Source organism: Peromyscus leucopus, chromosome 6 (assembly GCF_004664715.2).
Source record: "Peromyscus leucopus breed LL Stock chromosome 6, UCI_PerLeu_2.1, whole genome shotgun sequence".
Classification (NCBI taxonomy): domain Eukaryota; kingdom Metazoa; phylum Chordata; class Mammalia; order Rodentia; family Cricetidae; genus Peromyscus; species Peromyscus leucopus.
The window spans coordinates 81,075,566-81,128,585 of NC_051068.1; the positions used below are offsets into that span (position 1 = coordinate 81,075,566).

A 53,020-nucleotide genomic window follows, 5' to 3' on the forward strand; every position below is an offset into this window, starting at 1 on the left:
CTACTTTATAGAATATAGTTATATAGACAAGTATACTGTCTTCTTGACACAACAAACATGGGAAAATGGTTAGCAATCAAGCAATGATCTCAACTTCCTAGTAGTCATACCCTTGTGAAATCTCAAGTGGGAATTGAACTTTTGAACCAGTTCTAAGAATAACTGATGGCAGCACTTTTAGGTTAGGTTATAAAAGGTCTGTGGCTTCTATTTTGGTTGCTGTATCTCATTCTATGTCTTAGCTGTTTCATTGTGCAGGAAACTACTTATGTAAAAGTATGTGGGGCCATACTATAAGGCTTATTGTGAGAACATGCAGTGGATTCCTTTCCACAGAGACTATAGATGACTGAAGACATGGCTGACCACTTAGTCATGATTGTGCAAAACAACAGCAACCTAATATCATTTGTTGCAGCTGCTTCCACATTTTGATTACCTAAATCGATGAGATTATAAATGTTTTCCTGAGTAAGTACAGTCGCACATATCTGTAATTCTAATATTCAGAAGGTAGAAACAGAATGATCATGAGTTTGTGCCAATTTGGGCTACATAGCACGTTCCAAGACAGCCTGGGCTGCATAGCAAAACCCTGTCTTTAAATCAATCAATAAATAAAACAAATGTGTATAGGTTCTTTACCACTATATTTTGGACTAACTTGTTACACAAAAATAGATAACTAATACATTTGGCTTGCTAGCAGAAATATCAGACTGAGTCAAATGTTTGATGAATAGTGATGATAAACTATTTTGTTTATTAAATTGCTAAAATAGTACCTAAACAGAACCTTATTTGGTATAGAAATAACAACATAAACATGAATACGATTATCAGCTAACACAGTAGAGATATTAGTACTTCTGGATTGGTCTATGACTATATAATTCAAAGGCTTTAAGACTGACTTAAGAAGGATAATAATCATTAGATAGTCTTTTATGGATGGATGGATGGATGGATGGATGGATGGATGGATGGATGGATGTAACAGAAATCAGTAAGATACTTTAACAAAGAAATTGAAATATTTCCCTTTGAAGGGAGATCCACGGAACATTCCTATTACCAAGGCCTATGTTCAAAAGGAAACAGGGTATATATCACTTGTCCAGTGCATCTGACTCCAAAATTCCCTTTAGCTTGTTTCTTATGTAGAGTGAAAGTAGCATGATTTAGAGGCTAGAGACTGATTTGACAGTTGTTAAGAGTCTAACATTTAAACTTGGACCTATCTTTTGTAGAACTCAGGGCTAAATTCAGGGCTCACATATACTAAATTCAGGGTTCACACAATACTCAGAGCTATATCCATGCCTGCAGCTATCATTGGATCTCAAGACAGCAGGCTACAGATTCTCGGTGGTGGCAGTGCACGCCTTTAATCCCAGCACTGGGAGGCAGAGCCAGGCGGATCTCTGTGAGTTCAAGGCCAGCCTGGGCTACCAAGTGAGTTCCAGGAAAGGCGCAAAGCTACACAGAGAAACCCTGTCTCAAAAAACCAAAAAAAAAAAAAAAAAAAAAAAAAAAAACAGATATTCTTGGCCTCTAATGTCCAAAAAATTCACCCAGGTATGTTTCACCATCTTTAAGGGATATGGCTACTGCCATCAGTTGGTGAATGATTGTCTTCTCCTTGAGATGGAGAGTTCATGACAAATATTCTCTTCCTTGGATTTATAAGACAGGGACCCAATCAAGGAAGAGATAAGAGAAAACCAAAATGCCAGGCAGGCAGGTGATTGTTTGGGGTCTCGTACTATAGGTGTTTTGGATTTCCAGAGAGAAATAAGTCTTTTAAGCTCAGGGCAGTTGCAAGTCACAGTCCTAATGCCTGACTGGTTTTGTCAATCTGGCAGTTCAGTGTCAGTGCAAAGGCCATCCCAGCACCTGAGAAAAGAATTGAGAAAATGTGAGGTCTTCGTAAGAGAAAACATTTCTCCCACAGATCCTGAGATTGGTAACACAGAAATGCAAGATTTCCACCACACTGTGACCACTCTCCAGCTTTACTCCCTCTAAGGAATTTCTCTCTTTAAGATTAAGAATAGCATTGGAGAGAAAATGAGGACAATTATAGTATGATGGAAAAGTAGAAAGTCTTGGAGACATTTTTATCTTCTTAGGAAGGCATAGAAGCTTAGCTGTATAGTCAAGTTGTCTTTATTAAACCGTATAAGAACAATAAGTCAGCTCTGCCTTCGGGTTCATTTGCTTCCAAGCAGAGAAAAGGTTATTTAACTCTTTGTTCTTGACTAAGTCTTAAATAATGTATAACATGCCCAATACTTGGGTAGGAAATAGTGTTATGAATATCACACAACAAACAGCACAATTTTTTCCTTTCACTTGTCAAACCAAGTACAAGTACAAAGGGAAAATAATTATAATTTCAATCATTACTTCCTTCTTAACATAAAAGGTCAATTTTTCAAGTGAGCTGTTTTATCATAATCTTTTCCAGACCAGCTAAGTGAGCGACTAATGTGACATTCTGCTTAGCACTCTTAATTTGACTTTGACTCATTCATATATATCAGGGATACATGTATTTGATGTTTTCTTATAACAAATTTTCTGCATGTTTTAAGTTGAATTGATAATATAATCATTTGTTCCTTGGCTAGAGGAAGTCATGACATTTACTGCCCCATTCTACTTTCCCAGCACTGTTCTAAGACTGAATGTCTTAATTCCTTTAATCCTTACAGGGGTTCTGGGGTTAATCTCTTACCTGTATCACACATACACAGATGGTAATGATTCCAATATACAAGAAATTGGAGTGAAACCACGATTTTGCTTTATTATAGCAACCCTAGGGGAAAAATTACAGGCATAAATGATATCATTCAACATGTCAACCTTATCAGAGAGGTTATCTGGGATGGTAACTTGTCTTTATTTACAGAGACTGTAAATATTATAATACAGAGACTGATTTCAGATGTTACATTTTTACTTTCCTTGACTGTTTAAAGAGACGAGCATAGTGTAGAGAACATTTAGTCAGAATCAAATAACAGGAACATTGCCAACAAAATTACCTGAACATCTGCACCTGGTGGGCAGGAAGATGGTGGACCACTAGTCCAATCACTTGAACCGTTTACACCACAACACTGCAACTAAAAGACAAGTCCCCAAATATTATAATATAAAATCAACAGGAAAACAAAACAAACAAGCAAAACACCCACCAAAATTTATACAAAAGGTATGCCTGTCATTCAAATATGACTCTAGAGAAGAAAATTCAGAATTGGTCTACTGCTAGACTCTTTGGAACTAAATGTTCACAAGACTATTATACCATTTTATTCACATAAGACCTCTATGAAATACAAAGGGCATGTATGGTTTGTATTTTTACCTATCAAGTACTTTCTGCCTTATAGCACAGTACTGAGGCTAACAACATTGATTCTTGAGATTATTGAAATCAGGATATTTAGATACCTGCTTTAATGAGAAAACAGGAATGGTGGTTTTTACATATAGGAGAAACTAATGATCCAGCTATACCACTCTTGGACATACAACCAAAGGACTCTATCCTAGTAAAGACAGCTGCTCATCCATTTTTATTGCTAGTCTACTCACAGTAGCCAGAAAATGGAAACAGTTTAAATGTCCATCAACTGATGAATGGATAAAAGAATATTAAAAATGTCATACATTTATACAATGAAAGTTTATCTAGTTTTTAAGAAAAATTAAGTTAAGAAAATTTCAAGTAAATGGATGGAGATGGAAACAATCATCTTGCGTAAGATAACCTAGACTCAGAAAACAAATATGTTTTCTCTATCATGCTAATTTTGAATATTTAGATTATTTGTTTAAATTGGAGTATAAATAGAAGTCAGGAAACTAGTGAAGGGGAATGGGAATGCTCTCAATAAAGGAGATAGAATTCTATCATATAAAGGAGAAAAATTGAAGAAGAATAGTTACATGAGTTGGAGGATAGCAGGGCAGGATAAAGGATAGAATTCTAGGAGGGGCAACTAACACTAAAGAGCTTTGGAAAAAAGCCATATGGAAAAATATATGTATATATTTATAGAACCTTCTAGCATAGTATGTTTCAATATATATATATATGTATGTTTTATATATATTAACAAATTTAAATGAGGTTACCCTATAACTGAACAATAATGTCCCTACTAGACCCCAGACTAACAAATTTATCTTTGTTGGAGTTGTTGGCCATTGAGATCCTATAGACCCATAAATATTACAAGCTATTGCCAATACCTCTGGTTACCTTCCAGAACTTGGTCATAAGACCCTATTGCTGAAACCACCACATACATAGTCATGGAACATGAAGAGATCAAGCTGGATTGATTTGGAAACTTGATACCTACTGGCTAGATTTCATAGTGTTGGAAGGTTCTGTGTAAGCTACAAGAGGAGAAAAGTAGTCACAAATCTTACAGAGTTGTGAACCTAAGAGCTATAGTAATGATCAGCCTAGCAAGATATTACTGCTGGAGCTATCATGAAACAGATGTTGTGGATAAAAACCAATAACTTCCTGCTTGGACTTAAAGGACCTTACATAATGGGACAAATCTCTGGAACCAGTTGGAGGACAAACAATTTCTGATTACATAGGTTATAGGCCCTTGGGAGAACCTACTAGTATTATTTTGCTAAATGGACATAATATCAAATCAATTTATAATGACTTTTTACTATATGCATAGATGAGTGCATCACTTAAGCATCATCAGGGAAGCTTCTTTCTTTAGGAGATGGTGATTAACACAGAGACCCACAACTGGTCAATGTGTAGAGAATAAGAGACTATGGGTTACTCAGCCTTAAAGTGCATACCATCTCCTCCAAGGTCAAGGGTCTATGTGAAGAATGGGCAGAAAGGTGTAAGAGCTAGAGGTGGTGGCTGACTATAAGGAAACAGCATTCCCTGGACACAACAGGGCAGTTTCACATAGGAACTCAAAGTGATTGTGGCAGCATTCACAAAAACAGAACAAGAACAAAGGGTAGAATGGTCAGGAAGTCCCATCCTAGCTCAAGAGTTACTGACAATTGATTATTGCTGAAAAGAGATCCACTTTTTAAGGGTATAACCACTGGCAGGTGACCTACACTCCTATGGGATGACCTCACCCAAAAGTATATAGGTATCACTAACTGAGCTCAGTGGGTTAATAAATAAAATAAGGAAACAAAGTGAGTAGGGAAGTGGGGGCAGTTCTGGAAGAGTTTAGGGGTTAATATGATCAGAATATATTGTATGAAATTCTCAATCAATAAAAAAGTATTATTTTAAAAGAAGAGAGAGAAGGAGAGAGTGAGACTTCATCAAACTTCTAGATTCACACTACTCTAGGAAACAGATTTCCTGCCATCAAAATACCTTGGAGAATAAACCAGTCAGATACAGAAAATGGTGAAATCTATAGGACAAATAACCTAATTTTGTTCACATACATGTAATATAAAGAAGTAGGATGCTGCTATAGAGTAAAAGAAATCTGGAAACATTTCATCCAAATGTAACATTTGGATCTTCTTAGGTCTCGATTTGTTCAAATCAGTTGAAATTTTTTTTGAGAAAATTAGAATAATTGGAATACATACTGTTAGTGATATTTGAGGATTTATTTATTAATTTGAATGGGGGGGCGCCTGTATGTTTCACTACACGCACACAGGAACATGTGGAAGCAGGAAAGGGTTTCAGATCCTTTGGAATTGGAGTTCCAGCATTTGTGAGCCACCAGGTAAGTGCTATAACAAAACCCAGATCCCACTGGGCAGTGGTGGCGTGCACCTTTAATCCCAGCACTCGGGAGGCAGAGCCAGGCAGATCTCTGTGAGTTCCAGGCCAGCCTGGTCTACAGAGCGAGATCCAGGACAGGCACCAAAACTACACAGAGAAACCCTGTCATGAAAAAACAAAAACAAAACAAAACCCAGATCCCCCAGCAAATCAATAAATGCTCTTCACCACTGAACCAAACTCTTTAGTGATATTTAATGGGTGAGATGATATAAGGTTCAGCATTTTATTTCCTTTAGAATATTCCAGCCAATTGCTTAGGGGATTGAATGAGGTGGTCCGTGGCAAAATCTATATGAAGCTGGTGACATGTATCAAGAGATTTATTTTGTTTTGTTTTTCCTTTGTTATGTGTCTAGACATGAAAAGGGACTTCTGAATTGAAACAAATGAGGAATGTGAAATCTAAAGAGGTTGTGATTTCTCCAAGTCCTCCATTCTTGTTTTTATGTTGTTATTTCCTATGTTACTTTTGTCTATTCCATATTAATCCGCCATGAGTGATGATGGTACTCTTTGGACATGTCATGACTGTGCAAGGCTGTCTAGTCCATATTTGTCTCCTAACACTCTAAGGAAAGAGTGTAAAGTTGACACATGTCCATGCAGAGGAAGAAGCATGAGCAATGTGACACTAGAGGAATAGGTGAAAAAATATAATAATTTTGGTGACTCGGGAATTTAAAAGGTTTCTTGCAGTGATATTATGCTCCCCCAAATTTTGTGCACCCTAATAAACTTATCTGGGGTCAGAGAACAGATCAGCCACTAGATATAGAGGCCAGAAAGTGATGGTGCACATGCCTTTAATCCTATAAATTGGGAGGCAGAGATCCATCTGGATCTCTGTGAGTGTAAAGCCACACTGTAAACAGCCAGGCATAGTGACTCACCCCTTTAATCCTAAGAAGTGAGCCTTTAATCCTAGGGAGTGATGGCAGAAAGCAGAAAGGTATATAAGGCGTGAGGACCAGGAACTAGGGCTAGTTAAGCTTTTAGGCTTTGAGCAGCAGTTCAGCTGAGATTTATTTGGATGAGGACTCAGATGCTTCCAGTCTGAGGAAACAGGATCAGCTGAGAAGTTGGCTAGGTGAGGTTAGCTGTGGCCTGTTCTCTCTGATCTTCCAGTGTTCACCCCAATACCTAGCTCCAGGTTTGATTTTATTAATAAGACTCTAAGATTCATGCTACAGTATCTTTTATTCTACTGCTATTTTAATAACATTTTGCAAAATATATAAACTAATCCAATATGTTTTGGGTTTTCTTTTCATCCTGTTAGGGCTAAGGCAATGACCTTATGTGAGTTGGTAAAGAATGAAATAGAATGTAGAAAAATTTGTACCAGTTGAATTAATCCCTATACTCCACTGCCTGTGAGAGGACAGATGCTCCTTTGGACTTTAGAACTAAAGATCTTTGAGCCTGAAACCTTTAGGAAAGAGACACCGGTTTCTAGGGACTAATGCTGGGAATTCAGTCTGACACACCTGAGCAGGATTCTTTATATACTTACATGTGACTGGATGAAGTCCCATGCTGCCATGGTGTTGTTGTCTGAGTGATAATGTTGAATGCTGTCATTCAGGCCCTCAGCCACATACTTGTTCAGCTGGGGTAAATCATAGTCCACCAGGGAAGACATAGTCAAAACAAGATGGATTCAAGAAATAAGAGATTTCTAGTGGAGCAAATATATCCCCCCACCCAAGGAGTCAGAACTATGGAAGTGAGATGAGGGAGGTTATGTGGGAAGACAAGCTGAAGGTTTACACTGTTTTGAAGGAAGATATCCATGACTTTTATACTTCCAAAACTATAGTTACAAAGGAAGGTACAACCAAAGCCACGGTCAAACATTACTGAGAAGACTGCCAGCTCCATAGAGAAAGGTAGGCAGGAGGAAGGCAAGCTTGCTTCATTTTCTCTCCAGTTATCTTTCAAGGTATCATTCAAATACAATCTTCATGACATTTTTTTCTCTTCTCAACTGCAGTTAATCTCTCATCCTCCTACTTCATTTGTATGACTTACTACTAAGTTTGCTTTACTAACTTCTCTGCAGTGTATTCCCCATCTCAGCAATAAGAGAGCAAGCCATGTTCTTCATAACTTACCTTTTGTTCATACACAAAGAGCAGGATGGCTAAGGTCACCTCAGCAAGGAGAATAATCATCAGCAGAACAAAGAACTGTGACAAACCAGAGACATTATCAGAACATTGATTCTAGTTTCTGATTTACCTCTCTCTGCCTCAAGAGCAAACAGGTCTACACATGTGTGCATGTGCATGCACACGCACAATCATGCATGGAAACTGTTCCTGCCTCCTTGGGGCTTCCTAAGCCCTCTCCTGTTTTATGGATAGTATGTGTTCCTTTCCTGCAGCTGGACTCTAGAAGGCATATTAACTACCCTCTAACTTTGTTCTAACATTGTTGAATCAGTGTTTTAGCATCAGCCTAGTGAAACAGCTGCTCAAAAAGCCAGGCAATCCAAGCATGAGCTTGGGTCCTGGTCCCATACATCAGATCAAGTCTAACTCAAGAAAGAGGTGGATGATGGTGAAGCTGGAGAGGACATCTGTACAGAGGAAGAGGGAGCCTAATCATAGCTATAAGTCAGTTTTATCTCCAAATTTAGAATTTTAATCCCTGCATGACATTTATACAAAAAAAGCTTTCACAATTTCATTTGTTCTTTACCTTAAAAAAAAAACCTTAAACACCAATTTTGACTGCTTACATCACTTGTCCTGTCTCTGATATTTCCTATCATTTTCTATCTGTCTGAGAATTGCTTGATAACACTTATTTTTAAATTATTATTATTATTATTATTATTATTATTATTATTATTGATCTTGGCTCTAGTTTAAATGTTGATCTGCAAGAGAAGGTTGATCACATGACTTAAGCGATAACTGAGATGGTAACACATAAGAATGGAAGCATTGTTTTATCTTTTTTTTTTTTGAGACAGGTTTCTATGTATAGTTTGGGTACCTGTCCTGGATCTTGTTCTGTAGCCAGGCTGGGCTCGAACTCATAGAGATCTGCCTGCCTCTGCCTCCTGAGTGCTGGATTAAAGGCATGCACCACCACCACCTGGCTTAAGAATGGAAGCATTGTTATAGCAATCTCTGTCCTTACTATACTAGGAAAATTGTATCTCTTCTACTCCAATTTTATTAGGCAAAGTCTAAGCCTGACAGTACTCCTCAGGCTGGTTATTTGACAGGGAACTGCTGAAAATCTCTTCCATTTCTAGTAGTCAAGGACTTCAGCCAAGGTCCTTACCTGAATTGTGTCACTCCTACTATGAAGGCTGCTTTGTGCATGAATTAAAGAAGAATTCTACATCATTGGGGAGGCTTGCTATGTTCAGAAGAACCTACTGATTATTTTTTCATCAGTTAATTACTATGTGTCAGATCTTGAAGCATGTTCTTATATAAGGATTTAGACAGAAAGTTGATAACTAATTTCAAGCAGACATCGAGGAAAAGTATTATGCTGTGGGACATGACAGTGAAAAGGGCCGTTATTGGCAGTTTAAAATGGACACTACAGATAACAGTCATGTCTTCTTCTACATATCCTTGGGGTCCCAGTGAGAAACAAACTAACATTGGTGTATAAAATCTTGGCTGATAAGTGATGCTATGATGGTTAGCTTTAATTATCAACTTGACAACCTAGAATAAACTGGCAATGCCTCGATAATCTTGCAGAAGAATCTGAAAATGTAACAGCCATCCATGTGGTACTAGTGGTCATGGAGAGGAACTGAGTATTGGAACTCTGTGGCAGGGTCAGATCATCTGCAGAGAGGCCTCTAGTGAATGTGATGGCTCTGTTATAATGGAGACCCCAGGACATTGAAAATGCTATGCCCATAGGACATTCACAAAGGAGACCGATGTGGAACTGGCCTACTCCCAACAAAGAATCTCTATGTGCTACAAGCAACATAATTGGAGGGGGTAGGCCTACCAAAGTTGTTTGGAGCCCAGAATACAAGACTCATCAGCTAGACATTGGAGCTACAAGATTTGGTCTATATACTGCTGATTTTTTAAAAATTATTTCTTTTGTTTTTTGAAATTATAATTACATCATTTCCCCCTTTTATTTCCTTCCTCCAAACTTTCCCATGTACTTCTTCTTGCTCTTTTTCAAATTCCTATCCTTTTTTTTCATTAATTATTGATATATTCCTAAATACAACCTGCTTCTGGTTTTTGTTGTTGTTGTTGTTTTGGCATGGTTGTTATTATGTCCTGTTTCTTCTATTTCAGAATAACAATCCTTACAGATGTAACTTCTTTTTATTTTACAGGTGCTCACAGTTAAAAGACCTTGGACTTTGAAGTCTTAGAAATTTTGTAAGGCTTTAGGGAATTTCTGGAATTGGACTGTGTTTTATATTCGATATTCACATGAGACATATAGTACAAAGGATAGAAAGTTATGGCTCAAAGTGATATATATATATATATATATATATATATATATATATATATATAATTGACAAGCAATGGACTGTGTTGGTTAGTTTTTATTGTAAACTTGACACAACCTAGAATCAACTGGGAAAAGAACTTTAATTGAGGTTATTATCTATGTCAGGTTGGCCTGTGGGGATGTCTGTCAGGGGTTGTGTTTGTCTTGGCTGTATGGGAGGGTCCAACTTACTGTGGGTGTACTATTCCATAGACTGTCATCTGGCTTATAAAAGAATAAAGAAAAACAGTAAGCAAGTAAGAAAAAGTCTTGTGTTTATTCCCTCTTTGCTCTTTTTTTTTCCAAGACAGAGTTTCTTTGTATAGCCCTGGCTGTCCTGGAACTCAGTCTGTAAACCAGGCAGGCCTGAAACTCAGGGATCCCTGTGCCACTGCCTCTCGAGTGCTGGGACTAAAGGCGACTGCCACCACCACCTTCCTGTCCCTCTCTGCTCTTTAATTGTATATGTCATCCAAAAGTAACCTAACATGAAATGTGTCACCCTAGACTTGAGACACCATCTCCCCCAGCTCAGACTATCACAGCTGCTGCAAGGACTCACCGACATAAGCAGGCACTTGTTTTCCTTGATTGAGCCCATGCAGCCCAAGAAGGCAACTACCATGATAATGGAGCCCACGATGACGAGGACATTTCCCAGTGTCAGGAAGGGCAGGTTACGGAAGAGCACTCCATAGGTGTTTTGGACCAAGAGGTAGATACCAAAGCCCAAAATGCAACAGCCACAGACCTAAAAGGAAGAATTCCATAGCATTCTAAGGTGAACATAGTTCTTAAGTATCTCCTAATTTATATGCTCACATCCTGGATATCAGAATCATGTTTTTGTTGACTCACTCGAGACTCACCTCTTTACTCAGTTTTCACACTATCACATAGAAAGGAAATACCAGCTTCTGCATATGGAGTCACACTTATATCTCTTATTACACATATACAGATACCAAGGAAATGTCATCCTTATGAAGGACCTAATACCTTCACTATATATAAGTCTAACTTTATACTTCAGATGTTCTATCTCTTGTCTGCTCAGTTGTCATGGACTTTTCTTAGGAGAGTACGACCACATAGAGACAATGCTCTGTTTGAGGAAGTTTGTCTTGATAGGCAGACTACTAGAGAAGTCAAATTTATAGGAATATTCTCATAAACATATGAATACTGATTCATCTTATATATGAAATGCAGCTGCTGAATTTAATATAGTGAAAGCTCATTGGACATCCCTTTTTTCATGTTAAATTACAAACATGGACATACGTGTCTGCAACTCTGTTTTTATTAATCCATATTATACAAAATAATTTATTGTTATATTTCTACATATCAAGCATACAGTATAGTTTGATAATATTCACTGCTCTATTAATATTTATTATATGTTTTTTCTTCTGCATTTTCCTCCTTCCAACTAGTCCCTTTTTAGTTAAATGTATTTCTTTTTTTCTTAGCTTCAGCATATGAAGGAGAAGATGCAATCCTTTTCTATGTGGTACTGACTTACTTCACTCAAAGTAACCTCAAATTCCATCTACTTCATCCTTCTCTATGGTTAAATCAAGCTCTATTGTGTAGATACACCACATATCTTTATCCTTGTTGATGGATGTCTAGTCTGCATCAACAATTTAGCTATTGTGAATGATCCTACGAAAAGCACAGATGTTCAAGTATCTTTATAGAAAGGTGATTATGATTCTTTTGGAGACAAAATGAGGAGTAACATGACTAGATTATATGGAAGTCCAAAACTCGAAGAAAAAAGAGAACAAAAAAATCCAGTCAACAAATGAACAATGGAAATAAGCAGATGGTTTTTTTTTTAAAAAATGAAGTGCCAATAAATAATATATTTAAAAGGTGTTCATATCATTAGCTATCAAATCTTATGTGGAGATTCCATTTCATCCATCAGAATGGCTGTCATAAAGAAAAACTATCAACAAAAAATGCTGACCAGATGACAGAAAAAAGAAGGCCTTTCACACTATTGGTGAGAGCACAAATTAGCCTAGATACTACAGAAATCATCACGGAGGTTCATTTTAAAAATTTTAAAAAAATAGAACTTTCATATGATTTCTCTGTCAATATTCTTCCATGGGTCAGGGTTGAGGAGAGTGTAGATTTAACACCAAATTGTAGTCCATTTTTCACTTATAAATGCCAGCAATTCGCAATGCTACCCGAGAGCCCCCTGAGAGAATTAGCACCTCCATTATTAACTGCACTGATACTTTTTTAATTTTGTAGGCTTATAGTATGACAAAATGGAAGGAAGTGAGGAAATTATTACCTCTTTGTACTATATGAAATGTTCTGAACAGTACCAAGGTGTGCACAGTTCACATTCTATACTCTATTTCTTTGGCTGAGAAGAAAGGACAGGTTAGCTGGAATGAAGGGTGTTTATTTGAGATATGTTCAAGGAGATACTTACCCAAAGAGCAAGTTAAAGATAAATAGGACATATTTCAGCAATTTCAGGCTGCTCATGCCCATGCTGGGATAGTATACCTAAAAGCACAAGGAATAAGAAAGGAGTTCTTAAAGGATTTGGCAATATAAGGTAGCACAACAGACTCCAAATGCAAGTGTTTAGGGTTCAAGGATTATTACCAGTATCTTGTGTTTGAACTATTTATGTTCTGGAAAATTTCCCAAATATCTGCTTTCATACTTTGAAAATTGAAGCCAGATTGAAAAACCATATCTTGAACGTTGAATGTACTCCAATTCAGTGAACAATGTTGGTGTTGCATGACACATGACCAACAATAGAGCTCTTCTAACAAGAAGATGAGCACAGGGACACAGACAAGCCAGTGCTTTTGGTCCTGTGTGACGTTAGTGACTAATGTCTGGCTACTCAAGAAACAGCCTTTGAGATCAAGACTGGTGATCATGTGCAGGACAGAAAGCCAGTGACTTGATCATCCAGTTTCTTAACTGTCTTAAGATTCATTACAAACCAAATTTGTTGTTGTTGTTTATTTTTGTGACCATGGTTTAATTACAACATCTCTTCCTTCCCTTTCATTCTCCAAACCTTCCTATATACCCTCCCCACTCTCCTTCAAATCTGTGGCTTCATTTTTTCATCAGTTGTTATTGAATGGTCTATAAACCTCTCCAGATAAAAGTGGAAGGGAATACACATATTCCTCATTTGTCCTTTTATGCACAATTATCTATGATATTTCTCTTCTAGATATGGCCATGGCTAAGTATTAGACATCTTCCAATAGATGCTGATCTTTAGCAGAAATGAAACACAAAAATATATAATGAGGAAGTTAAAAGAGACCACAATATGAGCACAGTCTTTTAAATGAGGCTATCATTTCTTTTTTTAGAAAAGATACTGCTGTGTGAATTTTATGATGTATTACATAGTATATGCATCTATGTGTGGGTAAGCACAAGGGGTAAATAAGGTGTCCAGCTCTATCACTCTGACTCATTCACTTAGACAGGAAGATACACACAGAGAGCATGAAAAGGAAGAGAAACAGATGAGGGAGGGAGGGAGAGAGAGAGAGAGGGAGGGAGAGAGGGAGGGAGGGAGAAACAGAGACAGAGAGACAGAGACAAAGAGAGAATTATGTCTAGACAATGCCTATCTAAATAAACTAGTGGTAATCTTTCATTTCAAGATATGAATATGATGGCAAATGCTATAATCCAAGTGCTGGGGAGGCTTAGGCTTAGGCTGCTAAGTTAAAACTGCAATGGCTGAGATACAAATATACTGGGATGTATTCATGGCAGCTAGTAAATAAGGAAAAAATTGGTGAACTTTAAGGTAGTAAGAAAAAATACCAAAAAAGGACAAACAAATATTTAAATGAATAGAGCATCTCTAAAGGAAATAATGTTGAGTATCATATTTGACATGTAATGGGAGTCCCCAAAGGAAAGGAAAAAAAAATACTTGAAGAATTAATACCTGTAAGAAATTCTGAACAAGATTAAAATAATTTGCTCACATGACAAAGAAGATCAATGAAATCCAAAAATAAGAATTTTTTTTTTTTTTTTTTTTTTGGTTTTTTCGAGACAGGGTTTCCCTGCGTAGCTTTGCGCCTTTCCTGGAGCTCACTTGGTAGCCCAGGCTGGCCTCGAACTCACAGAGATCCGCCTGGCTCTGCTCCCGAGTGTGGGATTAAAGGCATGCGCCCACCACCGCCCGGCTCAAAAATAAGAAATTTATACTTACAGTAAAACTATAATAAATTACCCAATCAATAATAAAAACAAAATTTAAATAGGCAAAGGAAACAAAACATGTTAGGCACAAAATAGCTAAATATAAAGATAAGAATGGACATATCAGAAAACAGTCAATCTAGGAGAGACTGAAGTTACATGTTTAAAATAATAAAATACACAAAAAAATTACCTCTGGATTTTATAATCAATAAAAATATATTTGGAAAAACTAAGAAAAAAATATAATATACGTATAAGATTTGTTCATAATATTCATAAGATGGAACTATAACATGTACAAAAACTAAGGAATTTCTCTTCCACAGATCCACACTACAAGAAATATTCAGGGAAATTCTCCAGGCAAATTGTTAGAGCTTAGGCAAGACCAAGACTACTGCATAGATAAGTAGACCATGTTTTCTTGTTAGTTGTGATTTGGATCTTAAATGGCTGCTAAAACCCCATGTGTTAAATAAAAATTTGGTCCCTGACTGACAGTACTATCAAAAGGTGGTAGATTCTTGTGCTATCTAAGGTGATAGGTTCTTTAGAGGTGCAGCCTGTTTGAAAGATTTAGGCCACTGGGGGCATACCATTGCAGGGTGTATCCTTCTATATCTCTCCTCTCTCCTCTGTTGCTCATTTTCTCATCTCCTCTTTCTTTCTCAACCATATGAGAAGATAGTTTTGCTCTGCTCTGTGCTATCACCAACAATGTTTGAGCTCAGAACAACCCAAAATAGTGGGACCAGTGATCACACATTGCATCCTTTGAAACTATGATTAAAAGTGAATTTTTTCCTCTTTTAAGTTGGTTTCCTAAGGATTTTTTTTGTCACAATAATGAAATGTTAACTTCACATTATTTAAATATATTAAATAAACACTGAACTGTGAACCACATTATTTATGAGATTAAAAATAAACGTAAAAGGGAAGTTTGTAATAACAGTAACATTGAGTCTGGGAAGGAAAACAAATGAAATTCTTGTATTGGAAGTATAGTATCATTAACTCACAGCAACTGTGGTTACATGCATTGGAGCCCTCCATAAAATGGCAGCATGAACTCAGGACAGCTCATAAGGGCCAGGAGCTCCAGCACTTGCTGAGTGCTGGGAAGTAGACAGGGAGAATCAAAGGTTTTTGTTTTGTTTTGTTATCTGGTTTTTCTTTTTCTTTCTTTCTTTATTTTTTTTTTTTGGAAGTATGGTGACTGGTCAGTTGCCAATGATCTAATAGATGCCCCACACCAATGCACCCATGGGCAGCATTGATTGAACTCAGGTTTATAAAAAAAAATAAGGAACAAAGTTGGGAGTGAAAATGTTTTGGAGGTTTTGGCGGTGGTTAGAAGGACATTGGAGGTGGATATGGTCAAAATACATTATTTACATCCACAAAAATTGCCAGAGAATGCATAGAAATAATATCTTAAATAAATAGTTATAAATTGACAGTTCAGCTGGGAAGGAGAAAGGGAAGTAAATACAGAAGGAAAAGGTGGGATGAGGAACAGAGGTGGCACATGCTGTAATCCAACATTTGCTTGCAACAACACATGAGGACAGAGGTGGAAGGATTGTCACATGTTCAGGCAACCCAGGGTTTATAGTTAGAGCTTAAAAAATACAAAAAATATCTGGAGTAGGACAGAGGTATGGGGGGCATATGCAAGGAGTTGGATTTCATTCTGCCTATTTACATAGTAGATCTTCTTCCCTTCTCACCTGCTCTTCTATTGCTGCTTTGTCTCAGACCCAACTAAGGAGTTACCACATGCTGACCAAAGGTTGCTCTCCAGGACAGTAAGTAGGCTGAAGGCACACACTCTTTCTACTGCTCTGAGATTGAACATCAGTTCATCCCAGCTCTACAGCTGGAATCCTGCTATGGTCTCCTTTCATCTCTGACCATCCCAACAGATCACAATGACATTCTCCTCCAACTTCATTCCCTCAACTCATCCCAGTGTCCAGCTCAACACAGAAGATATTTGCTGTGAATACAACTAAGAGACAGGAAATTAGGCAATACATAGCCATTACACCTCTGGAAATGCAGAGAGGAAACAGAAGCTAAAGAACAAAAACCACCCAACAATGGCAATCTAGAATCAGCACTAGACTTATAATCATTCCAATTCGATACCTAGATGCCTGTAGCAGGAATCTTAAAGCTCTTATTAATAAAATCAAACCGAGGCAGTTATTGGGGTCAATGCTGTAGATCAGAGAGACAGAACAAGCCACAGCTATCTCACTTGCTGGATCCTCAGCTGGTCTTGTCTCCTCAGACTGGAGGCCTCTGAGTCCTCATCCGGAATGGGTCTCAGCTGAATTGTGCTGCTCGAAAGCCTGAAGCTTAACCAGCCACATGCTTAACCAGCCAAATGCTTCTAGTTTCTTGCCTCACGCCTTATATATCTTCCTGCTTTCTACACCATCCTGGGATTAAAGGCTGGCTTTCTGGGATTAAAGGCGTGTGTCACCATGCTTGGCTATTTCCAATGTGGCCTTGAACTCACAGAGATCAGAGGGATTTTATCTCTGGAATGCTAGGATTAAAGGTGTGAGTGCCACCATTTTCTAGCCTTTGTATCTAGTGGTGTCTGTTCTCTGACCCCAGATAAATTTATTAGAGTACACAATATTTTGGTGAACATAATACCACAGATGCCAGCTTAAAAAACACAATCAGCAACAGCCAGAGCAGTATGTCTCCACTAGAGTCCAGCTATATTAACACAGTAGGACTAAATATTCCAACATAGCTGACACACAAGAAAGACCTAAAAGCTTTTATGAATATGATAAAGGTCTTAAGAGGAATGAATAAATCCCTTAAGAAATCCAGGAATACCAAACAGTGGAAGGATATGAGTAAACACTAAGATAAAATTGGAAATAGAATCAATAAAGAACAATCAAACTGAGTGAATTCTGGAAACGAAAAATTTAGGAATTTGAACAGGAACTACGAGACAAGTTTCAACAACATATGTAAGAGATTGAAGAGAGAATCTCAGGCATTGAAGATACGAAAGAAGAAATGGATACATTGTCAATAAATGCTAAATCTAAAAAACTCCTGACAAAAACTCCAGAAATCTGGGACACTATGAAAAGACTAAACCAAGAATAATAGGTATAGAGGAAGGAGAAGAAATCAACTCAAAGGCCAGAAAATATTTTCAGAAAATCATAGAAGAAAATTTTTCTAACCTAAAGAAGGAGATGCTATAAAGAACAGGAAGCATACAGAAACCAAATAGATTGCTCCAGAAAGAAAGTCCTTGCACATAATATCAAAACACTAATATACAGAACAAGAAAGAACATTAAAAGCTGCAATGGGAAAAGGTCAAGTAACATATAAAGGCAGACTCTTAGAGTTACAGTTGATTTCTCAATGGAGACTCTAAAAGCTAGAAGAGCTGGACAGATGTGCTGCAGACTCTAAGAGACTACAGATGCCAACCTAGACTACTATAATCAGCAAAACTTTGCATCAACATATGAGAAAAATAAGTGTTCCATGATAAAGTCAATTTAAATAGTATTTATCTACAATCCAGCCTTACAGAGGGTGCTAGAAGGAAAACTCAAACCTAAGGATGTTAATACACCAGGAAAACACTGGAAATATGAAACATGAAGCACAGCAAAATCAAAAGAAGAGAAGCACATTGTGTGCACTGCATACACCACACACACACACACACACACACACACACACATACACACACACTCCATAGCATACAACAACAAAATAATAAGAATCAACATTATTGGTCATTGATATCTCTCAGTACAAAGGCTCATTCCAATAAAAAGACACAGACTAATAGAATGATGTTAAAACAGGATCCATCCTTCTGAGGCATTCAAGAACACACTCAAGATCAGAAGATAAGATCAAGAGATTAACTCAGGATAAAGGGTTGGAAAAGATATTCTAAGCTACTGGGCCTATGTAGCAAGCTGGTGTAGCATTTTAATATCTAACAAAATAGACTTTAAACCAAAACTAATCAAAAGAGATAAGAAGGAACACTAAATATTCATCAAAGAAAAATTCACCAAGACATTTCAATAACATCTATGCTCCAAACCTAGGGCAATCAAGCTTGTCAAGAACACTACTACAGCTTAAATCACACACATATTGACCCTCATATACTGATATTGGGAGACTTCAATATCGATTCTCATCAATGGACAGGTCATCCAAAGAAAAACTAAAAGAGAAATAGTGGGACTAAATACAAATTGACCTAGCAGATATTTACAGAACATTTCAACTAAACAGAATACAACTTCCTCTATGCACCTCGTGGAACTTTCTCCACAATTGACTACATACACAGATATAAAGCAAGTCTTAACAGATACAAAAAATTGAAATAACTCCTGAATCCCATCAGACTATCGTGAATTAAAACTGGACATCATAAACTCATGGAAACTGAACAACTCTTTACTGAGTGAAAAATGGGTCAAACATAAAGAAAGAAAGAAATTAAAACTTTCAGAATTAAATCAAAATGAATACACAGCATACACAAGCATATGGGACACAATGGAAGTGCACTAAGAGGGAAGTTCATTTCACTAAAGGCTTATATTAAAATAACAGTTGAGTTGATCTCATACTAGAATTAACAGCACATCTGAAAGCTCTAGAATAAAATGAACTAAGCTTCTCCAAGAGGAGTAGACAAATAATTAAACTGAAGGTGAAATCAATAAAATAGAAACAAACAGAACAATACAAAGGGTCAATGAAGCAAAGAATTGATTCCTTGGAAATCAACAAGATAGACAAGCCTTATCAACTAAGACAGAGAGAGAGAGAGAGAGAGAGAGAGGAGAGAGAGAGAGAGAGAGAGAGAGAAGAGAATCCAAATTAACATCAGAACAAAAGGGGAGGCATAACAACAGACACCAAGGAAATCAGAAAATTATAAGGACATATTTTAAAAACTGTACTCCACCAAACTGGGAAATATTTTTTTTTAACAAAAGATAATTCTCTTGATAGATTCTACTTACTAAAGTTAAATCAAGACCAGATGAACAATTTAAACAGACATTAACCACTAATGAAATAGAAGCAGTCATTAAAAGTCTCCTATCCAAAAAGCACACTGCAGATAGTTTTAGCACAGAATTCTACAGACTTTCAAAGAAGAGTTAATGCTAATATTGTCAAATTATTCCACAAGATAGAAACAAAGGAACATTGCCAATTCATTTTATGAGGCACAGTTACCCTGATATTCAAACACATAAAGACTCAACAAAGAAGAATTACAGACCAATTTCCATTATGAACATAGATGCAAAAATACACATAAGCCGGGCAGCAGTTGCATATGCTTTAATCACAGCACTCAGGAGGAAGAGCAGGGGGATCTCTGTAAGTTCAAGGCAGCCTGGTCTACAGAGCAAGATCCAGGACAGACACCAAACTACACAGAAAAAAACCTGTCTCGAAAAACAAAAAACAAACAAACAAAAAATAGGCAATAAAATGTTTGCAAACCAAATCCAAGAACACATCAAAAGATCATCCACCATGACCAAGTAGGCTTCATCCCAGAAATGCAGAGGTGCTTCAATATATGAAAATCAGTACATATAAACAAACTAAAAGAAAAACACATATCATACATTAGACACACAAAAGGCTTTGACAAAATCCAATACCCTTCATAATAAAAATACTAGAGAGATTAGGGATACAAGGGACACACCTAAACATAATAAAGACAATTTAAAATAATCCATAGCCAACATCAATTTCAATGGAGAGAAACTCAATTCCACTAAACTAGGAACAAGGAAGGTTGTCAACTCTCTCCATATCTGTTCAGTACAGTATTTGAAGTTCCAGCTAGAGTAATACGACAACTGAAGGAGATGAGGGTACAATTGGAAAGGAAGAAGTCAAAGTATCGTTATTTGCAGATGATATGATAGTATATATAAGTGGCTCTAAAAATTCCACCAGGGAATTTCTACAGCTCATAAACACTTTCAGCAAAGTAGCTGGATAGAAGAGTAACTCAAAAGAATCAGTAGCCTCCTATGTACAATAACAAATGTACATTTGTACAATGAATGGATTACTACTCATCTGTTAAAAACAACATCATAAAATTTATAGGCACCCAGCACTCGGGAGGCAGAGCCAGGCGGATCTTTGTGAGTTCGAGGCAGCCTGGGCTACCAAGTGAGCTCCAGGAAAGGCGCAAAGCTACACAGAGAAACCTGTCTCGAAAAACAAAAAAAAAAAAAAAAAAAAAAAAAAAAAAAAAAAAAATTTATAGGCAAATGGATGGAACTAGAAAACTGATCTTGAATGAGGTAACCCAGACCCAGAAAGATAAATATGATCTATATTCAGTTATAAGTGGCTATTAACGTTAAGTAAATGATAACTAAGCTACAGTTCATAGACACAGAGAGATTAGTTAAAGAGGAGGGTTCTGGTGGGGAGACATATGGATCTCCCTGAGAGGGGTAAATAGAATAGATTTTACTGACAGACTGAGGGTGGGTGGGGAGAGGACAGGAAGGATAAGATTTCATAGGAGATAGGGTGGAGGAAGAGAGTGAAGAAAAAAAGGCTGAACCAGAAAATTTTAAGGGAGTGGTATGGAAACCTAGTGCAGTGGAAACTATTGGAATGTATGAAAGTGAGCCATTGAGGGCTCCTGGTAATGGGGAATACAGAGTCTCAACTAGCCAGCTCTAGGCTCTTGGCTCTTGGCTACACATCAGTGGCAGGACTTGGTTGCATTCAGTTGAGTTGTTGGCCAAGAAGGTCTATGGAAATCCTAAACAACCCAGGCTCTTGCTAAGGCAAAAGGTTGCTCTCTGCAAACTGACAATGACGCCCATTGCTGAGATAACACCACACAATTCATCAAACATGAAGTTGTGCTAGTGCCACATGGAGCTTCACACTACATTCTAGTCTCTTTAGTGCAGAAGGTACTCTGCAGGCTATTGAAAGGTAAATGTGAACACCACCCCGCCACAAAACCTCTGACTACAATCTGTCCTGCTGCCAATATACTATGGCAATGGTGGGCACAGAACTTGTGGGAGTGGTCAAGAAACACCAGATTTGATTTAAGGCCCACTACACAAGAAGAAACCATACTGATACTGCTTGGGCAACCAAGAATCAGAGACTAGATAGCCAGAGACTAGGGTAAAACCAAATACTAATAGTCTAATATATATGTATATATACATGTATGTACGTATGTATATATATATGACTCCTAATGATATTCTGCTACACTCATAGATCAGTGCCTTTGTCCAATCATCATCAGAGAGGCTTCCTCAAGAGTAGATGGAACAGATGGAGACCACAGGCAGACATTAGTTGAAGGGAGAGTCTAAATGGGAAGTTTCCATCAAATCCCTCCTCACAGCTCAGGAATCCTGTGGAAAAGGAGGCAGAAAGATTGTAAGAGCCAGAGGGAATGGAGGACCCAGGCAAACAAGTCCTCTGAATCAACTAAGCAAAGTACATACAAATGAGCTCACAAGTCTGAAGCAGTAAGCAAATGGGTCTGTACCAGATCTTCGTGTGCGTGCATGTGTGCATGTGTGCGTGTGTGCGTGTGTGCGTGCGTGTGTGCGTGCGTGCGTGCATGCGTGTGTGTGTGTGTGTGTGTGTGTGTGTGTGTGTGTGTGTGCGTGTGTGTGTATTATAGCTATTAGCTTAGTATTTTTATGGAACTCTGACTGTGAGAACAAGTGGGTCTCTAATTCTTGTGCCTGTCCTCAGAACTCTTCCTCCTATTGAGTTGCATATCCAACTTTGAAATGATAGCTTTTGCTTCGTTTTATTATATTTTATTTTGTCATGTTTGGTTGTTATCAGTTAGAAACTATTCTTTTCTAGTAAGAGACAGAAAGGGAGTGGATCTGAAGGGGAAGGGAGGTAAGGAGGGACTGGAGGGCTAGAGGGAAAGGAAACTATATAGGATACATGGTATGAGAAAAGAATCTATTCTCACTAAAAGGAAAAAATAATGAAAAAATATTAGTAACTTTATATGCTAGCAGTAGTAAAAATAAACCTTTGAGGTTATTATAAACAACAGTATCAACTAAGAAAGACAGGGATAATCTAACAAATGTTATAAAAGACTTGTATAATGGAAACTCTAAAAAGGTATTTCTGAATTTGAAAAAAAATATTTGAGAAATGGAAAGTTATGCTATGTTCATGGATCTATTTTAACAATATTGTTAAAATTTCAGTTCTTCATATATTTTACATATATATATATATATATATATATATATTCATTATAAGCTTAATCCATGGTCTGGCAGTTTCATTTGTAGATATTAACAAATAAATTCTAAAAATCTTTGGGAATTTAAAATTCTTAGAATACTTAAATGAATTTGATACAAAAACAAAGTCTATTAGAGGCCAAATGCTATCCAGTTACATTGATTTATATTAAGCTACAACATTAAAAATGATATAATGTTGTTAAGCAAATTAATGAAACTGAGTAGAATTAAAGTATTTGTGGCAAACTGGTTTACCACTATTATGTAAAGTCAATACGGTAGAGAATGAAGGATATTCTTTTCAACAAACAACATGTGAGCAATTAAGTATCAATATTCATAAAAAAGAACTTGGCTATATAGTTCTTACTATATTAAAAATATTTATAAATTAATCCTGTATCTGGATTCAAAAGCCTAAAAGTATAAAACTCCAGAAACAACTAAGAGATAACATTTGCTGCTGTGATTAGTAAAATAGTTCTCAGATAAAACACCAAAGTATAGTCCAAAAAAACTGATGTTAGACCTCTTCAAAAGAATCTGTTGGGAGAAACAAAAGACCGGTAACACATAGGGAGAGAACATTAACAAGTCACAAGAGATAAATTTTTGTCCAAGTTGAGGACCCCTGTAGTCCTACTATTAAACATGTGGAAAGCTGAGGCAGGAATATCTCTTCACATCAGCAGTTCAGTGCCAGTGTAGAACAGTGGTTCTCAACCTTCCTAATGCTGTGACCCTTTAATACAGTTCCTCATATCATGGTGACACCAACCATAAAATTATTTTTGTTGCTACTTCATAACTGTAATTTTGCCACTGTTTTAAACTGTAATGTAAATATCTGTGCTTTCCAATGGTCTCAGGTTGAGAACCCACTGGTCTAGATATACAGTGAAACCTTGTATTGAAAAAAGACAGTAAACGTTTTTCCTCAGAGTGTATAAAGTACTTTTAAAACTCAATAGTAAAAAAACAAACAACCCAATTTTAAAAATGGGCAGATATCAAGTACATTTCTTTATACTAAAAATTATGTGGGTGTCAAATGAAATCAATTATTTATTTCCCTTTTCAGCAGGGAAATGAAAATTAAAATAATAATATACTATGCACCTCCTAATAAGTCTAAAATATATTTTTAAAAACTAAGCAGACCAAAAGTTCTCATATACTATTAGTCTAAAATATATTTTTAAAAACTAATCAGGACCAAAGTTCTCATATACTATTAGTGAGGATGTACCATGGTATGTTCATATTGAAAAACATATTGTTGGTTATGTAAAATGTTAAACATTTATAACCTAGCAATTCATTCTGCTTCTAGGCATTTTCTCAAGAAAAATGAAAATATATTCTCATACAAAGAATTTTACAAGAATGTTTATAACAGCTTAGTTTTTAATAGTCCCAAACTGGAAACAAACACCCATTGACATGTTATTGCACAAATGAACTATGATACAACTAGATAGTGGAATATTTCTCAGCATTATGATATGTTACAGAATTGAAATGGAGGGTACATAATGTGGGAGTATGGAGAGGAATAAGTAACACTAAAGACTTTTTTTAGAGAGAGAGAGAGAGAAAGTTAAAAGGGAGTTAATTAGCTTGTGACAGAGCAATGATGCCCTACTAGACACCAGAGACTAACAAAAAGCCAAGTACCAGGTATGAGTTACTTCTTTTGGAATTGTTGGTCAATGATGTCACATAGACCCTCAAATATTATTGTCTATTGCTGTTGTTCTTAGTTACACCCAGGACGTGGCAGTAAGACCACATACTTGAGTCACAGAACATAGTGAAAATCAAGCAGGTATGAACTTCAAAGTGTCACCTCTACTCATTAATTTTCATAGTGCTGGAAGTTTCTAGGAAAGCCACTGGAGGAGAAAAGTAGTCATTATTCATACACAGCTCTGAACCCTGTGAGCTAAAGAATGATTGGCTCCAAAAGACATGTCCATGCAATAGCACGAGAGTGACATATGCATCCAATGAGTAAACAGCCACTTCCTTGTTGAATGTAAATCATGTTCCACAAGATAAAACCCATAACTGGCACCATCACCAGGCTAAGAATCTATTTCTTTTTTTTTTTTTGGTTGGTTTTTTTGAGACAGGGTTTCTCTGTGTAGCTTTGCGCCTTTCCTGGAACTCACTTGGTAGCCCAGGCTGGCCTCGAACTCACAGAGATCCGCCTGGCTCTGCCTCCTGCATGCTGGGATTAAAGGTGTGCGCCACCACCGCCCGGCAAGAATCTATTTCTATACAGTTCAGAGACCCAGGGAGGAATTTACTATTATTCTAATAAAAACACATAGTATCAAACTGACTCCTAATGACTTATCATTATGACCATAAATCAGTGCATCTCTCAAACTGTGTCTGAGAAGTTTCTGTTTGCAGTAGATAGTAATTAACACAGTGACCCACAACTTGCCAAGGTACAAATACTAAGAAATTAAAGAATATTCCGCCCTAAAGACAGAAGCACCTCCCTTCTCGGGCTCACAGATCTTCTCAGAAGAGAGGGGATAGAGAAGGAAGAGTCTGAGGTGGTGGATGACTACAAGGAATCATTATCTTCTAGACACAGCTGGGCCACTGCAATATGAGTCCACACTAATTTTGACAGGATATACAAAACCTATACAAGCCTAATCCAGAACCAAATCTCAACATAGAGAGGGGAGATGGGTGCACTATTCCACCCAAGCAGTGGCAATATTGGCAATTGTTAGCTGCTGTAACAGTTAAGAGTATAGGCTCTGCTAAGCCAACCAGTCTCCAGTGGAAGACCTCATATCCAAGAACATTTGGGAAGTACAAACTGGTATTGAATTTTTTTTTAAATAAAAGGATGAAAAGTAGTAGGAAAGGGGAGTGAATCAGTGAAGAGGTGGGAGAGGCTGTGAACATAATGGAAACATGATGTATGCAACTTTCAAACAGTTAATTAAAATGTAAAAGAATAAGTGTGATCAGTAACAAAAGATAGCTATAAAAGTGCATACTGCATGATTCCAGGTATATAACACTTCAAAAATGAAAAAAAAATACTATAGAAACAGAAATAAGACCAGAGATCACATGGAGATAAGCCTGACACAGGTCAAGAGATGAGTGCTGGGAAGGATGTATGAAAAAGATTACAAAAGACAGTGAAAGGTTTTTTGAGAATGTGAGATGTTACTGTCTTCACTGAGGCCATGTATTTACGCAGGTATGCATAGGTAAAAAGGTCCATCCTAGCTTGTTACTGTCCATGACTCCAAATCTTAAATCTACCTATTTATGTAAAAATGTGGCAATCAGCCTTGAATACTTGTTCTAAAATCCCCTTTCTCTCTTTTGCTCATGTGATTCTTTGCTAAAATATGTCCCTTTCTGTCCTTCTCAACATTTATTCTGATCACTTACTGACCATTCTTTCATTCAGCTTATATAATTTTTCTATGAAGCCTTCTCTGATGATGTCTACTTTTTTATAACTAGTCCTCACTCCTATAAGGAGTGCCTGCACTATCTGTGAATTTCTTCCCTTATACCAAAATCTCTATTACAAGCATCTCTTCCTTCACTAGTATGTAAACTTTTGAAAGTAGGCATACCTCATTCATCTTTGAATCACTGGCACCTGGCACAGTAGATAATTACACTACAAATTAAGAAGATTGTTAAACAAACAAATAGCTTTGACCTTATTTATTAGCTCTGTATTCTGATATAGTAGAATAAACAAGATACTACAGAGTCGGGTGCCTTGGGATTTTGTTGTTGTTGTTAATAAATGATGCTTTAAACACAGGAAAATAAGTTCTTCATCAACTAACAGGAGGTAATCAAGTCATTTGCCTCCTGGAGTCACATAAATCCCAGCATCCTTGAGTCCGTCACAGCTTTTTCACTCATGTAAACTCCTTTCCACAGAGCATTAACGACCAAGATGCCCACAAACCTGGGTGTGTCAGCACTGACTCTGACCTTCACAGAAAACAAAGGGTATCTGTTTCTTCCCTTTCTGGTTTTCTGTTTGCTCAGATTCATGTCAAACTGAAGGTTAAAATCTGCCCAGTTGGTGAATATGGCCACTATTTTTGCAAAATGCTATAATGGCCCTACTTTCTTATAAGCCCAGACAAATTTCTTCTACCTTTTCTTCACCATTATTGGCCAATTGTTGAGCCTCCCACCCTTCTATCTCACATTCAGAGGAACTGACACCTACCTAACAGTTAAAATCTGCCACTTCCACCCCCACCCCACCCCCATGACTCACAGCATTTTCATAGGGTTCTTTTTTATGAAGAAAGCTTGTGACGTCAATTTCCAGGAAACTTTCAAGACTAAACCACAATAATCTGAGGCCACATCCCAGGACCCAGTGCAGGAGCCAGAGCTAAACACCATTTAATTACTCCAAGCAAAGAGCTTGGACTGGTGGACTGCCTTGTAGGTTCCTAGTCTGAACTCTTTCTTTTGATCTGTAATTGCAACACCATCTACTCTTGCCCTCAGTGAGATCAAGTTTAGAGGTGGCTGTGGTTAGAAACTTCAAAAAAAAAAAAAAAACCCACCACCAGTTCTTGAGCTCTGTATACAGCTCAGTTTCAGAGGCCAATATGTAACTTCAGTGAGGAGCTTTGCTTTTACGTAGACCATTTATGAGATATTAACAAGTATTTCTCAAACAAAACAAAAACAAGGCAGTAAGGAATGCAAGAAATCTATGGTCAGAACATTTGAGAGTAAATGACAATAATTTAGGTGCTATGTAAGCAACCAAAGGAGGGAAGCAACCAACAGTCCTACACAGACGTGTGATGTCTGTGAACCACAGCAGCCAGCATGGTGTGATAACCCAAAAGATTTAGTAATAGCACAACTTGGGGGGTTACTAACAGGTCTATAATTGTATTTAAGACCTACCCAACAAGAAGAAATACCAGAAACCTAACCAACTACCCAGGACTAGTGAAGTTGCAGATCCTGGAGGAGAATCTATAACTACCACTTTATTAAGCCAGCATAAGTGGCTAACTACATTCTAAATGTTTATCCTTACACTTACAGGTAAGTGTAGTCCTCAGTCCACATCAATGAAATTTCTGTTTTCAACAGACAAAAGCTATTACAGAAAACCACAACCCATCAAAATGAGGAGTTCTGGAGCCCAGTTCCAATGACTATAGCTCCCATAATTAAGGCTCGGGGATCATTACAGAGCAGGGGGCAGAAAGACTGTAAGAGCAAGAAGACCAGATAGTTTGTTGTGTCTCCCAGGAATGCTGGAAGCTACACACATAAAGTCTCACCTACATGACTACCTAAACATGAGTTGAACAAAGACAACAACAATAGACATTCTAATGTGGACTGGGGGGAAGCCCACAAGGCCTCAAAACCCAGACTATGGGCAACTAAAGGATGCAGAAGATGGAAGAAATAATCTTCTCTAGAGAAGAGCACACCAATTGGTTATCGAATACTAAATGGTCAGTTCCAAAAGCATACATGTAAGTAACATTATATAGACGGAATAGGCTGTAATTATGTATACAGCAATGTGTGTGTGGTGTGACAATAACTAATGACAAAAGTGTGGTATTGTATTCCCCCAAATATTGTGCATGCTAATAAACTTATCTGGGGTCAGAGACAGAGCAGCCACAATATTAAACATAAAGGATAGGCAGTGGTAGCACATGCCTTTAATCCTAGCATTCCAGAGGCAGAAATCCATGTGTTCAAGGATACAGCCAAGCATGGTGACTCACGCCTTTAATCCCAGAAAGCAAGCCTTTAATCCCAAGGAGTGGTGGTAGAAAGTAGAAAGGTATATAAGGCAGAAGGACCAGAAACAAAAACATTGGGCTGGTTAAACATTCGGCTGGTTAAGCATTCAGGCTTTTGAGCAGTAATTCAGCTGAGACCCATTCTGGATGAGGACTCAGAGGCCTCCAGTCTGAGGAGACAAGACCAGCTGAGGATCTGGCGAGGTGAGGTAGCTGTGGCTTGTTCTGTCTCTCTGATCTACCAGCATTGATCCCAATAACTGGCCTTGGGTTTGATTTTATTAATAAGAACTTTTAAGATTCATGCTACACAAAAGAGTCCATGAATTTGAAAAAGAACTATGAGGTGTATAAAGGAGGGCTTGTGGGGAGGGAAATGATGTAATTATAATCTCAAAAGGTAAAAGAAATAATTTAGAAAACAAAAAAGGATTGGCTTGTATGTGCACCTTTTAATAAACTTACAACAAGTTTATTAAAAGGTGCACATATGGGTCTGTAAGAGAAAAGTATACTTACAAAACTGCACAATTTTCTTATACTGAAAATTCCTCATTCATAACACTTGTGTCATTACATTGAGATCCATTTAGTCTGGACAGATCTATTTATGGACAGGCTAGCACATATCAACTCAAGACAGGCAGACCTTGATGGGAGAGCATATCTCTTGTTATGCTCCACAGATACATTAAGACTTGGGCCTGCATGTCAGCCTGATGTCCACTTCAGCAAAGCACAGAGCTTTGGTGGACTTGTTGCTCTGCAGGTAGGCTCAAGCAGAGTCAGACTGCAAGATATCAGTGACCTGCAGTTGCTTCTAGGCATGGAAAAACCAGATGTGAGCAGTGTAACTTGGTGAAGATGACTCACTGAGTTCAAAGCATACAGATCATGTTTAGATAAACAAAACTTTAGATCAGGTTTAGTTTAAGTCTCAGCACTGCACTTATCATAATTACAGCCTTGAACAACTTCCTTAAGCTATCAAACTTCCAGTTCCCTCATCTCTGAACAGGGCTATTAATACTGCCCTCATGGTTGTCCTAAGGAGTCAATATGATAGAATTTCTTGAATGGTTTAGTGCCAGAGCTTCAGTGAGTGCTGAGTGAAGACCAAGTCATTGTCGAGAGTGGCCCTGAGCTCGGGAGAGGTCCCAGGAGTGAAATATACTAGGGGCTGGAAAGGTTTTAATAACATTTACACTCATTTGTTGGGAATACTTCTTTAAAAGTTTTGTTTGCCTTTTGTAAGAAAAAATTCATGAAAGGGACAATAAGGAAGAGAAAAAGAAAATGAAATAAGTGGGGGGAAATGAATCCAAATGATAGTGGAGTATTATTTCCTCCCACTTGAGAGTTCAGCAAGATGTTACTAGACTCTAACATGGGGTAGAGATCTTTATAATAAGGCTATTACTTAAACTAGGAGCAGTTTTCCAGAGCTCTCACACAGTCCACCCAGTAGACATCATATCCTCTTTATTATGTTAAAACCATGAAGAACTTTGTAGCAAAACATACTACTTTTCTACTTGGTAAAAATGGATAATCAGTAGAGAAGATTTTTTTTTCTCTACCCCAACATAGAGAATAATGACTTATATTGTGAGCTCTTACCTACTGACTTTGGAAGTGCATATTTTCCTCTTTCTCAAAATCTTTGTCCAGACAGTCTTTACAATCCAAGTACCCAACTGCCCTTCTGCCCAGCATCAGCAACCTTGGAGACCAGATCTAGACAGGTGTCTGGTTTCTACAGATTCTTTTGTTTCAACATCTACACCTAAGTGGTAACTAATCCTGATAACATCCAAGGGCAGATGCCTAGTACACAGAGAGACCTACACAGTGGATGCTTCTTGAGGTATAAAGAAGTACTGTAGGCTGACTATGAACACAAGCCAATATGTGAAAAAGCCAATATGAACACAAGCCACTGTAACTAAATCAACACACTAGTTGTTGGAGTGAAACTGAAGAAAAAAGAATGGCTATAACTTGGCAAAAATCTCTACCCTTCCTTCCTTCTGGTCAAGGGAAACATCCAGGTTAAAGAGGAAGAAATCTGCCTCTGTGCCCCAATTTAAAGCCACATTCTATCAAAATTGTTGTGGCTAAGTCTCAGGCATAGCTCTGCCCTGAAACAGACCCAAGACTTGTCTGTTCAGTAAATTTGCTATCTACTTTCAATTGCCAAGTAGGAGAAAGGGTTTGGTGCTTCCTGTGGTCATGTGACCAATATCTCTTGCTTAATTTCATTTCTATCATGCCTATGACAGGAAGTGGGGGAGCAATACTTCTTTGAGTGCATATTCAGTGTTTTGTAGCTGGAATGTTAATAATCCCAATCTCTATAATAAATTCATAACAGTCTCCTCTCTCAAGGAGTCTTCGACAGACTCTTAAACTCCTGTATTTTGTGTACATTCTCTCTGCTTATAGAAAAGGGCGCATTGTATTGTGTTCTGTGTACCCATCTATCTTCCCTCCATGGTAGTCTTTTGGGGATTGACAACCACATCAGTTATCCTCATATTTTCAGCACCTCAGCACAATGCCTGGCCACTGGGACACTGCAGGATAGGAGGGAATGGAGAAGAAAAGCAGTAGTTTGAGGGTTTCTGGCCAGTCAGAGGCTAACCAGAGGGCGTAAGAAGCTAAGAAAACAACAGAGTTTTTCCTTTCTAGCCTTGCCTCTTGTTAACAAACAAAGCTGATATCCTTTCAGTGGTAGTAAGGTAACTGTGGTAGCCTGGACTTCAGATCACTTCCTGTGGCCATAAAGGTAAGAGAACATTGTGTTTAAAAGAGAAATAATCTTAACTGGCCCACACAGGAAACCACATTTCAGTTCAGCATCTGCTCCTAGTCAGCCAGTTTCAAAACAGTGAAGATTCCGTTTTAAGATTGAGAAAGCAAAACTTTGCTCACCCGGCAGATACGATTCTTTTTTGGCTCAGTCTTCTCTGTACGATTGCCCAGAAGAGTCCCTTAAGGACAGAACGATTACTGGACAAATCCTCCCTCCTCCTCGTTTCCCTCCTTATCCACAGTTCCTGCCAAAGCAGTGCCAGACTTCACGGGGTGTCTAACCCTGATTGTTAACTTAGTTCTCTAAAAGCTGGTCATTATTTCTAATTATAAAGTTTAGTTGCTCTGAGGGACACATTGGTAAACTGCAGCTATTTCCCATCCTGTCCCTTGATTTTTTGGTGAGTAAATATGGTCTCAAGGGACTTTCTTCTCTCCTTTAGATCATAATCAAATGAGCTTCTCACAGTTCTTTGATCAAGAAAGACCTGATACAGACATTTTGTATTGACTCAGAAAGTTAGGACAAAAGCTTGAGTATCACTCTGCTGAATACTTGCAGCCTAAAATTAGTTTTGGTCCATGAGTTGGAAACTACTGCTGTATCAAATTGTGTGTTTCCTCTCAGCAGAGCACTTTATATGAGATTTGTCAGTGTTCATGCTTCATATATTAAGGATCAGTTAATGTGGAGAAAGAAGCCCTTCAGATCACAACGTTTGCGTTGCTCTTTGAAAGCCCCCAAACTAAGCATCCTTAGGGAGTATCTAGGAATAAATCATAAAGTACAGTTACAGGGCACCTACTGTGTTGAGATTTCTTTTTTTTAACCCATCTTATACCAAAGCATGATGATTAGAGCACTAACTTCCTTATAAAATGTTTTCAGATGAAGACAATAATACATCTCCTGGCTACTGCTCTAGATCACTCTGGCTATTACTTCTCTCTCTAAACTCAAGTTTTGATTTTAAAGAACAAACAATATAGAATATCTCCCCATTTCACCTCATCTCACATAGAAAACTTTAGCCATCAGAAACCACCATACACAGTAAGCAATTCAGTGCTGTAGTGATGTATGCTCATGGGTGCTCAGGCCCGGAGAGATATCAGATAACAAAGTAAATCAAAGTATGTCTAGCCTGATTGCCCGAGGAAACTGCTCATCAAATATTTGTGAAATAAGAAATTTTAAAGTTACTAGAGAGATGTATGGATACTCTTAAAATGCCGTGCCCGCCTTAGCTGGTTCAGAGATGTTAAAAGTCATAAGTCTTACCTTTTGTAGGCAATGTCCTCAATACTTTCAGGTGGAATTCGCTGATTATCTTTAAGGTGGCCAACACAGGCTGCTAACACAGAAGTCTGGGTCTATTTGTGTAAAAGGAGAAGTAAAGAGAGAGAAAAAATGATCACGCTGTGACAACAGGAAACTCAAGCAAGAAGAGTGAGGAAGTGAGAATGCATGTTCTCTCTTAGGCTCAGATATTCAACTGTTCCCAGTGGTTTTTTAGAAGCTTCCACCCACAGGCCACTCTACGCTGGTTTCTGGAACCAAAGAACCTGACACACCAATCAGAGTAGTGGTGAACTCTACAGTGATTTGGAGGATGGTTCCTGTCTAGAGAACAGTGCTTCTCAACTGAAATGGCACCTAGGAACTAACTGTGGATCTTTTCCTGTGTACCTGGCCCTGCCACCTGATCACAGGCTATATTACTAAACCATAATGACAAAGATAGCATGGTACTAGAACCAAAACATACTTGTAGACCAATAGAACCTAATAGAGGATACAGAAATAAACTTGTACAGGTTTTGGACAAAGTTGTAAACTGTGCACTGGGAAAAATATAGCGTGCTGAATAAGAGGTGCTGGTAAAGTTAGATAATTACTAACAAAAAATTAAATTAGATCTGTGTCTTTTACCCTGCATAAAAGTCAGCTCAAAGTCGATCAAATACCTTAATTTAAAACTTAAAATACTGAAATGACTAGGGAAAACACTTCAAAATATCAGTATAAGCAAAACTTTTGGAACAGAAGCCCAATAGAACAGAAAATATACCCAGGAATTGAAAATGTAATTATAGAATATTAAAATGTTTCTACATAGCAAAGAGCCTATCAGAAAGTGAACAGATAGCCTATAGAATATGAGAATACCTTTACCAGCTATATGTCAGACAGAAGTTTGATATCTATAAATATAAAGGACTGCCAAAATTAAGCACCAAAACCTTCAAACTGCTTGTTGATAAATAGGCCAATGGTCTTAAGAGACAGTTCTCCAAGGAGAGATACAGATGGCCAACAAATATTTTAAGAGTTTAACATCCTTCACCAGCAAGGAAATGCAATTTAAAACTATTTTGAAATCCTGGTCCTCTGGTTTTTACAACCTTTCAATCCCTTGTCCATGCTCTCTGATCCTTAGGTATGTGAGATTTATCCATTGATGATAGAAACCCCTGGTCAGATGTTTTACATTTGACTGTGTGGCTTTCTACAATGGTCTCTGTTTGCTGCAAAGAGAAGCTTCTTTGCACTTACTGTGGTGGTATTGTGTTCCCCAAATATTGTGCACCTAATAAACTTATCTGGGGTCAGAGACAGAACAGTCACATTATTAAACATAGAGGATAGGCAGTGGTAGCACATGCCTTTAATCCTAGCATTCCAGAGGCAGAAATCCTTGTGTTCAAGGATATAGCGAACATGGTAACTCACGCTTTAATCCAGAAAGCAAGCTTTAATCCAGGGAGTGGTGGTAGAAAGCAAAAGGTATATAAGGCGTGAGGACCAGAAACTAGAAGCATTTGGCTGGTTAAGCTTTCGGACTTCTAGCAACACAGTTCAGCCAAGAGCATTTGGATATGAGGACACAGAGGCTTCCAGTCTGAGGAAACAAGACCAGCTGAGAAGTTGGCCAGGTGAGGTTAGCTGTTGCTTGTTCTGCTTCTCTGATCTTCCAGCTTCACCCAATACCTGGTCCAGGTTTGATCTTATTAATAAGAATTGTTAAGATTCCTGCTACAACTTACCTGTGGATATAAGGATCAGTGTTTAGAATACAATAGGAGTGATAATATTTTGATAACATGGAAGAAGTAGATTCTCTCCTAACATTCGTGACTTCACTAGCTCCTGGTAGTTGGCTAGCTTTCCAGGACTAGGCATGATATCCCTCCTGTTGAACAGGACTTTAGTCCAATTAGATAGCTGCTGTTACCACAATGTATGAGTGTCACTATTGTACCTTTAGGAGTGTCTTGTCATGATGGTCATTGTTTTTTATATACGCACAGCTGTGTAGGACTATTGGCTGTGTCCTCCTTAGCAGACTGCATAGCATCTTCTATGTACTTTCATAGTACTATGAAAGCTGGTCTCCGAAGGCAGACGCTTTCAGGTCAAATCCAGCTTAAATCTACCAGTCCTCTGTCTGAAATACATCATGACTTCAACAATATGGTCTTAACTTGAACTTCTAGGAGGCAACTGTGCTGGCTAGCTTTATGTCACCTTGACGCAAGTTAGAGTTAGTTGGGAAAAGGGAATCCCAAATGAAAAAAAAAAAAATGACCAAACAAAATTGGCCTATGGACAAGGCTGTGTGTAATTTCTTGACTGATAATTGATATGAACCCAGATCACTCTGGTGGGGCCACTTCTGGGCTGGTGGTCCTGAGTGCTATAAGAAAACTAGCTATATGAGCAAGCCAGGAAGCAGTACTCTACAATGGCCTCTGTACCAATTCCTGCCTTCATGCTCCTGCCTGCTTGAGTTCCTGCCTGATTTCCCTCATCAATGGAGTATGACTGGAGTTGTAACTGAAATAATTTATTTCCTCCTAAGTTCCTTTTGGTAATGGTTTTTATCACAGAAATAAAGCCTAACTGAGATAGAAATTTGGTATCAAGTCATGAGATAGTTTTATGTCAGACCTGACTGTGTACTTTTGTGGAAGATAGTGGTGGCATTTGAACTTTGGAATGGAAATGCCATTGAGTGATCAGTACTCAGTTGATTATTCTGTGAGAGTTTGGAAGATAAGACCATTGATAGTGATGCAGAAGATAGAGGACTGGACTTTGAAGTTTAGAGGGAAGTTCTTAGAGTACCTTAAAGACCTTACTGGGCCATTTCGTTATTTGAAACAAGAATCTATGGTGTCTGGTCAGCTGGAGCTGAAGAATCAGCAGTAATTAAATGAGAGACTAGTGCCGGTGAAGTAAGATATTTGCCTTCCTGGACAACTGATATTGTTAGCTGGAGCTGAGATATTAGAATTAATTGAGAACAGCACCATTGAGGATTATAAATATGGGACTACTTCCTCAGGGTCAGGACACAAAAACTGTGGTCCAGAGGAGGCCTGCTGTGAGATGTCATTCTGTATGCTGTGAATATGTGTTGCTCTGATTGGTTGACAAATGAAACACTGACATCCAGTAGCCAGGCAGGAAGTATAGGTGGGGCAAGCAGACAAGGAGAATTCTGGGAAGAGGAAGGGCTGAGTCAGGAGTCACCAGCCAGACACAGAGGAAGCAAGATGACAAGACAGAATTGAGAAAAGGTACCAAGCCATGTGGCTAAACATAAATAAGAATTATGGGTTAATTTAAGTGCAAGGGCTAGTCAGAAATAAGCCTGAGTTAATGGCCAAGCAGTTATAAATAATATTAAGCCTCTGTGTGATTATTTTTTATAAAAGACTGTGGGACTGTTGTTGAGAGATTTGTCCCAACCTTGGGCCACGTGAGACATAGGAAATCTTCCAACTACAGAGGCCAAGGCAATTGAACTTCATAATGTAGGTGGAGTTACCAAAGTGATATTATTTTTAAAGGCATGAAGGCGCTCATGGTAGCATCTGAGGCTTGGCAATGTGTGGCAGAAGGGAGTCCCAGAAGTGAGGACAACAAAGTACATTGATGAAGTTTCAGCCTCAAACACAATAGAAGCTTCAGGACTGAAGGGGTTGTAGATAAATTTGAGGGTTGGCACCATGGTTTGAAAAAGGGTGAGGGCAGCATGGGAGGAGTTGGAGGGAGAAGAGGGAAGAAGAAGTGACATAATTATATTTTAAGTTTTTTAAACCACAAACTATAAAACAAAATTTTAATGAAACAGGGACCACAAATGCTGCTTTTTTTTAGTGGCCTCCCCATAGTACTGGTATCTCCAAAACTGCTATGGTCCTCTGCTGCAAATGGGTTGCACTTTCACTAGCCTCTGCTGGCTTCTCTTCATGGTGCTAAGCCTCAAGTTCTCTGCAAGGCCCCTTCAATTCTGGGACTTCAACAGCTACCTAGGCTGCACCTTCACTAATGGCCTCCCTGGCCTCTCATAGTGCCAAGCCTCAGCTCCTCTCCATGACCCCTCCAGTCTTTCAGAACCAGTACCACCTGGGTGACCTTTAAACTACCAAGTTCGGTTGCTAACAGGAAGTACAACTTCTGGAACACAGCTTCTATGTATGACTTCTATGTACTGAGGAAACACTTCCCAGAAGACTTTGCCTCAATAATGCTGGTCTCTTTTTCTTTTCAAGGTCAAATTTTATTATTTTTCTTTCTTAAGAAATCCCAACACAATTCTTCACAGACTTGGAAAGAACAATACTTAACTTATATGGAAAAAAAAACTAGGATAGCTAAAAGAATCCTGTACAATAAAGCAATTTCTGGAAGCACCACAATCCCTGACCTCAAGCTCTACTATAAATCTATAGTAATAAAAACAGCTTGGTACTGGCATAAAAACTGACATGTGGACCAATGGAATCGAATTGAAGAACCTGACATTAATCCTCATGCCTATGAACATACGATTTTTCAACAAAGAAGCCAAAACTGTACCATGGAAAAAAGAAAGCATCTTCAACAAATGGTACTCGCATAACTGGATGTCAACATGCAGAAGACTGCAAATAGATCCATATCTGTCACCATGCACAAAAAGGGGATAAAAGACCTCAACATAAATCCAGCTGCACTGAACTTGATAGAAGAGAAAGTAGGAAGTAGTCTTGAACACATCAGCACAGGAGACCACTTCCTAAATATAACACCAGTAGCATAGACACTGAGAGCAACATTAGTAAATGGGACCTCCTGAATCTGAGAAGCTTTTGTAGAGCAAAGGACACGGTCAATAAGACCAAATGACAGCCTACAGAATGGGAAAAGATCTTCACCAACCCCATATCTGACAGAGGACTGATCTCAAAATATATAAAGAACTTAAAAAGCTAGACATCAAAATACTGAACAATCCAGTTAAAAAATGGGCTACAGAGCTTAACAGAGAATTCTCAACAGAAGAATCTCAAATGGCTGAAAGACATTTAAGGAATTGCTCAACATCCTTAGTCATCAGGGAAATACAAATCAAAACAACTCTGAGATGCCATCTTACACCTGTCAGAATGGCTAAGATCAAAAACACTGAAGACAGCTTATGTTGGAGAGGATGTGGAGCAAGGGAACACTCCTCCACTGTTTGTGGAATGCACAAACTTGTACAGTCACTTGGAAATCAGTATGGCAGTTTCTCAGAAAATTGGAATAAGTCTTCCTCAAGACCCAGCATACCACTCTTGGGCATATACCCAAGGAATGCTCAATCTTACCACAAGGACACATGCTCAACTATGTTCATATCAGCATTATTTGTAATAGCCAGAACCTGGAAACAACCTAGATGCCCTCAACTGAAGAATGGATAAAGAAAATGTGGCACATATACACAACGGAGTACTTCTCAGCAGTAAAGAACAATGATATGAAATTTGCAGGCAAATGGATGGAACTAGAAAATATCCTGAGTGAGGTAACCCAGACTCAGAAGGACAAACATAGTATGTACTCACTCATAAGTGGATACTAGATGTGAGAGAACAGATGGCCAGACTGCAACTTACAGCTCCAGAGAGGCTAACAGGGAAAGACAATAGGAGGGACACATGGATGACCAGTGAAGGAGAAGTGGATGAGATCTACATGAGCAGATTGGGTTGGGGGAGTGGCAGAGGGCAAGGAGTGGGGGATGAGAACATAGGGAAATAGGAGGGTCGAGCTGGAACAGAGACAGAGTGGGAGGACAGGGAGGAGATACCATGATAGATGAGGACATCATGGGAATAGGAAGAGGCAGGGTGCCCGGGAGGCTCTTGAGAATCCACAAGGATGATCCCACTTGGACTCCTGGCAGTGGTTCAGAGGGTGCCTGGTCTGGTCTACTCTGGTGACAGGTCTAGTGAATACCGTAACTGTCATCATAGAGCTTTGTCCAGTGACTGATGGAGGCAGATGCGGAGATCCCTGGACAGGTGCCAGGCTGAGCTCCGGGAATCCAATTGATAAGAGAGAAGAGGGATTCTGCAGGCAGGGGACGTCAAGATCATGATGGGGAGATGTGCAGAGATGACCGCCACACTGGAGGAGGCCTATGACTGTAGACTAGTGGCTGTGGAGTCTCCATGGACTGGACTAGGCCCTCTGAAACGGAAATAGTTGATTGGCTCGAACTATTTGTGAGGCACCTAGCAGGGTGATCGGGTCCCGTCCCTGGTGCATGGGCAGGTTTGGAAATCTGGGCCTGTGGTATGATACCTGTGCAGCCTTGGAGCAGTGGGAAGGGGCTTGGACCTGCCTAGGCTTAGTGTGCCGGGCTCTGCTGACTCCCTATGGGAGACCTTGATTTGGGGTGGGCTTGAAGAGAGGGCTGGGAGGTGGGAGGAGGTAGGAGGGAGGATGTGGGATCTGTGAGTGGTATGTAGAGTGAGTAGAAATTTCTTAATAAAGAAAAATGAAGAAAAAAATTTTTATTCATTTGACATACCAACCATAGATCCCCCTCTCTTCCCTCCACCCACCTATCTCCAGCCTTCCTCCCCCCAACTCACCCACCAATTCCCTCCTCCAAAAAGGTAGGGCACCCCATGGAAAGTCAGCAAAGCCTGGTACATTCAGTTGAGGCAGGTCCAAGCCTCTCTCCCTACATCAAGGCTGTACAAGGTGTCCAACTATAGGTAATGGCACCACAAAGCCAGCTCATGCACTGAGGATGGATAATGATCCTACTGCCAGGGAGCCCCTTAAGGAGTCCAAGCTACACACAACTGTCTTGATTATGCATAGGGCCTAGTCCAGTCCCATGGGGGCTCCACAGCTGTTTATCTAAAGTTGATGAGATGCTAGTCTCTTCTTAATCACAACTGATTCTTCAGCCCCAGCTGACCAATATCCATTATATCAGCAAAGCAAAAGTTTCAGATTAGCGATTCTGGTATCTTATTAATCACAGCCAATTCTTCAGTGTCAGATAACCAGAACCAACAGATTTCCAACTCAAATTGCTAGTTGAGTCTTTGTTTCTCTTTGGAACTTGAAAGCCAGGCCTCCATCTCCTGTACTGCTCTCAAACATTCTATCTTCCAAGCTCCTATAGAGTAACTCACTGAGCTCTGACCATTCAATGTCTTTCCTGGCCCAAAGATCCAAATCTTCCCCAAAACATGTCAGGTCTGTCAAAGCAATAGCCCACTATCCTGTTACCAACTTGTCTTAGTTAGGGTTTCTATTGCTGTGATGAAACACCATGACCAAAAAACAACATGGGGAGGAAAGAATTTACTTTGCTCACAGTTCCTTATGAGAGTTCATCATCAAAACCAGTGAGGCAGGAACTCACGCAGGTGGAAACTTGGAGGCAGGAACTGGTGCAGAGGCCATGGAGGGGTGCTGCTTACTGGCTTGCTCACATGGCTTGCTCAGCCTGCTTTCTTATAGAACCCAGGACCACCTACCCAGGGGTGTCACCACTCACAATAGGCTGGGCCCTCCTCCATCAATCACTAATTAAGAAAATGCCCTATACACTTGTGCACAGTGTATAGGGTACTTATTTATTTACTCATTTATTTATTATGTATTTATTTTACATTTCTACCACGAGCTCCCCTCCCTCCTCTCTTCCCACCTCCTTCCCTCCCCTCCCTCCAACACTACCCCTCAATCCACCCTTCCTCCACATTCACTCAGAAAGGGGTGGGCCTCCCATGAGCATCAGCAAAGCATGGCATATCAAACCGCCATAAGACCAAGAATCTCCCCCTGTATTCAGGCTGGGCAAAGCAATCCAGCATGAGGAATATATTCCCAAGAGCCAGAGACAGTCCTGGTCCCATTGCCAGGAGTCCCCCAAATAGACCAAGCTACACAATTGTCATATATATGCAGAGGGCTAGGTTAGTTCCATGCAGGATCCCTGGTAGTTGTTTCAGACTCTGTGAGTTCCCATGAGCCAGGCTAGCCATCTCTGTGAGTTTTCTTCTGATATCTTTGACCCTCTGGCTCCTAGGATCCCTCTTCTCTCTCCTCAGCAATACTCCCCAGCTCGGCCCAGTGTTTGGCTATGGGTCTCTGAATCTGCCCCCATCAGTCATTGGATGAAGGCTCTTGGATAACAACTGGGTAGTCACCAATCCGATCACAGGGGATGACCAGTTCAGGCTATGCATCCACTGCTGCCAGGAGTCTTAGCTGGGGCAATCTTTGTAGACTCATGGAAGTTTCCCTTGTATCAGGCTTCTGCCCAGCTCTATAAAGGCCCCCTTTCCAGGCATCTTTATCAGTACTCTCCCCCTCCATCCAGCCAATCCCTCAAGTTCCCATGCCCACCTTCCCCTAGTCCAACCAGATGTACGCTATTTCCCTTTCCCTGGGAGATCCACACATCCTCCGCTTTGGCTCTCCTTGTTACCTAGCCTCTCTGGGTCTGTGAATTATAGTATTGTTATCTTTTACTTCACAATTAGTATTGTTATCTTTTACTTCACAATTATTATCTACTTATGAGTGAGTACATACCATGTTTGTCTTTCTGGGTCTGGGTTACCTCATTCAAAATATTTTTTTTTCTAATTCTATCTGTTTGCATTCAAATTTCCTGATGTGTTTTTTGCAAGCTGAGTAACATTCCATTGTGTAAATTACCACATTTTCTTTTATCCATTCTTTGGTTGAGGGACATTAGGTTGTTTCCAGTTCTGGCTATTACAAATAAAGCTGCTAGAACATAATTGAGTAAGTGTCCTTGTGGTAATGATTGAGCATTCTTTGTGTACATATGCCCAAGAGTGGTATCACTGTATATTGAGGTAGATTTATTCCAATTTTCTGATAAACCACCATATTGATTTTCCAAAGTGGTTTGTACAAATTTGCACTCCCACCAGCAATGGAGGGGAGTTCCCCTTGTTCGGTATCTCTCCAGCATAAACTGCCATTTGTGTTTTTGATCTTAGCCATTCTGACAGGTGTGAAATGGAATCTCAGAGTCATTTTGATTTCCATTTCTCTGATGGTTAAGGATGGTGAACATTTCTTTAAGTGTTTCTCTGCACTCAAGATTCTATTGAGATTTCTCTGTTTAGGTCAGTACACCAATATTTAGTTGGGTTATTTGACTTTTTATGTCTAGTTTCTGAGTTCTTTATAAATTTTAGAGATCAGCATTCTGTTGGATGTGGGATTGGTGAAGATCTTTTCCCATTCCATAGGCTGCAGTTTAGTCCTATTGACAGTGTCTTTTGCCTTACAGAAGCTTTTCAGTTTCATGAGGACCATTTATTAATTGTCAGTCTTAATGTCTATGCTACTAGTGTTCTATTTCAGAAGTAGTCTCCTATGCCAATGAATGATCTGTTCCCACTTTCTCTTCTATTAGGTTCAGTGTAGCTGGATTTATGTTGAGGTCTTTGGTCTACTTGAACTTGAGTTTTGTGCAGGTTGAGTGTACAGCCCAATCTTCTAGGGGCATTTTCTTCATTGGGTTACCTCCTCTAAGATGACTTTAGCTTGTGCCAAGTTGACATAAAACTACCCAGCACAGTCACTTAGTATCCTTGAGTCTTGGTGACTTTCTGTGTCCTATGGGAATTATTTCTGCTTCTTAGCCAAAGGAAAGAGTAGAAAAGTTTTATGAAATTCTAGTATGGTTGAGAGTGGTGGTGCACAGCTTTAATCCAGCACTCGGGAGACAGAGGCTGGAGGATCTCTGTGAGCTCGAGGCCAGCCTGGTACATAGGATGAGTTTCAGGATAGCCAGGGCTGTTTATACAGAGAAGCCCTGTCTCTAAAAACCAAAAAATTATGATATGATGTTAATTACTATTCTCAGTATAGTTCTTAGACAACACTTAGCCAATATTCCTGGTTTATCTCACATTCCAAGTCTAAGACCTAACAGGTGAGGGAACTGACCCTAGATCTCAGCTGTGTAGAAATCAAGCAGTATCATAATCCTTCACTCATGTTCTTTAGGAAGACAGGCAGAGCCCAGAATGTACATAAAGTGGTCCTTTGTCCACAGACTGTTTTTATTTCTACAGGATAATGTGACTCTCTCTTAAGCTTCCATCTTCTTTGAGCTCAAATACGTGAGATAGTAAAGAGCCACCAACCCTGAAAACAATATAGCCCAGACTATTGGTGAAATTAAGACCACTCCACATAGTTAAAAGGGAGGTTTATTTAGTGGTGTAACTTACAAATGAAGTGATAGGTAGGTTGCAGGGTCTAGGAAAGGCGTGGTTCAGTCCGGCAGTGTTCTCTGGAGAACTCTGCTCGGTCTACCTCCAGCATCCAGGGTCCGGGAACAAGAGAGATGGCACATCTGGATCTTGGGTCTTTGGGTCCTCTCTTGGCCCACCTTGTAGGCGTGACAGTTACCAAAGCCTCAATGGGGTTGGAACTTCAGATCAAAGCTGGAATGGCTACCCACTACGTCTCCCCCTTTTGTCTAAATAAGAAGGTTCTAACCTAATACAAGACTATAATACAAAGGAATGGTTATCAAATATTGTCCAGGAGTAATGAGGATAATGACCTAGTTAAGGAAAAAGAAGAGTGATAGGACTCTCAAACAGACAATCCCTGTGATGGCAGCCATGGCTATGATATGTCTTTCCTGCCCCACCCAGTGCAACCTTGGACTATACATATAAACCCTCAGTTTATCCATCACCAAAGGAGACTCACACAGGACTGGAACTAAAGTCAAGAACTTATAGAGCATCAGGCAGCAACCCATCTCTCTTGTCATGAAAAGAGAATCTGTCTATGGTTGACAATGGGCTCCCTTTGTAGGTCACTTCGTGACAGGCCATAAAGTCTTTTGTCAATTATTACTCTCATTTTTGAGAGTAAACTTGATGATATAGACACTTCTAGAAGCTTGCAAGTTTACAGTCTTGATTGCATATACCTTGGCTATTAGGAAGAGTGCTACAATAAAACACGTGTGTGCAAGTGTCTTTGTTGCCTTAGATATATACTCAGAAATGAGATGATTGGATCACATATATGGTAGTTCCTTTTTCAGCTCTTTAAAGAACTTCCACATTATATATTTTACATGGTGGCTATGCTCATTTACATTTTCACCAACAAGTTGATGAGTTTCCCTTTATCTGCATCCTCTTAAGAATTTATTTTTTGTTTTTGTTGTTCTAAACTTAATCATTCTGGCTGCATTAAAATGATGCCAAACCATGGTTTTAATTTTCATTTCCTTGATTGTGATGCTGAACATTGTTTTATATACTTTTCTATTTATATGTTTTCTGTTTACAAATAGCTTTATAGCTATTTGACACCTTTCAAATATCTTAAGTTTGTGTTTTGTTTTGCTTTGGATTTTTTTTACTTGCCTTTTGAGGCAGGCTCTTGCTATGTGCCCTGGATCATACTGCACTTTCTATATAAAACAGATTGACCTCAAACTTTTGGCAATCCTATTACCTGTGCCTCCAGAATTATGAAGTTAAAATCATGTGCACCATGCCTAGCTTTGTTTTGTGTTTTCCTTTATTTCCATTATGTATTTTAGATAATTTGCTCTGCAGAATTTTTATTTATTTATTTGTTTGTTTGTTTATGTATTCATTTATTTATCTGTTTATTTTATTCTGCTCTCATACAATGCATCCCAACCAAAGTTTCCTCTCCCTCCACTCCTCCCAGTTCTTTCTCACCTTCCCTCTTTCCCAGACCCACTCCTCCTCTGTTTCCCTTCAGAAAAGAGCAGACCTCCCAGGGATATCAACTGAACACTACATAACAAGTTACAATAAGTGTAGGCAAAAACTCTCATATCAGGCTCAGTGAGGCAACCTAGTAGGAGGAAAGGGTCCTAACAGCAGCCAAGAGTCAGAGATACTCCAACTCCACTGTTAGGTGTCATACAAAAAACACCAAGCTAAGAACCATTTTATATATAATATATATGGAGGACCTAGCACAGACCCATGTGGGCTCCATGATTGTTACTTCAGTCTCTGTGAGCCCCTATGAGCCCTGCTTAGTTGATTCTGTGGGCTGTATTCTAGTATCCTCAACCCTTAGCTCTTACAACTCTTCTCCTCCTCTTCTTGTGGGTTTCCCAAACCTCTGAAGGGAGGAAAGGCCCAGTGGAGATCTCCAATTTGGGTTCTCTTCCACCTAATGTTTGACTGTACGTCTCTGCATCTGTTCTCTTTAGCTTTCCAGGAAAGCCGGTGATGATTGGGCTAGGCACTGATCTATGAGTATAGCAAAAGATCATTAGGAATCATTTTATTGAATTTTTCTATCCTAAAATCTCTGGTTATCCAGCCTCTGGTTCTGTTTATCCAGTAGTGTCAAGCATGGGCTCCCTTTTGGGCATGGTGGTAACCCAGACCAGAAAGACAAGCATGATATGTGCTTACTTCTAAGTGGATATTAGCTGTTAAGTAAATAATAATCATGCTACAATCCACAGACCCAGAAAGTCTAAGTGAAAAGGAGGCTGGGGGGGGGGGGATTAATGGACCTCCCTGGAAGGGAAAATAGAATAGACTTATTGGGTGGAAGAGGCATCAGGTGGGGCAGAAGGATGGAGGGGAGGCGAGTATGGGAAGAGATGGATGGAATTAGAGGATATTTTGGGAGAAATGTGGAAATCTAGTGCAGCAGAACACCCAAGATCCTAATAAGGTGACTGTAGTGAGGACTCCTAGTTATGGAGAATACGGAGCCTGAACTGGCTGTCTTTTGTAACCAGGAAACTTCCAGCTGTGGACTGGGACACCAACCTAGCCACAAAACCTTCAACCTACAGTCTATCCAGTCTGCAATGTGTGCTGGGGCAATGAAGGTGCAGAACTTGTGGCGTGGCCAACCAGTGACTGGTTTAATTTGAGATAGAAGTGTCTTATTTTTATCCAACACTTGTTTTCTGTTTTTGTTGTCTGTGCTTTTAGGGTTTCATCTTAAATAATCAGTGCCTGTGCTAATGTCTTCAAGTGTTTCTCCAGTATTTTCTTCTTTCTAGTGGTTTCACAGTTTTCTTGCAACTAGGTTCTTTTTTTTTTTTTTATCAAACTGAGCTGATTCTTAATAGGGTGAGAAATGTCGAGTTTTGCTTTTTTGCATGTGAATACCCAATTTTCCAGCACCACTTATTGAAGAGTTTATCTTTCTCCACTCAAGTAAAAAGCCTATCAGCAGATGAACTTGTTGTAAAAAAATGGTATACTTCAAATAAATAGAGTTCAGCCATAAAAGTAATGAAATCCCATTATTTGTAGCAACATGGATGAATTGGAGGACAATATACTAAATGAAATAAATAGCACAGAAGGATAAGTGCTCCATATTATTACTCATATGGAGATGCTAAAAATGCTGATAACATAGAGGACTGTAGAGTAGTGATAATTACAGTCTAGGAAGAATGGGAGGATATATTAATGCCTTTTCTGTTGCTGTGACTTATTTTGACTTACAGTTCCAGAAGGATAGTGTCCATCATGGCTGGGAAGCACAGCAGCAAGCGGCGGCACGGCAGCAGGAACAGGAAGCTGAGAGCGTGTATTTTCAAACACAACCACAAAGCAGAAGGAGCAAACTGAAAGTAGTGGGAGGATTTTAATATCAAATCCTACCCCCAGTGACGTACTTCCTGCAGCAAGGCTGCACTACCTAAACCTCCCCAAACGCTGCCACCAACCTGGACCAAGTGTTTAAATGCCCAGTATTCTCATCAAAACACTATAGAGGACTATGAGATTGTATAGTGAATACCAAAATACAATTTTAAACAAGGAGGAAGTTATAGGATTCCATATAATGATGGGGCAACTTAACTGCAACAACATATATTTATAAATAACTAGAGTGCAGGAGTTTGTAGGCTTCCAATATGGATACATGATGGATGTTTAAGGAGATGGAAGATAGCAAAGTAATTGCTCTGATTTGATCATTGTCCATTGTATATAAGTTAATTACAACATTAATGTGTGTATAATTAATTAATAATACATTAATTATGTATTAATTGAAAGCAATTGTTTTTAAATTACAGAATGGGTAGCTGTGATTTACTTGATCTACAGAAGCTTGTAATCTGAACAGCAGCTCTCTCTAAACACTCTCTTGTTCTCCTCCTATCCAGTTCAAATCATTTGTCCTCAAGCCCATTGGGTTTAAATTAAGTCAAATATCTTCCCTGGGCTTTTATAGATTTTTATAGCAAAGATGTAAGGGAGGCTATAAAGAAAGAAAAGCTCTAGCAAAAATAAACATATGTGCATGCCTTTATGGAGCTGAGTATTTATGCAAATGAAGTTTAAAAAAAAAAACTTCCTGATTTTTACTGGCCTGGGCATATTTCCCAGCTCTAAAGCTAGAAATCCATTTGGTCTAGGTCAGTGGTTCTCAACCTTCCTAATACTGTGAGCCTTTAATACAGTTCTTCATGTTGAAGTGACCTCCAACCATTATCTTCATTGCTACTTCATAGCTGTAATTTTGCTGCTGTTATGGATCATATTGCAAATAATTTTTGGAGGTAGAGGTTTTTAAAGGGCCTTGACCAACAGGTTGAGAACCAGTGGTCTAGGCAGTCATATTTCTTGGTTCTTGCAATATTTTAGCATTTATTTCCAGTTGTGGGCCAGGAATGTGGTGTCTCTGATCCTATAGACTACACAAATGGAGAAAGAGTTCCACACTTCATGTTTCATTTTACAGTTTTAATAGAAATAGGAAGCCAATTTTAAGCAATTATCTTCCCTTCCATATATGAGAAGTCAAGAGCTGTGGTTTCCTACAGAGGAATACTAAGGAAGTATTTCCCCCAGATGACAGTGGTTTACTGACCACAAAAACCTTGAGGCTTTGTGAGCTGATTCCAGGCTGGGACCTTGTAGGAGAAGCACTGTAGACTGGTAAGTAATGTCTGATTATACTATCTCCCCAGTGACTATAACAAATATGGTCCCAGAGGCAGTTGTAGCACAAAGGAAGTTGCTTATGTGCTGTTGGCCAAGAAAAGCCACTGAGTTGGTAATGTGGCATTTGAGATAAAAATATGTACTCAGAAGTGCTGGATCCCTGCTATTTCTCAATAATTATGTGAGAAAGTCTACCTGATCCTCCAAGAGGTTATCTCCATATCTATGAAAAACACAGACGAGGTTAACCATACAGTTTTCCTAGATCTTAACAACTTTGAACAGTTATCACTTTATAATACAAAGGTGAACTGCTACTGAATGATGGTTTTTTCATAGGGTTTGTATGGAAGGGTTTGTCTAGAAGAATTACTAAAGCTCTTCATCCACTGGACTCTATTTGTGTCTTAGTTACTTTTCTAATGCTGTAATAAAATACCATAACCAAGACAACTTAAAAAAGAAAGTGTTTCATTTGGGAGTTCATGTTTCAGAGGGTTGGAGTCCATGAAAATCATAACAGGGAGAATGGCAGCAGGCAGGCAGACATGGTGCTGGTAAAGTAGCTGAGAGAGCTAACTGGGAATGGCATGAGCTTTTGGAACCTCAAATCTTACCCCAAGTGACACACTCCTCTAACAGGGCTATACTATACCTCCTAATCCTTCCCAAACAGTTCCACCAACTAGTGCCAAACATTCAAATACATGAACCTTTGGGGCCATTCTTATTCAAACTGCCACAACTTGTGAACCAGCAAACATGCTGTACATGTCTTCATTCAGGATAGATTTGGTGTTTCTTTTTTCACAAATAAGAAGGCTGGTTCATGAGTTTAGTAACTTATCCAATTCTCAGTGCTAAAAAGTGGCAGAGCTTGAATTAAAAACTTACCTTTGATGAAAAAAAATCACTCTTAAATCTAGTCATCTATCACAACCCCAAATAGAATAATGACAACTTGTCACAGTTGAGCCACCTTCAGATAATTGAAAAGTGACAACTTTTACTTCTACTTGAGACACATTATAATATCAACACTATTCTCCTAAATTTTGGTGATATTCAAGAAGGTAATTTGTCTACAAGAAGCAAAGTGTACATCTGTTTTCATGTAGTACAAATGTGCTGTTACCCAACTCAGATCTTGACTAACCTCCATGAATAGTGAACATAATCTCTTAGCTCAACTGCTGAAGAAGGGAAAAGGCAAACCCAAATACTCCTATTCCCGAACTGGAGATGTGTAATTTTCAGAAATGACAAGGAGACAAACAATATCTGAGTGTACAATGCTGCCATAAGCTCTTCTACTCTGAAGCTGACTCAGAACTGAAAACTTTGAGCTAAGCTGATTTTTGAACTAAGAACAAACACATATCCAGCACATCCCATGTTGTCACTACTGGAAGTGTGCACATTGGGAAGGAAGAGTCTCACTGAAGGCCTGGCCACAGGGGGTGGCATCAAATAAATACAATTTCTTAACTTTTGATTGGGTTTACTACTTCAGTAACAGAGGAGTTATTATCTGGGTCTACAGATTGCAGTTTAGTTATCATTTATTAATGTCTAATATCCACTTATAAGCAAATATATACCATATTTATCTTTCTGTGTTTGGTGACTGGAGATACTGATGCAGTTCTTTGATTGAACTTCATTTCTACAAATCTTCATTTTCCTATTTCTAAATCCTAGAGTACAAAGGATTATATTTTTCAATCTCTATCATATTGGTTTTATTTAAAATTAATCAACAGTAAATATTATACAATTAGAAGTGTATAATTAGAGCCGGCATTGGTGGCACACGTCTTTAATCCCAGCACTCGGGAGGCAGAGCCAGCGGATCTCTGTGAGTTCGAGCCAGCCTAGGCTACCAAGTGAGCTCCAGGAAAGGCGCAAAGCTACAAAGAGAAACCCTGTCTCGAAAAACCAAAAAAAAAGTGTATAATTAATCACAAAATTTTCATTTTCTTACTATGATACCTAAATGCTTTCAAAAACCTTAATTGTAAACAATGGGATGTTCAGATGTGATATAATTGTTCAACTACAAAAATATTATCACAGGATGCACTTGCTATGTATGCTTCAAATGATAGTAGTTTCCACAAATAATATTGTAAATGTTTTTAATACTGTATGATTTAATGAGAGATTGTCCTAAAAATTCTGGGTTTTTCAGTGATAATCTTGAGACCTGCCAAAAGGGCTTTTTCAGATACATATGTATGTTTATACTTGACCCTAACTCCACAAAATTTGCCTCCGCTTCTTTTCATTTTTTTCTTTTATTGGAAATATATTCTTTCTTATACACTGTATCCTGATTATAGTTTCCCCTCCTCTATTCCTCCTAGTTCTTCCCAACTTTCCTCTTCTCCCCTCTGAGGCACTCACTTTCTGTCTCTCAATAGAAAAGAACAGATATCTTCCAAGAGTAACAATCAAACATGACAAAATAAAATATAATAAAATGAAGCAAAAAAAAAATCATCATATCTAAATTAGACACAGCAACCCAGCAGGAGAAAAAGAGTCCAACAGCAGGCACCAGAGTCAGAGACCCACTCATTTTCACAGTCTGGAGTCCAGTAAAATTACTAAACTAATAGCTATAACATACACAAAGAGGACCTGATGTAGAACCATGTATGCCCTGTGCTTGCTACTTTGGACTCTGTGAGCTCATGTGCACCTTGCTTAGTTGATTCAGAGGGCCTTGGTCTCCTGGTGTCCTCCATCCCCTCTGGCTCTTACAATCTTTCTGCCCCTTCTCCACAGGATTCCTGAGCTCTGAGGGGAGGGATTTGACAGAGACCTCCCATTTAGATTCTCTCTACAACTAATGTCTCGCTGTGGGTCTCCATCTGTTCCCATCTTGCTCTCGGAGGAAGTCTATCTGATGATGGATGGATAAGGCACTGTCTATGAGTATAGCAGAATAACACTGAGAGTTATTTATTGATATATTTTTTTAGATTAGTAGTGTTTGGTTTTACCCTATGTCTCTGGGTTAGTTAGATTCTTGGTTACCAAATCATATCAGGTTTGGTTCCTTCTAGTGGAGTGGGCCTTGTCAAATCAGACTTTGGTTAGCTATTCACATAAATTCTGTGCCACCATTGTCCTAGCATATTTTGCAGACAGGATAGATTGTAGTCAGAAGTTTTGCGGCTGGGTTGGTGTCCATATTTCTTATTTGGGAGCCTGCAGAATAACTTCCCACACCAAAGAAACTAGAATGTAGGAGTCATGGCTCTATGTAGGTACCAGCTTAACGTCTCCATGTTCAATAGTTGTGTAGGTGCTGTTCTTGCAATAGGGCCCAGGTGTCAGTTTGCAGAGAAAGATTTTTGTCTTTGCAACAGGCTGGGTTGTTTCAGGATTTCCATGTGACCCCATTGGCCAACAACTCAATTGAATGCAACCAAGTACTGCCAGTGGAAGACTCACCTGCTACGAGATGTTCAGTGAGACTCCACATCTCCCATTACTAGGAGTCCTCATGTGTACCATCTTCATACTTCTAGAAAGTTTCCACTGCACTAGGTTTCTATAATACCCCAAATGATCCCCAATTCCAGTCATCTCTCTCCACACTCTCTCCCTCTACCCCATTCTCCTCACTTGATCCCCCTGCTCCCATCCCCACCCACCCCCAGTCTGTCAATAAATCTATTCTATTCTCCCTCCCAGGAGATCTATGTGTCCCCGACCAGACCTCTCCTCTTTACCTAACCTCTCTGAGCCTACAGATTGTAGCTTGGTTATCATTTACTTAATGGCAAATACCCACTTATAAGCAAATATATACCATATTTATCTTATAGGTCTGGATTACCTCACTTAGGATGATTTTTTTTCTAGTTCCATCCATTTGCCTGCAAATTTCATGATGTTATTTTAACAGCTGAATAATACTCCATTGTATAAATGTATCACATTTTGTTCATCTGGATTATAAGATATTTTTGCCACCCACCCTCCAAGACTGCAACTATTCCTGAGACAGTGCCTGCCAGCACCCGACTGGACTAAGAGGTGAGTGTTTATCCTCATACCCGAACACCCCAGCCCCTAGGCTTTGGGCCCAGAGGCACAGACCTGCGCCCCTACACCACCACCACTCCAGTTCCAGTTTCAGGCCAGTTGGCAGGCAGACCACCTGCACACAGGACAGACTACCCCCATGCCCCATCAGACCCTGTAATCCAAGCGAGACCTCCCCCAAATCCCACCCACCCTCTGAGACTGTAACTTTTCCCTGAGACAGAACCTGCCAGCACCCAACTAGACTACGAGGCCAGTTGGCAGGCAGACCTCCTGCAGACAGGTCAGATTACCACCATCTACCACATGCTAAGACTCTAGCTACTCCCTGAGACAGAGCCCACTAGCGCCAGTTGGACTAAGAGCTGCCCCCTAAGACAAAAAGTCCATCAGCATCAACTAGACCAAGACCTCCCACTGATCAAGATATCAATCAGACCAAGAGAGCTCCCTCAGACACAGACACCACTTTATACCAAGAGGAGAAAAGATGGGTAGATGCCAGAGCAAAAATACAGTCAACAACATAAAAACCAACATGGCTCCATCAGAACCTACATCAGCAAGACCTGAACATACAAACACAGAAGAATCAGAAGATATCTACCATAAAAATGACTTTAAGAAGATATTAGAGATCTTAAAAAGGAAATGAAAAATTGCCTTAAAGAAATCCAGGAAAAGTCAAACAAAAAATGGGAAGAAATCAGTAAATCCCTTGAAAGCCAAGAGAAAACAATTAAACAAGTGAGGGAAACAGTTCAAGTTTTCAAAACTGAAATGGAGTCAATAAAAAGACACAAACTGAGGTAATGCTGGAAGTGGAAAATCTGAGTAAACAAACAGGAACTACAGATGCAAGTATAACCAACAGAATGCAAGAGATGAAGAGGGATCTTCAGCGTTGAGGATATGTAGAAGAAATAGATTCATTAGTGAAAGAAAACACTAAAGCAACAAAATCATGACCAAATGTCCAGGAAATTTGGGACACCATGAAAAGACCAAACATAAGAATAACAGGATAGAAGAAGGAGAAGAATACCACTCAAGGGCACAGAAAATATATTCAACAAAACCAACCATAGAAGAAAACTTTCCCACATAAAGAAGGAAATGCCTATAAAATACAGAGTTACAGAACACCAAATAGACTG

General features: G+C 38.9%; 1 protein-coding gene across 1 annotated transcript; it reads right to left on the reverse strand.

Moving 5' to 3' along the window:
* Window positions 1-1,496: 1,496 nt before the first annotated feature.
* Cd53 (CD53 molecule) lies at window positions 1,497-32,908 on the reverse strand. The gene is given in 8 exon segments (XM_028859848.2): window positions 1,497-1,896; window positions 2,716-2,824; window positions 3,054-3,134; window positions 7,344-7,439; window positions 7,945-8,019; window positions 10,896-11,084; window positions 12,794-12,874; window positions 32,812-32,908. Coding segments are annotated over 7 exon segments (687 nt in total). The 5' UTR covers window positions 12,860-12,874; window positions 32,812-32,908; the 3' UTR covers window positions 1,497-1,825.
* Between the last annotated feature and the right edge of the window lie 20,112 nt (window positions 32,909-53,020).